Here is a 72,089-nt window from a genome sequence, read left to right on the forward strand (position 1 = left end):
GAGCGCCACGGCGTCCAGGCGTTTCCGGCTTTGTCAGCTCTGCATCAGTAATCAGAGCGGAGCTGAATAAATTATTAAGATGAGCATTTAAATCTCATTAGCAGATTGAAGTCTCTGGGCCAACTAGCGTCCCTCCACCAGCTCCGTTCCCCTTCAGGTGTGTTTCACTCCAGTAGGGTTTACAAAAGCTCTCCACTAATGGGGAGTTGGCAGCCCAACTTTGCTGGAGTGAAGGGGGCCATGGAGGGCCACCCAGAGGATCAAGGGAAGCATTGCCAGCTTGGCAGTGCTAACCTGGTCCCCTGACACTGACCAAGGGGTAAAGTGGCAATGCCTTGGGAGGATCTTGGCAGTTATTTGTCAATGCCAAAAGGATAGGGTCAGAGGTGGGAGATCAGTGGGGATGGGGGAGACCCACTGCCACTCTGCACTCAGTGGTGACAGAGGGAGGGAGGCCAGCGATCGGGGCTGGACATTGGGGTGAGAGGGTGTCAGCCTGTGGGGTGGGCTGTGGGGTTGCGTTGGGGAAATCAGAACTGCAGGGCAGAGGGGGAAGATTGAGGCCACCCAGAGGGGGTGGGATCAGGGCTGGCCTAGACACACTCAGATGCCCAGCAATCGGGGGGCAGGGGTAGGGAAGTCGGAGTAGCAGTGAGTAGCCTGCTGTCCAGGCAGAGCGGGTTATTGCGCATGCGCCAATCTCAGCAATGACAGATTGGCACATGCACTGTGGCCCAGTGAGCGCTATGCTGCTGCCTCTCCACTGGAAATAGCCCCCAACCACTGATTTTTTTAATAAGATTCATGCTAGGACACTCTGTGATGCACAGTGTATAAGAGATGCATTTTCAAAATCCCACTGAAATAATTTACTCCAGTTTTTAAGTGAATTTGGCACTCAGAATTGTTTTGGGAGAACCACCCCCTAGATCTTTCATCCATGGTTTGGACCAATGAGGTCAGGAACTGAGTGGTCTTTGTGGAACCCAAACTGAGCGTCAGTGAACAGGTTATTGCTACGTAATGGCCTAATGGTCACTGGAAAGCACTGTTAATGACATTTTCCATCACTTTACAGATGATTGAAAGTAGCCTGATGGGACAGTAATTAGACATATTGGATTTATCCTGCTTTTTGTGGATGTACCTGGGCAATTTTTCGCATTGCTGGGTAGATACCAGTAGGTTTTTTTAATTCATTTAATGGGATGTGGGTAACGATGACCAGGCCAGCATTTATTGCCTGTCCCTAACTGCCCTCCATTTCAGAGGGCATTTGAGAACCAATCACTCTGCAGTCACATGTAGGCCAGAACAGGTAAGGATGGCAGATTTCCTTCCCTAAAGGGCATTAGTGAACCAGATGGGTTTTTCCATCAATCGACAATGGTTTCATGGTCATCATTAGATTTTCAATTTCAGGTTTTTATTGAATTCAAATTTCACCATCTGTCATGGTGAGATTCGAACCCAGGATCCCAGAGCACTACTGTGGGTCACTAGTCCAATGACAATACCACTACACCACTGTATCCCCTAATGCTGGTAGTTGTCCTGCTTGCTGGCACCCTGGTTCTCCTGGCAGCTCGCAATCATACTAACATTTCTGTCACCGGAGGTCAGGTCAAAAAAAAAACGATTGTTTGGAAGTTGAGAAAGTCAGTATCTCTTTCAGGACTGCTTGTTATTTTTCAAGGAAAGATCCAACAATATTTTTCCTGGAAGAGAGAAATACAGACTAATGATCAATTTGTGCAGTGAGGGCATTGCTGAAGACTGCAACCTTTAGTGATGACTCTTTAAAAGTGTTGCTGCAGAGGAAAATGTCTGTAGTGGTTTGTGGTTGTCACCTGGCTTGGGGGACCAACTGGGACTCAGAGTGGATAATCACCCCAGGGGATTGAGGCCTCTTCAGAAGGAGACATGTAGGAAGTGAGGTGCAGCCATGTGGCTGATGTTTTCTTCTTAATAAATTCTTTTTGTATTCACCAATGAAGTCTGAAAGTGTATCATTACAGTGGCCTTATGCAGAGCTGAAAGTTACATTCCATAATATGGGTGCAGGCTGCTTGGTTTGAATTGGCTACTCTCTCATTAGTGGAAATTTTTATCAGTCAGGGAAATCCTGTGAGTCTGGATACATTAAAGAGCTGGAAGTCTAAACCTGCCAAAATGAGAACATCATACAATACAATGAAGGTAAAAACCTCAAATGAGTGAGCAATAGCAGTGTCCCAGGTCATCTGTCCCAGGGAACAACAAGGACAAATTATGTAGCATTAGGAAAAGCGCCAATTTTAGTGTGTGTGCGTACTTTTTTCTAGGTTTGACGATTTCTGTAGGACTGTTAAGAAAAAGAAATAGCATTTATATAATATTATTTACGACTTTCAAAGTAGTTTACAATCCACCTGCAAAGGCAGATGGGTCCTTGGTTTAATGTCACATCTGAAACATGACAGAGGGAGAACTGGCTTTAGTGCATAAATATAAATTAGTAAGTACTCTGAATAAAGGCAAAGCCGCCACTGAAGAAGCTCTAAGAGTGGGCTTGTTTCTATTACGTCTTGGTTTCCACAAGGAGGCTTTTGTTTTTGACTTCCATTTAGAGTGTCCAGCCTTTGATCCACCCAGGAATCTCTTGCCAGATCCAATTCTGCCTTCAGCTGTTTAAGGTTCCCACACCTGCAAGAATGGTAAAGGCTGTTCCTGGATTGATCAAAACTCACCAACCCGGAAGCAGTCCTTCCAGACCTGGGCACTTCAACAACTGGAACCTATTAGGTAATATATTTTCACCTTTGATGCTTGGGCATTAACCTGATGGAACAGATATCCGACCTTTTGTAGCCCAGCCAACTCAATTCCATCAGTTTGAATGGGATGAAAATTAGACACATAAATGCCAGTCAACCTAACCTACCAGATTATAACTTTAGCAATTAAAATGAAAATCTATCTTTAAATTTTAAGAGGTCACACGACACCGTTGTGATTTCAAATAAACCTGTTGGACCACAACATGGTGTTGTGTGACCTCTCATCTTGTCCACACTGGTCCAACACCGGCATCTCCACATTTAAAGTTTGAAATTGAATGTGAGAAGTAAAACGAGGCTAAAGAAAAGTTGTAGACCGTGTGAGGAATTTATTTTTGCATGCAGTGAGTTGGGTGTCTTACCTCTGTGGGTGCAAAAGTCTTGATTTTTCTCATTTGTGGTGTGTTGGGTTTTTTGTATGGATTCTCATTTTGATGTTTCTTATTACCTGTGTAGGGGGCAATCACATATCTTTCATAGAGGAATTTTGTTTTTTATCTGCACAGGGCATGCATCTTTTGTGCAGGAATATTTCATGTTTTTTTTATTTGGTGCACGTGTTATTGAAAATAATAGGCAGCACAACCATTGGTTTTACCAAAACGCAGTTCTGTCTGGCATATAATTTTCATGTATTATTTCAGCATGAAGAAGTCTGCTGGACTAATGTGAATGACATCCGTCTGGATCTTTCAACCTGGAAATGGGACTGTCAGAGGAAACCTAAAGTCATTAATTAGCACTCCCAGATAGTTCAAAGCTGAATTTGTCATTTCAGCCTGAGAGACGAACCACAAAAAACATATGGCAGGATTCTGAACAGAGGACATAGCGCAGCTACAAATAGCACCATCAGTCACATCTCCGGCGGTATCCCACCCCCAAGGCCAATTTCCCAAAGGTGAAGGAGCAGTGATAGCTCTTCCCACTTGCAAGTGCTGCATAACCCATTCAGCTAATTAATAACCACTCAAGGCATCTTGAAGTAGGCCATAGGGAATTTTCCAATCTGCTTCCAGATCGATAGGGTTTTTTAAGAGACTTTTAGATGAGTACGTGGGACTTAGTAAGATAGAGGGTTATAGGTAAACCTAGTAGGTAAGGATATGTTCAGCTCAACTTGTGGGCTGAAGGACCTGTTTGTGCTGTAGTTTTTTTATGTTCTATGTTCTATCACTGCTGGTGACAGGGGACAGTACAGTAGCCTGGAGCCTCTAGGCAGACTGAGAGAAGGGGTCCTGTCTACCTGAAGTCCACCAGGAGCCGCAGGGCTCATTGCGAACATGCTCCCACCCATAATGGTGGCTAGGCTAATGAGTCTATCTTTTACCTTAACTTTGAAAAAGTTGGAGGGACAGAATGTCCTCCATTATGAAACACCCTCTCCCTCAGTTACTTGCTATGGCATTCAGCTGCTGCTTTCAAGCTGGAAGGCCTCTAATTGGTCCTCCACTTTGGAGAGCCCATCAGCCGGCCTTGATTGGATAGCAAGCTAACCTTTTAGGCATTAATTTGTTCTTCTGTGGAAAATCAGGGGTAAGTCACTATTCCCCACTCCAGACAGGCTTCTGACCCTCATTTCAGTCTGACAGAGGGGTTTAGAAACCTGTAAAAAAAAGTCATTGCGGTCCTGGGTGAAATAGAACATGTTGGAACATACATGCAGTTTGGTGATAATGTGGCTCTCGATATTCAATCCCATCAGCAGCAACATGTAGTTCTAAAATCACCGTGGGTCCTGCCAGCAATGTAATGGGAATCTACTAGAACAGCCAAAACATAAGCTGGGGCCCCAATCCTACACCAGGATTTGACTGCCTTACATTTGGACAATGACATAAATGAAAAGGAAAAGAATGCATGGTGCACCCCCAAAATAAAGAGTCTGTCTCTGCAGGAGTACTTAGATTAATGCAGTCCCAGGAAAGGACCAAGAATCCTGGAGAGGATCACACATCTCCCTTAGGAGCAACCATCACATTTTGGGCCTCACTAGCTTCAATAATTCCTCGGTTACCATAGGCCTGGCATGACACTGCTCCAATTTTCTTGGCCTCTGGTAGAGTCAAAACTACTGATGCACCATCACAGACCCAGGTTTATTGACCTGATTATGCAAATAACTCTAGTCAAGTCACTGGAAAGAGGGTCTGCTTGGTTTCTATATTTCAGCAAAGTTTTGCTCCATGGAATTTAAAAACTAACATTTGGAGTCACTGATGAGGTCAGCATTTGTTACCCATCTCTAAATACTGTTTAAGGTGGTGGTGAGCTATCTTCTTAAATACAACTGAGTGTCTTGCCAGGTCATTTCAAGGAGCAGTTAAGAGTCAACCATATTGTTGTAGAGTCACGTGTAGGCCAGAACAGTTAGGGATGTCAGATTTCCTTCCCTAAAAGGACATTAGTGAACCAACTGATAGTTTCATGGTAACCAAATTCCAGATTTATTAACTGAATTCAAATTCTTATGTCTGCCATTCTGGAATTTGAACTTATGTCTCCAGAGTATTGACCTGGGCCTTTGCATTACTAGTACAGGGACACTACCACAATGCCACCAACTCTGCCAATTAAATTCTGCAATTAAATTCTATGCCCAATAACCTAAATTGACATAAAAGTTGCACAAAAAGGGTAGCTGTCTCCAAGATCACAGATTCAGACAGGAACTAACCATATAATTCAAATATTAACAATACTGAAGTAATAAATATGACAAACGTTCACAGGAGAATTCCAGAACGAAAAATGTCTGTTGCTGAAGACATTGATGATGGAGTGGATGGACAGCAGGCTAGAGTTGGAACATTGTAAATCTGGCAACAGGGTTCAAGACAATTGGAGATATGAAAAGATGAGGCACTGGAGGTACTTGGGTTGTATTGGTATGATCCAGCTTTGGATTGGAAGGGAGGAGGAAAATCTGCCCTATAATCTTTTGACCTTACCCTGACTTGGTTTTGTTTTGCCTCAAGTGGTATTTCAATTTCTAAAAGTTGCAATATTGACAATGATTTCACTAGGCATTTAAGTGATGTTGTTATAAGGTAACAAAGATGGTGAGTGCCGAAGATGCATTTAAAACGCTTTACTTCCTCATTTTCACCTCGTATGAAAAAGGATTCATTTTAGTGGTGCTGTTGTTTCTCCTGGACTACTTTCCACCACCTGAGGCTGGACAGGAATTCCTCAAATAACATTTCCTTTAGTGGCCCTGGGTTTTATCTCTTTGCCATTTCCCCAGAGATCATGGTGACTAAATTAGACTCTGTAGCATCTGCTGTTTGGGTGAACAAGGTCTCGTAAAGGTCAAAAATGGCATTCGGCATGCATTCATACACTCCTGACCAGAAATGCACTGGATGCCAAAATTGTAAAGAGGACGGTGTGTGAGTGCCTAACAACTGCTGCAATGATACAAAGCAGGCAAGCTATGTCGTTTGTCAGTGTGTTTCAGTTTAGACACCAATGCTGCCATTTTCAAGCCCAATGATGCAACCTGTATCCTCTCTTAACTGTGCAATACTGAAGTGGTATAAAATAGCATGAAGGAACCCCAGCAGTGCTATTTTAAAGGGATTGTAAATTACTTGCAGGTTAGTTGCTGGATTATTTTTCTGGTAATTGGTGCAATTTGACTGATTTTGGAAACATTTCATAATTATCTAAAGTTTCATCAGTTTTCAACAATGATCTGGTTGGTACTGAAGTATTATTTCATGCACAAGCCAGTTTCCTTTTCAGACATGGGTGCTCCGGTAAACTTACCTCTTGTAATTGTGGAAATAGGAAGGAACAGGAAGATGAAGGAAGTCTGCAATAAAGTCAACCCCTTTCTGCCAGACTGTACAAAGCTCAAATAATTTGTGAGTGATATCAGTGACCTCAACCATAACTCCCCGTTCACCAACTGTCCCATATTCCTCACCTGGCCTTTAAGGCTGACCATTACAAGGTCCTCTTTCCCATAATTCAAACAAAATACAAAACTCCCATATTTCAATCAAAATTCATAAATGAAGTCATGAAATATTACATAGAAATATAAACTAATCACCTTTGTACACTGACTTAGTGCCCGTCTTTTATGAGCCTTTGGGTCTCTTCATACACCAATGGATTTCTACCCCCAGTAACTGCAGCGTGGGTGGTGCAAAGCTGATGACTTTCAATTGAGAAAAATGCAGATAGTCTTGAACTGCTCTGGATGTGGAAGAACCAGCTTCAGACTGTGGTATCATGACCTGGATTGCAGTATGGGCTGGGGGGTGTGACAAGCAACAGAAAGGACAATGGAGGGGTGATAAGAATGGGATCAACAACACTTTGCTCTTCGGAGCTGCTCCCAAGGAACAAGCTCCTGGGATTGCAAAGCCGTGCAACTGCTGATGGACAAGTTTTGATCTCAGACAACAATTTTGATCTCCTGTCCCCAATGTCTAATCTGCATGTCACTTCAGAGTTATATCAAACTCACTACTTAAGATATACAGACTGAATGTAAAAATGTCAGTGACCCAAAGTGCTACACTAGCTTTGTGAATGCCACTTCAACTTTTGCTTTGTCCTTCTGGAAGGCCTGTAGAAAAGAAGAATATGTTTGAAATGTAGGCTGAAAAACATCCTCTGAAGCATGCTTACCAAGCAAAGAATGTGCATCAGATTGGATTCTGTTCATGTATGCATGTGAGTCACTGGGTTAAGTGAGAACTTGAGTCAGTGAAGGGATGTACAAGTGCCAAAAATGAATGGATTTGGGTTTGGATGGGATGTAAAAATTCTTAACATCTCAAATCCGAACCCAAATCAGTCCACTCTACCTCCACCACAATTGGATCTCCCCCGGCCCCATTCCCACAGCATAGTGTATCCAAAATAACCTGCTCCTTGGTTTATTCAACAACATATAATTCAAAGAAATAATCTCTAATACACTTTCTGAACTCTCCCTCGAGGCTACTCTTGCCAATATCTTCCTGCACGACTTAGGTCATCAGGGTTAGACATCTTAATTCACCTCTGTGGCTAGCTGCTCACAATGCTTTCACAATATCTCTCTTGAGGGCCTCATTGTCCCCTGTGAATAAGTCACCTTTCCTCTCCTTTCCACCTCCTGTACGAAGGTTGCCTGGACTGGATTAGAGCTGTCCCTCTGGTTTCCTCCTGCTCTTAAACTGTTTCCTTGCCAGCTGAATGAAGAATAGGAAGAAAGGATAAGGAAATGGAGCAGCTCTGTTAAAAAATGATGGGATCAGTACAGTAGTGACAAGTAATCTTGGCTGAGAGGAAAAAGATGTAATTTTGTTGGAGTTAAGAAATAGCAATGGAAAGAATTCAATGGTGGGAGCTGTTTGTAGTCCCCCTAATGGTAGACGTACTGTAGAATAGTTTATTCATCAAGAAATAATGAGGGTTTGTAATTTAGGAATGGCAATAATAATAGACGATTTTAATCTTCATCTAGATTAACCAAATCATATAGCTTTCAAGATGTGTTCATAGAATGTATTCAGGACAATTTCTTCAAACAATATACTCCAGAACAAGTTATTTTAGACAAGTTAATATGTAACTAAGACAAGATTATTAATATTCTCATAGTAAAGATGCCTCTAGACAATAACGGTAATAACATGATAGAATATCCCATTCAGTTTGAGGGTGAGAAACATACGTTTGAAACTGATGTCTGAAACTTAAATAAAGGCAATTCCAAAGATACGAACATAGAGTTGGCTACAGTGGACTGTAAAAGTATGTTAAAAGATAACATGGTAGATAAGCAGTGGGAGACATTTAAGGAGATATTTCAAAATCCTTAATAAAAATATATTCTATTGAAAAAGAAAGACTATGAGAAAGGCTATGCACCGTGCATAGCCAGCTAAGCAAGTTAAGGATGGTATCAATTAGAAAGAAAGGGTGTAAAATGCTATGAAAAAGAGTGTTGGGCCAAAAGATTAGGAAAATTTTCGAAACCAACAAAGGTTGATTAAAATGTAATAAACAGTGGGAATATGAGTAAACTAGCAAGAAATATAAGAAAGTAAGAGCATCCACAAGTATATAAAAAGGGAGAGAGTAGCTAAAGTAAATATTTGTCTCTTAGAAGTTGAAGTTGGAAACTTAGTAGATGAAATACAGTGTGGGAAAATGTGAAGTTGTCTATTTTGGGAAGAAGAATAGAAAAACAATGTAAATTTTAACAGGTGAATGACTGTTAGAGGGATTTGGATATCCTCATACATGAATCAAAAAGTTAGTGTGCTTGTATACAACAAATAATTGGGAAGACAAACAAATTTGGCCTTTACTACAGGGAGATGGAATATAGAAACATAGAAACTAGAAGCAGGAGTAGGCCATTCAGCCCTTTGAGCCTGTTTAGCCTTTCATCCTGATCATAGCTGATTATCGAATTCAATATCCTGATTTCCCTGCCTTCCTCCTATATTCTTTGATCCCTTTGGCCCCAAAAGCTATATCTAATTTCTTCTTGAAATCAGACAACATTTTAGCCTCGACTACATTCTGTGATAGTGAATTCCACACGGTCACCATCCTCTGGGTAAAGAAATTTCTCCTCACCTCAGTTCTAAAAGGTTTACCCCTCAAACTATGACCCCTAGTTCTGGACCCCCCATCATTGGGAACATTGTTTCTGAATCTACCCTGTTTAATCCTGGTAAAATTTTATAAGTTTCTATGAGATGCCCTCTCATCCTTCTAAAGTCCAGTGAATGTAATCCTAACCAATTTAGTCTCTCCTCATATAGCAGTCCTGCCATTCCAGGATTCAACCTGGTAAACCTTTGCTGTACTCCCTCTATAGCAAGGACAGTGAGCCATTGAAACCCTCATTCAATTTGGCAGGACCATAATATCCTGCCAGGTGGAAGGGGCCACAAAATCCTAGTATTAATGGACTTGGCAGGGCAGATGTTAAGAGGATGTTTCCCTTCATGGGGAAATCTAGTACAGGGGGCACAGCTTAATAATGATCTCCTATTAGAGATGGAAATGAGGATAATTTCTCCTCTGAATGTTGTTAATCTTTGGAATTCAATACCTTAGAGTGTAGTGAGGACTGTGTCAATAAATATATTCAAGGCTGAGTTAGGCAGATATTTGATTTACAAGTGAGCCAAAGGGAGACAACTGGAAAAGTGGAGTTAAAGCCACAAACCATTCACTCATGATCTTATTAGACATTTCAACAGGTTCATGGAAACATAGAAAATAGAAGCAGAAGTAGGTCATTTGGCCCTTCAAGCCTGCTCTGCCATTCATTTTGATCATGGCTGATCATTAAATTCAATATCCTGATCCAGCCTTACACCCCCCACCAACTCCACACCCCCCCCGCCTTGATCCCTTGATCCCTTTAGCCCCAAGAGCTATATCTAATTTCTTTTTGAAATCGCACAATTTTTTGGCCCCAGCTACTTTCTGCGGTAGTGAATTCCACAGATTCACCACGCCATGGGTGAAGAAATTTCTCCTAGCCTCAGTCATAAAAGGTTTACCCCGTTTCCTCAAAGTGTGACCCCTGGTACTGGAATCCCCCACCATTAGGAACGTTCTTTCTAAATCTATCCTGTCTAATCCTGGTAGAGTTTTATAAATTTCTATGAGATCCCCATTCATTCTTCCAAACTCCAATGAACATAACCCTAACCAATTTAATCTCTACTCACATGACAATCCTGCCATCCCAAGAATCAGCCTGGTAAACTTTTGCTGCGCTCCCCCTGTAACAAGGACATCTTTTTTCAGATAAGGACACCAAAGCTGCACACAATACTTCAGGTGTGGTTTCACCAATGTCATATACAATTACAGTAACACTTCCCTATTCCTGTGCACAAATCCTCTCACTCCGAAGGCCAATATACAATTTGCCTTCTTTACAGGCTGGACGGGCTAAATGGCTGATTCCTGTTCCCCTTTCTTATGTTTTGTTGCTATAGCCAGAATGCACCTACCCATAGGATGTGGCCACTCGACAGTCTGTTTTAATATTGGGCTATCATGGAAATGTGCATGGAGCATGACGTTTGCATGCTGTCTGCATTGTTTTCAATAAGCATTGATTAATATTATGCAGAGCGGCCCCCAAACCTGTTATTAGGCCTTATTGATTTTTTAACCCGGAACATCACGTTCAAAGTATAAAGTAAACTGAACAGTTTTAGAACTTGACCTTTGGAAAATCAAATAAAAAGACATTCTGCTGGCACACTTCACCTTGTTTTGAACATGTTGCTTTTGTTAGAGCAATATTAAGTTGATTGTATTCTGTAATAACTTTACATCCACAGTAGAAAGAAAATCAGGAGCTCCATTGCTAAGGAAACTGGCAGCCACATTCTTAGCTCCCTAGGATACCACAGGAAAGGGAGAAAATACCATATATATGTCACCACAAACCCTCCATTAGTTTGAATTTGTGTCAGCAGTGTTAGTGCAGTTCAAGAAAAAAAAAATTATGTAATGTCTTTCACAGTCCCTGACTATTGCATAGTTCTTCATAGCCAATATTGTAGTTCATGAAATATATTGACTGTTGTACTGCAAAGAATTTTAATATCGGTGGAGCTACCTGATTTTTTGACATATCTTATTTACTGGGTGACTAATGGCGCAATCTTTAGGACAAATGGTACAATGATGTCTTAGATCACTGGGTACACTGTGTTAAAGGAACAAAGGAAAATGATTAATATTTATGGTGAATTTGGTGGGTTCCAAATGAATGGGAGGAAATATGTACATGAACCAAATTTGGTCTTTTTTCTTCCCTTTTGTGTATTGGGTAACATAGCAACAGGGAGCAGCTGACGACAACTATTACAAACGTGGAATTGACCCAAACGATTACTGAAAGTACAGCAAGCTCCAGATAGTCCAATACCTCCCTCTGACCTAATATGCACTCCAACCCTAGTGCAGACGTTGGAACAGAATCCAAGCAGCAACATTGTATCGTTGTACTTTCTTTGGCAGGAAAAGGCATGGCAACTGCAAACTTAAGGAGTTAAATATAAATGGCTGATTGGGACTGCAGTTACATAGTAGATATAGCCTCACTTTGTACCTGTGAAACATGATCTTCTGTGAAGCGGATTGACATACAATCTGGTATAAAAGCAAACTTTAACAGTGCATAGACACTCCTGTGTAACCTTCTAACAATAAAAATGAGCTGAAGGTTTAGCAGATCTCGACATACACATCCGAGCAGATCTCGACATACACATCCGAGCATGCATATCTGTGTTCCTTTGTACTGTCTAAAAACTATTCTTCCTCACATCCTCCCAACATCCCTTACTCAAAACTGTGAACCCAGTCAGGCACCATCAACAAATGGGGACATCTTTCATTTGTCTACCTTACGTAAACCTGTCACAATCTTGTATACGTTTATCAGATCCCCCTCTCAGTCTCCTTTGCTCCAAGGAGAACAACCCCAACTTCTCCAATCTAACCTTGTAGCTCAAATCCTCCATTCCCAGAGCCACTTTGATAAATCTCCTCACCTCCCGAGATCTCTCTCATCCTTCTTAATGTGTGGTGAATTGTTTTTAACTGATATTTAATCTTTAAGCAAAGATGGCTACAGTATGAATATTGGTTTGAGGTTATTTACTTACAGTGATAGAGGTTTGTCTTACTTTGTCTTATATTGTTAACAGTGCATCTATTTCTGGCTCAATAAACCAGAAGATTATTATTGGTGTTTATATCAATTCACAAACTCCATTCACCAGTATCAAACGTTGGTTAAATGATAGCGGTAGCAAAAAGTCAGCAAGACAGTTGGGCCAGTTGCTAACTTTTAAAAAGAATGTTTAAAATCTTAATTTAATACTGGTAACACTTAAGCCTGTGGTAAGTATTAAGCTGAAGTAGGACGAAGGTTAACTTTACATTATGTGAAGTTATATTATAATACTGCCTACACCTCAAAAAGATGAATTTGAGGCATTGGGGAACCCAGAGCAAATGTGTGTCAGTTAGAGCATGAGGTGGCAGACAAGTGTGGCATAAGAACATAAGAAATAAGAGCAGAAGTAGACAGTCAGCCTTTCAAGACTATTTCGAGATTTAGTAAGATTATAGATTATCTTCTAGCTCAAGAATGCTTCCTGGACTATCCATATATTTCTTGTTTCCCCTAATATCCAAAATACAATTGATCAATTCAAGATGCTCAATGGCTGATTATCCCCAGCTATCTCGAATAGATAATTCCAAGACTCTAAACTTCTTGAGTGAGGAAATTACTCATTTCCATACCAAATGAATACAGTTCTAATAGTGGCCACCGCTCCCAATGGCACTGCTGGACCAGAGATCTGTTGGCCAATCAGATGACCACCAGCTCTAAGAGGCAGGACTTTCTTCTCAAATTGGGACAGGAGGCTTATTCCTCTTTGCCTGTGTGGCAAATGTCCGGAGTGAGTTTAAGTTCCTTGTTGACAGTTCTGATGGCGGGGCAAGAAACCCATTAAATTCTGCCCTAAGTGCGGTCTTGTCAATACCCTGTGGCCTGGAATGGGGCAGGATTTTGGTAGCAGTGCCTGAATAAAGTTAAGTTTACAGCAGGTAGAAGACAATGACATCAGCTGGGAGAAAATATCACTGGAAATTCATTCCATTTGATAGTGAATTACTCTTGAATTTTCCGTGGTTCTACAGAGCTGACTTGCTGTGTTTCAGAATGCCTTTGATTGAATGAATGCAGAGGCTCAGGAAATGCTGGAATGGCATCTCAATATATATCAGATTGGACAGCTGTGAGAGCTATTGACAGAATCCGAGCAAAAGAAGTCACCAAGCAATATATCACTAAAACCTGTCTACATTTGTTTGATTATAGTTAATTTTGCTGACAATATCTCCCCACAATTATGATCCAAATTAATGCCCAATGTAACAATGTTGTTTACATTTCTAAATATGCCCTGTTACCATATTGAAATGCACCTAAAGCAGCTTTGACTTGGAGTTATCTAGCATTCACACTAGGAAAACAGGTAATTTGATCCAATAATTTCAGTCTCTCTGCCTCCATTTTTTTTTGCATTTGCTTGCTGGTTTGGTTTTATTTTTCTTTATGTTCAGACTGCAGCTATTCTGCCTTCCTCATCTACTCTCGCCACCTCATTTGTTTCTTCACTTGTCATATTACCACTCTTTTTGACCTTGCACTATGAAAGGAAACGAAAGACTTGGCAATTAAAAAGCCACTGGGCACCTCAAAGTGCTTTACAGCCAATGTAGCACTTTTCTAATGCAGGAAACTTGGCAGCAAATTTCCACACAGTAAATTCCCAAACTAAGCAACAGCATAGTCGTAGAATCTCCACAGTGCAGAAGGAGGACATTCAACCCATCAAGCCTGAACTGACAACAATCCTCTCCCCATAAACCCACGTATTTACCCTATTGATTCCCCTGACACTAAGGAACAATTTAGCATGACCGCACATGTTTGGAGTGTGGGAGGAAACTGGAGCACCAAAGGAAACCCACACAGACAAAGGGAGAACTTGCAAACTCCACAGAGACCCAAAGCTGGAATCAAATCCAGTCTCTAGTGCTGTGAGGCAGCAATGCTGACCACTGTGCCACCGTGCCGCTAACAACCAGATAATCGGTTTCTTGTGATGTTGATTGAGGGTTTTTTTTTGTCAGGACACCAGGGATAGCTTTAAAAGCAAAGTAAAATTCTGTGGATGTTGGAAATCCGAAATAGAAACAGAAAGTGCTGGAAATACTCAACAAATCTGACAGATCTTTGGAGGGAGAATTAGAGTCAATATTTTGAGGTTAATATGCTCTTCTTCAGAATCGTTTTCTGTTTTTATTACCCTAGGGCTATCTCCCCTGCTTTTCTTCAAAACAGTCCTATAGGGATCGTTTACATTCGCTCCCGCTAGCAGGTGGGCTTTCAGTTTAACATCGAACCTAAAAGACAGCAACCTCAACAACCCAGCACTCCCACAGCCCTGCACTGAGAAGCTGACACAGATGCTTGTGCTCCGACTCTGGAATAGAAGCTATGATTCAGAGGCAAGATTCCTGCCAATTGAGCCGCGGCTGACTGACACGGTGACCTGGTCAAACCTTCTGTCGTTGATTCTCTCCTGCCCTCCATTCCATCATAACGCTTCTTCCCACACATTCCTCTCCCTGCACTTGTTTAAAACCTATTACATTTCAACTTTCTCCAATTCTGATGAAAGGTGACAGTCCAGAAAAGTTAATTCTGTTCCTCTCTTCTCAGATACTGCCAACCTTGCTAAATATTCACAGCATTTTCTGATCCACAGCATTTTCTGATTTGAATTTGAGTTCTCGGCCAGCGTCTATGATCCGCGGGAGCCTCGTCCACCTTAACTTCAGTTAATCCCATCAATATAATTTTTCCTTCTTCATCTAGTTTTTACCTAAACGTTTATCCGGTTTCCCCTTAACTTTACATCCGAATTCAAACGCCCTGTGGTACAAAATCAAACTACTTCACATTGCTGATAACAGGGATTTATTTAAGGGGAAACTGGATAAATGAATAGAAGGATATCTAAAAGGGTTGGGTGAGTCAATGTGGGATGAGGCAATTGACCGCATGTCCCGCTCCCGTGCAATCAAATTCCATGATCTCTCCGGACTGCGTGCATTTGCTTGATACAGTTTTGATACTATCAGGCCAGATGCTATTTAATATTCATAGTCAGCCCTGGACTGCCAATGTTGTCTTTCTAAACACTTCTGCTAAAATAGCTTTAGTCTTTTGTTGGAATGAATTTTAAATTGGTGGATTACTGAAAAGAATTCCAGCTGACAAAGTCGCTTCCTTGATGACCACCGGCTTTGAACTCTTTAATGATCTGCGCCGCCGTTAAAATCCTGCAGCTAGTTTTCAATCATTGCGCCTATAATAAAATTATAAAATGGCCTTAAAAAAACCACCTGCCACTGTACAAAACCGATTTAGTTAAATGATATAATGCAGGAGCACGGGCGGAGGGTCAATCTGTGAATTCTAACGTGGAGAGGAATACAAAAACAATTTGTAAGGCCAGCGTTGCTTTAAATTAATTTAAAATAGTTATGTTTAATTCTATGGTTACAGGGAGAGCTGGAGAAAGCAAGTTCACATAACGAACCTGATTGTTCGTGACTCCCTCAGGGCGCAATGAACTTTTCTGATTTATTGGAGCATTTTGGCTCATGACTGGTGGGTTTCTGTCTGGGTGTGGTTGATATCGCCACTGGGCAGTTGGATGAGGCGAAGAGTATGAATCTGGCTTGTCAAATCTAGATTACTCGAAGTGGAATGGAAACAGAGCGTTGACACTAGGCAAGAAACTGGAGGAAGTGAGGTGTTATAATAGTATTTAACCTCCATCAACCTCGAATTTCTATACCAGTTATGAATGCTGGTGGGACTTAGAAGAGACCAGTCAAACGAAACTTATCCTTTCCAACGTGCGGATAAAGGCACACATTACATCATCCAGAATTTACCAAAGGCTTCCTGTTGAGCTTGCGATTTATGAATTATGTAAGGAGTACAATTTATCATTTTACCAGCTCAAATCCTGATCGACAGTCAAGTGACTTATTTTAATTACAAAACCCGACAGCCCAATTGTAGTAGGCGATTTAAAAAAACTTATAACCATGGGAAATGATACACATAAAATTAGAGTGTAAAGATGTATATAAATGGATGTTTAGCTTCTGTCCTAACGGCTTCCTCCTGAACTGCCGATTATATCGTAAACATTTCTAGATGTAGACACAACTTTTTAAAAAGGTGGGGAGTTTTAAATGAATTTGACCATCTGGTTCTAGCATCAGGTGCGCTTAGTGGAGGGAATGGAGCAAAACAATGCTTATTTCGATGGTCTGCTCATAATTCTTTTGATTGACTAGAAATGGTCGGCGTTAACTTGTTCCTCTGAATTTTTTGAATATCTGACCGCAGTAAAATTGAATTATTTTCATTATGGATAGCTTTTCTATGGGTAAGGATAATTTCTTCCCGGTTCCCCCATGCACTCAAAAATCACTGTTCACTGATAGTGAAAGCATTTTTTAAACAAGAGAATTCGAGCATTAACATTCACGAATTGAGTCGAGATGTCTGGAGAACACGCTACTGCTGAAGGGGCTCTGGCAATTCATCGACCTGGTTACAAGCCTTGACTGACAGAATAGTGCGTCCTCTAGGGCAATGAAACAGTTACAATACATATTTTAAATCGGAAATTGAGGTTAAAAACAGCTGCGCCGTCGTTTTTACTAGAAATCGTGCCTTTTCCTGAAGTTGTGTCCTGTATAGTTGTGCGCTTAAATGCTGGGAAATGCAGATTGGCACAAAGTTATTTGACATCCATTGGGATTTGTATGGGCAGCATCCCAATTTATGGAAAAAATAACAAGGCTGTGATCCGATTACAAATGCAGACTTTTGATCTTAAAAGTTAAGACTTTATTCGCTAATAAAAAGTGCAAAAAGTACAAAAAACGTCATTTCAAAAAGAAATTAAAATATTTACATAATGATTGCTGAAGCAATTCTCATCCAGTACAAACTGCGGTACGCTGCTTGTGGAAGACGCAAAGTTTCCCCCCATTATTTAAAAAATACAAGTCAAAGAGATAAAAGTACATTATGATCATTATATTCCGAAAGACACAAAAATACCACCCTTCCCCTCCCCGTAGAATTGATCTTAAGCACAAAATGAAAGCAAAGATATTTTAAATATACAATCTTTAAATATCAGGCAACATGTCAAAAACACCCTGAGGACAACTACAAATTTTTTTGAAAGAAAAACATTTTTGGTTTTTAATACTGTCGATATTTGTTTGCCTAGTCTGTTTTTTTTGTTAAAAAAAACAATGGTAGTCCCCTATGCCGAAGGGAAATTGGAGTAATACATAGCACTACTAGCGTCCGAGAGGACAGACGAAATCAGATTACTCTCTGCAGAAGTCAATCCATTTGGATTGGCTTCTGTTGCGTTATACGCAAGTCCGGCTAGGTCAGATCGAGAAACCGAGGTGAGGTATTGCTCGAATTCGTTGCGATCCACATCCGCCAGTAGGTCAGCCTGGCTGAGGTGCTCTAGGTTGTTGTCCACATGGTGTGCCTCAGGTGGTGGAGAGAGGTGCCCGGCCTGCAGATGCTGCGACCGCTGGCTGTTCGACGAGCACATCTGGCTGTAGTACATTGCTACCACGTTGTGGCAAGAGCTGAGCACCCCGTGGAAACCACTGTCGTGTCCCATCTGCTCAGTGTGGGCAATGCCCAGCTCAGCCCGGTGCCTGCGGAACATGGCTATCTGGTGTTCCTGGGCTGGGTAGTCGGGCTGCTGTTGATGATGATGATAACCGGTGCTGCTCCCGTAAGGCAGCATTTGGCAATCTTCCTGCAAATGCGGAGGGAAAAACATGGAATTTGCCTCTAGTACATCCAAAGGAGAGGTGTCCGGAGTTGGCAAGCCGTAAGTGTCCACGTTGGTTGCTACGCTCTGCGCTTCCCTGTAATGGGTGAGCGGAGGAATCTGGTTTTGGAGGCAGTAGCCGGGGTCGTGGTAGGTGAGGTTAATGTTCTGGTTACATACCCGGCCCTCACTGCCCAGCTGCTGCTCGGAGATACTGTGCATCAGGAGACCCGTGTCTACCCGCTTGATTCTCTTGATCTGCTTTCTCCGCCGGGGCCGGTATTTGTAGTTGGGATGTTCCTTCATGTGCTGAACCCGAAGTCTTTCCGCCTCTTCCACAAACGGTCGCTTCTCCGCTAAGGAAAGCCCTCGCCACGATTTACCTGTAGATACACAACACAGTCAATATGTTATTATCTAAACTCCAGCTAACATTTCCCATCACATTGATCTACTTCCAATCCATTGAGTCATTTAGAAATCCATTCTCTGGATTATTGTTTCGGTTACAGTGTATAGGGAGTGTGGGTTATTGACGCTGCGTTTATTGATGCACACGCAATGTATTCACCTTTTAATATCCCGAGGGTAAAGTCAAATCAATGTCTGGCTTTTATTTTTTAAAAGAAACAACCTTTTCTCTTCAATAAAACCACCTTCCTTTCTATATCTTTAAATAAAACGACCTTTCTCTCTTTCCTTTCCAAGCCCATTTTTACCCAGCATTTTAATATAACCGCCCTTCACTCTGTGCTCCCCAGCCCCTGTTCTTACCCATTTTAATAAAATTACCTTTCTCTCTCCTTTCCTAGCCCATATTTTAATAAAACCGCCCTTCTCTCTCTCTCTGCTCCCCAGCCCGTTTCTTAAAATAGCCAGCATTGTAATTCTTTCTCCTTCCCTCAGCCCGTTTTTACCTATTTTAATAAAATCCCTTTCTCTCTCTCTCTCCTTACCCCAGCCCCTGTTCTTCCCCCTTTTAAGGAATCCACCTTTCTCTCTCGTCCCCTGCCCCTGTTTCCCCCCCCCCCCCCCCATTTTAATAAAAACACCTCTCTCTCTCTCTTCCCCTGTTCTTACCCAGCATCTTGCTCAGCTCGGCGTTATGCAGGTCCGGGTTCTGTTGAGCCAGTCTCTTGCGCTCATCCTTCGCCCAGACCATGAAGGCGTTCATGGGCCGCCGGATACGGTTCTCCGACTTGGAGCGGTTGGCACCGTTCGCCGCATCGGCGGCGCTGCCAACCTTGCCATCCCCGAGGGAACTCATGGTCTCAGCCCACTGGCAGGATCCCATCGCCGGCAGCATTGCCGCCATGTGGCACCTACCCTGAATCTGGTCGTCACTGGCGTAACCAGCATCAGGGCTGCTCATTCCTGGAGTGGGATGCGTGTCTGGATAGGGAAGTTAAAAAAAATGAATGAATGAATGCTCTTCTCCACCCCGCTCGGACGGGGGAAGTTGGGACAGGTTTGGATTTGCCTGGGTTCAGGCTGGGTAGCACAGACACACTTGACTCGCTCTCTCCAATCCTCCCACTTTGGATGTTGCAAAGTTTTTGGCAACTGGGCTTGATAAGCACACAGGCAGCCAACCAGAGGCCAGGGGCGGGGTTTTTCCGGGAAAGGTTGAAAGAGGCGGAACCTAAAAAGCTAGCCTCGCCTCCCCTGAATCACCCACCCCTCCAGGAGCTGGAATCCGAGGCTATACGCTCTGCTTGGATTCGTCACCCCTGAGTTCGAGGCTAGCCACTCTCCCATCCCTGTAGGAGAGTTTGAGGCTGGTCACTAATTCACTCAACCCTCCAGGATTATTTCTAATGGAGAGTCTCGAATGTTCTTCATGCTGTTAAACAACTTTGACCAACAATGTATATTCAGGGAAGGCCTGATTCACAACGGTCATAAACAAAACAAAAATAGCTGTTTATTCAGACCCAGTCACCTGTACATGTTCAAAAACGGATCACCAATAAGCTAGACCAATACATTTTGAAGTTCTGTAAATTTGTATCCTGGGCCTGAACCAACATGTCCTTATTTCGATGCCGACTGACCTGCAGCATGTTTCCAGCACAGGTCAGGGATGGTCCACTTCTATATCTCAGGAAAAACAAGGCTTTTTAAGTGTTTTTTTTAAATTAAGTCTCTCACCTCTACCCTACTCTCGTCGTTAATTCGAAGTGATTAAAGTTCATTGCGACAATTAAATATTTACAAAATAGAACGATTGCATCCCAGTGATATAAAGAACCAAATTCCTTATTGGAATCGGATCCATTAATTAAATTTAGCCAAACTTTGACACGAAACCTTTCGAAGGTCTACTCTTCACCTAAAAGAGAATTTCAATGTGAATGCTCCAGGGATTAATCGGCCACCTTTGGTCAGAAAGAAAACAATTCGTTGCCCTCCCAATAATTGCAGAATATTACCAATTTCAGGCTAACGAGGGGCAGAGGTCTGCCTTGTTTATCTGGCACGATATCTTAGCAAGTGCGACCCTTTTTGGGACCATCTCTGCTTTCTTGACGGGGCCTTCTCTTTACATTTCTACGTTCCGTTTCTCAGAGGTCTGAAGAAGTTACATTGAGTTCGGAACCCTAACTCTGTCACGTTTCTCCACAGATACTACCAGACCTGCTGAGGTTCTCCCCTTTCTGTTTTCATTACATTGCTCCGAATGTAACCTTTTCTACCCAAGGTGATATTTGAAATTAACTTAAATTGGTTTGATTTGATCTGGACATTAACTACATCTTATTTTCGATCAGATCCAATCAAAGCCACGGTGTTGATTCGGAGAAGTTAAAAGCGTTCAGCAAATGAGATGTCTGACGAGATCAAAGGTTCCCTCTCTTCATTACCTTTAAGCTGATTAATCAGATATTCTGTTTAAAGTTGATGAATACAGTTTGGGAGAGGTGATTTTTTTTCCCACTGTTAAGTATTTAGATCGATTTAAGTATTTAGATCGAAAATTGAATTATATATTGATTTAAAAACCCAGTTCTCGTTGAACAATATACTCTGCCGCATTAATTTGTCCCTAAGTTTTAATTTGAGTTCGTTTACTTGGTTAGTGTTGAAAGAGATGCCGCATTAAAGGGAAAAGTGAAACGTGAATCAAATAAAACCATCATCCCCTATAATCGTTGAGCAATGAACCGGGGCCTGTTACAAATTTGCAATCGCTAATACGAGGTCTTGTCTGATGGGCGCATTCCCGCGCGGCCTTCCCATTTCATTCCCAAACAAACCTAGAAACAAACGCGATGTCCGCTAATCAGCTGGAATCGAAATCAAAACACGCATCTAGTAATTAACTCCTTTTGAGGCATGATATTACTTTGATAAGAAAAACATCTTAATACCACTGATCAGTATTTGGTTGGTGTCGAAAAGAACTGCCATTCATCAGTGTTAGCAGTGGGCCCTGTACCTTTGCTTTATAACGTGGCCCGCTCCACCTGCTTCAACAATTAATGTCGATTTTGTTTTCCCAGTTTAAAATGTTTCGCCAGCCTGCTACAAAACAGAAACCAACATCTGCTTAAATATCTCAATCACTGGAAGTTAATATATATATACAGTCCTCAGAAATCTGAAAAGTCACACAAACCCGCTGACCAACACATGTAGAATGAAGGGTGCACCCAGAAGCCAGCTTTCAGATAGTATTCTCCAAGTACTGCGATGGATATTAAATGGACCAGCGGTGGATATATCACTAATCTTAATATTACAGTACTGCGTGTGTACATACGTGGGGGGAAGGGGAAATCATACACAGCTCAAATGAAAAGCCTTGTATGAGAATGCCAATATTTTTCAGCACTGAAAATCTGATATGATTTCCTGTCCTGTAGGTTAGCTTTTTGGCCGATGTTCTACACAGCATTTGACCTCTTAACTTACATCGCTGGATAAGGAGTCACGTGTAACGCGAAAATAATTTTAAGATTACAAATATCGAGACGTTGTTCCTCCAAACCTTGTTCCAAGTTCGGTTACATAGACACCAGTTGTTTTTCTGTTTTTCTTTTACCATTGGTTCTTGTTCAGTCTTAAAATGAATAGCTTGTCAGCGACTCGATACCGCACAGCAGCGGCCAGGAGAAATCCCATTTCACTGCGATGGGTTGTAATAAGATAAAATAGTGGCGGGGAGTGTGGATGGCCCTGTGGACAAACACTGCTCAAAGCGCCTGAAAATGGAAAGATTGACTCATTTCACTGAATAAAATATTCAGGAAAAACGTTTTCAGTTCTGTTGTTTATTAATTTGTTGGGTTCAATGGAGAAGGAGATAAGTGAGATCTATGGGGGAAGGGGGGAGATTGGGGAGGGGGGAGATTGGGGAGTAGGGAGAGGTGGGGGTAGAGGGGAGGGTGTGAGGAGAGGGTAGAGGGGAGGGTATGAGGAAAGGGGAGAGGGAAGGGTGTGGGGAGTGGAGAGGATGGGGAGTGGAGGGGATGGGGAAGGAGGGAGGCTGTGAGGGGGAAGGGTGATGAGTGGTCGGTGGGGGCTGGGGAGAGGAAGTGAGTGGGGGTGGGGACTATAGGGGGAGGAGGTGGAGATGTTGGGAGGGGGAGGGAAGCAGGGGAGGGGTTGAGGTGAGGGGGGAGAAGAGGGAATGGGAATTGATGAGAGGGGATGGGAGGGGAACAGGGTGGGGGCGGGTTGTCGAGGGGTGAGGAAGAGCATGGGGAGGGTATGAGGAGGGATACAGAGAGACGGTGAGGAGGGGAGGGATACGGGGAGAGGGTGAGGAGAGGAGGGGGAAGGGAGTGGGGAGGGGGTGGGATGTGCAGGGAGGGTGATGAGGAAGGGGAGGGAGGAAAGGAGGAGTGGCGGGAAGAAAGAGGGAGGGAGGGAGGAGTGGTGGGGACGGGGAGGGTTTGGGGAGGGGGACGGGGTGGGGAGGAAGGGAGGGAGGGGATGGGGAGGGGTTGGAGAGGGGGAGGGATGGGGAGGCGAGGGGATGGGGAGGCGAGGGGATGGGGAGGGGAAGGGAGGGGATGGGGAGGGGAGGGGGAGGGGGGTTGGGGTGGAAGAGAGGGAGGGATGGATGGATGAGGGAAAGGGAGGGATGAGGGAAAGGGAGGGATGAGGGGAAGGGAGGGGTGGGGAAGGTGAGGGGTGGGAAGGGAGGGATGAGGGGAAGGGAGGGGGTGGGGAAGGTGAGGGGTGGGAAGGGAGGGATGAGGGGAAGGGAGGGATGAGGGGAAAGGAAGGGGTGGGGAAGATGAGGGTGGGAAGGGAGGGATGTGGGGAAGGGAAGGGAGAGAGTGGGGAAGGAGAGGGGAGGGAGGGGGACAGGTGTGAGGGCTGGTGTGTGGAGACAGAGGGGGATGGTGAGGGGAACAGAGGGGTTGGGAAGGGGAGGGGGTGGGAAAGTGGAGGAGAGGTGAGGAGAGGGTGCGGAAGGGGAGGGGAAGGAGAGGGTGCGGAAGGGGAGGGGAAGGAGAGGGTGCGGGAGGGGAAGGAGAGGGTGTGGAAGGGGAGGGGGGAGGGAAGGGGAAGAGGAGGAAAGGGTGCAGAAGGGGAGGGAGTGGGGAGGGTTGGAAAGGGAGGAGGTGTGGGGAGGGTGTGGAAAGGGAGGAGGTGGGGAGTGTGGGGAAGGGGAGAGGTGTGGGGAGGGAGGGATGGGGTGTAAAAGGGTTGGAGAGGGAGGAGGGATGGTTGCAGAGGGGAGGGCAATGAGGAAGGGGTGAGGAAGAAAGGGGGAGAGCGGATCAGGTTGTGGAGGGGGAGATGGGTCAGTGTTGCAGAGGAGAGAGAGTTGAGGATGGGATAGACTGTGGAGTAGGGAGTTTGATGGGGAGGAGGGGTGGAGTTGGATGTGGAAGGAGGACAGTTGGGTGGGGTGACAGTTGGAGAGGGGGAACTGGGATGAGATGTTGGGAGGTAATGTGGGAAGGGGTGGGAGAATTGTAGAACCATAGAAACCGACAGTGCAGAAAGAGGGCCTTCAGCCCACTGACCACAACCCCACCCAGGCTCTACTCCCATATCCTTCCATATTTTACCCACTAATCCCTCCAACCTAAGCATCTCAGGACACTAAGGGGCAATTTTAGCATGGCCAATTAGTCTAACCCACACATCTTAGGATTGTGGGAGGAAACCGGAGCACCCAGAGGAAACCCACGCAGACACGAGGAGAACATGCAAACTCCACACAGACAATGACCCGAGTCGGGAATTGAACCCAGGACCCTGGAGCTATGAAGCAGCAGTGCTAAACACTGTGCTACCGTGCCATGGGGAAGGGAAGGGGGAAATAGGTGAGGGGAGGGAATGAAGTGAAGTGCGGGGGAGGGCAAAGTGGGGGAGGTGAGGGCTAAGTTGGGGTGAGGGCCAAGTGGGGGGAGGGCAAGTGGGGGGGACCAATTTGGGGGGGAGGGCCATTGGGGGGGCCAAGTTACAGGGGAGGGCCAAGTGTGAGGGAGGGCCAAGTGGGGGGAGGGCCAAGTGGGGGGAGGGCCAAGTTGAGGCAGAGGGCCAAGTACGAAGAACAAACAAAGAACAAAGAACAACCCAGCACGGGAAACAGGCCCTTCGGCCCAACGAGCCCGCGCCGCCGCATCACCCTACACCTATTCTAAGTGGGGAGGAGGAATGTGGTTGGGGGGGAGGGACAAGTGGGAGGGCCAAGTGGGGGGAGGGCCAAGTTGGGGGGGGCAAGTTGGGGGAGGGGGCCAAGTGGGGGTGAGGGCCTAATGGGGGGAGGGCCTAGTGGGGTAGAAGGCCAAGTGGGGGGGGGGCAAGTGGGGGGGAGGGCCAAGTGGGGGGGAGGGCCAAGTGAGGGGGAGGGCCGTTGGGGGGAGGGCCAAGTGGGTGGGGGTTGGGCCAAGTGGGGGGGGGGGTGGAGGGCCAAGTGGGGGGGGGGGGGGTGGAGGGCCAAGTGTGGGGGGGAGGGCCAAGGTGGGGAGGGTGCCAAGTGGGGGGGAAGGGCCAAGTGGGGTGGACAGGGCCAAGTGGGGAGGGGGGAGGGGGGAAGGGGCAGGGCAGAAAGTGGGGGGGAGAGCAAAGTGGGTGGGAGCAAATGGGGAGAGCAAAGTGGGGAGAGGGGAAGGTGGGCAAGGGAGGAGGAAGGTGAAAGAAGGGAAGAGTAGGGAAGGAGAAAGGAGTAGAGAAAATGAGGAAGGAGTGGATACGAAGGAACAAACGAAGGGGAGACTGGATAATTTGAAGTAAGCGAGTGGCTTTTGCTACCAAATAAACCTGTTGAACTTTAACATGGTGTTGAGAGACCCCTTACCTAGTTTGGAGAACTCAGGGGAGAGTTGAAAATTTGAATCTTGAGGTGGGTTTTTCAAATGAGGATGCGGGAGCGTTTGGGGAGTAAACCCAAATAATGAGACTGAGACAGTTACCGACTGGGGCGGAGAGTACAGAAAGGCATCGCATTGTGTGGGTGCAGAAGGGAATATGAGTGTTACAATGATAAGGTAGGAATTTCTGTACCAGAAACCGAAATCGAAGCTGGGAACTCAATGGATTGAGTTGGTGAGGATGACAGAGATGCGCACAGCGAGCCATAATGCAGCTAATTGGTGATCACGTTTTGAACCCAGTGATTTGATCAGCAGTGAGACAGAATGGGGAATGACAGTCTTGTGCAGGTGGGAATGAACAGTCTTGGGGATGGATAGATGGCTCGTAGGGTTGAACCTGGCTCAGGTTGGAACAGCAAGCGGGTGGTGAGGCGAATCTGTACAAAGGACAGCAGCTTTCGGTGGGGTCAAGGATTTCAAAAACCACTGGCTTCCGTCTTTCCCAGGTTCAATTTGAGGCAGTTTTGCTGATCCGGGATTAAATTCATGCGGACAGTCCAGCGACATGGACACTGACTGTGTGAAGAATTAATTACAATATTAGATTGCTGTTAATATTAATGAAAGCCGGCGAACATTGCTAACTCCACCGGCTTAGTTTATTAGAGAACAGGAAAAAGCTACAAATACTCGGCAGATCAGGCAGCATTAGTGGACATTTTTGCACATTTTCCGCATCTGCAGTATTTTTAATAAAGTCGTTTTTAGATTTCAAATCTACCCTAAAGTGATAAAGTGAACGGTTTCATTTAAACCTGCTATTAAAAGGAGATTAGTGAATACATGAGACTCAGGGGGACTTTTATCCGGTCTCCTAAACATCAAAGACTTAATGTTGCTTTCGATCAAACGGATTTAAGAGTTTTCTAACCGTATTAACGTATTCTGTGTAACCATGAGTTCTACCTGGTGTCCAGTAAAACTTTACTCTTATTGTATTTAATTATGTAAATAGTGCCGGTCGCCAAAGGAGTTCAGACTGAGCACTTTAGACAATTGAAGACGATAAGAAATGAGTTTTACCTGATAACGTTATCTTACACCTTCCAAATCAGACAACCCTCGCCAAACGTAATACATTCAAACCGAGTTAGAAATCACGATCTTTGTTTTTTTAAATGTCTTCTTTCTGCATTTCTTGTTACTTTCGTTAACCAGAAAGCAATATTTCCAATTTTCTTTTGCCCTGGTATTATTTCTCATTGTTTCTCACGATCTGCTTCTCTTCAATTTCTCGTTCGATTTCTCCATGTCATTGCCCTCCATTCGCCCGTTTCCGGAGAGGAAGTTAACATTCTTTTAAGTGTTGCCATAATTAAACCACTTAAGTATCATTTGAAAATGCACCTTGTGCAGGAAATATTATTTTAAATATTGTGCTTTTCAGTAAGCGTTCTCTCAGGCCCATTCAAAGATCAGTACAGCACAGGAACAGGCTCTTCGGCCCACCAGGTCTGTGCCAACACATATGCCTCTCTAGTCTAATACTTTCTTGCCTCTCATCTCAAATGGGACTTCCTATAAAAGTATTTTCAGTCTCAGGGTACAATCTGCATTGGCAATGTTCTATGTAATGAGCGTGTGTACTAATCTGCTCCTTCAGGAGGGTTTTATAAGATCCAACTGGTAAAATGGATTGAACAAGAAGAGTTGATTCGATTTAGTTTGCACCATCAAAGTGTATTATCTGTGTTTCAGGTGAAATGATGTGGAGATGCCGGCGTTGGACTGGGGTAAACACAGTAAGAAGTCTCACAACACCAGGTTTAAGTGTATGCCCTTCTCTGATCAGAACCTTCCGCACACCTGACCAAGAAACAGCGGTTCCGAAAGCTTGTGGGTTTACTATCAAATAAACTGGTTGGACGTTAACCTGATGTTGTGAGACCTCTTTCAGGTGAAAACCAGCTTTTGTATCAGAGACAAAATGATGGTTATGTCAGAGGCAGATGCGCCTCTATCTCGTCCCGTCCCATTTTTTAAAAATTGCAATAGAGAAGTATAGGACTTTTACAACATCAATTAAAGAACCGGGGTGAACTTATTCAGAAGTCTTGTGGCGGAAAGGAGTTTTGAAACGAAACATTAGAACAGCAGCAGAACCTTTGACGAATCAATTACAATTTCTGCAATAGGACCCCTCCCTAAATCCGTTTAAAACAATTGTCTGCAGGAGAAGAATTGATTTGGCCTCGGAACATTTTGTGTGTAAAAATTTTGACAATAGTCCAGGCTTGCCCTTTTCCCCAAATAATAAGAGCAGCGCTCACATAAGACCAAACATTTGCAAAGAGCCACAATTCCAGCTACATACATTGGGCGGTGAGGTGACGCGGGATTGGGATAGAAAAGCCAAGGGCTTTGGTGACAGCCTGCTGCTGGTGTCCACTAGGTAGGCACAGCATTATGTTGTGGGAACTTGTTTATTTTAATACAGTCACCAGAGTGAGTGTTCTCAGAATGAGTTTTCTAAATTGAATCGGCTGACTAATCAGTAGCATGAGTCACCGATTGGGTAAATGTTTACGGATGAAATCCAACCCCCCCCCCCACCGCCCCCCGTCTCATCACTAGATAATTTATTTATCTGTTTATTGCATGCGCTCACATGTTTCGATACTTTGACTATAATGCAGTTAGCTGTTGTTGTGAACGCGTAATCCTAGATAGCAGGTGATGTACAAATCCACTGGCCAATTCAGATACATTTTACCCAGTTCAGTAACCCCTAAGACAATGACAAACTCATGCATTCATCCAGATATTTCGTACCTGACATGTTTCGGCCACTAATTCAAACATTTGGTAATGGAAGCTAATTAATTTGATAGGTCAAGAGTTGCTAAAATGCCTGTGCCATCCGATGATTGATTTGACACGTGAATGTTCTCAATTACACCCGTGTGGGGATGTTCTTACGTAATGGCAAACATTGCATTTACTTGATAACAACGGGGGCTCATCTAACATGCAGCAACATGGGGAGAAGCAGTAAGCTTCCCTCCACCTTTTGCAACCGACGATACCTGGGACGTTTATATACGTTCACCGGCCGTGAAGATGGCTAGCATAGCCAACATTCATATATTTGACGGAATCCTAACGCTGAGTTTAGTTTGTTTAGTTTAGTTTAATAGGCTAACATTCACGTGAAAACTCGCCACGCCAAGTTCCTTGTACACCAAACATACGGCATAACATTAGTAAAGTCAGGTTTGCGATGCACGCAAATTCTTCCGGATCCTGGGGTAATCGTGTTGCATTAAAATCGTTTTTTTTCTCAATACCTGTACACGCATGAGAATCAACCCCGCTATTTCTTACAAATAAGTCTCTGCTCCATCCAACTAAGTCCAGTCAACTACATGCGCCAACATAGGACAAATCTTCAGCCGGCGAATCTGTGGAAACTGAACATCCATTGGAAAGGGTTTACTTTACCCGCGTTGATACACCAGTTCCCAGATTGTTTGATCGAAAAGGCTTCAGAGGCTTCTCAATAATTTTACCGATTCTCTCATTTAAGGGTTTTGGACAGTGACAGGGATTTTATTTCCCTCCCAGGAAACTTTGAATTGAATTGGAGCTGCTACCTTTTATTGTTAAATGCCCGTACACTGCCCAAACTTCCCGACAAGTCCGCGAAGTACAAATGCCGACTTCAAAGGCATTGCAATTCAGTGTAATAGGGCAGTTACAATTAATAATCAGCCATTTGGATTGACTTCTAGGGAAAAGACATCCTTAAATAAAAGCGAGCTGAAGCAAGCATGTTTTTCCTTTGATGGGCAGCCAAGAATTGGCTTTTCCACTTTTTATTCTCTTTCAATTAGGTAAAGGAAAGCTTCAAAGTAACACGCAGAGTCATTAGGAACGGTCCCGGGATAGAACCTTTAAACAAAAGGGAATAAAATGCATACTTAGCAAATGTGCAGCAAATTGAAATTCTCAGAATGTGGGGACTCTTATTCTCTATGGTTTCCATGTTATTTCCTTTGTATTTAAGTTCTGAATCGGATATAAGAAGCATCGTTAAGACATTGCCCACAATGTTGTTTGCGATTGTAACACAAGAATTGCATTGAACAGATTGCAATGTAAGAAGATGGCTCTGTCATCACAGTGCACTTTCTTCATTCCATCGCCTACATTGATTCAGAAACCAGTATCTATGTTAAAATGTGACTGTGTAGACTATGCGTTGCTGAACACTCTTTATCCACAGCTCACGGAACGTCGCTTTAAAGTCTTTTGAAGCATTAGCGAAGGGTTGAAGAGTGTGCCAGCGTGTAGTGCACCACTTTGAACACGGTCCGATATTGCTCGTCGTTTTCAGTATTTGCTTTGCGTTGGTTTGGGAGTCAGGTAATCAGCATGTGTTTGGGTCTATCCCAGTCTCAGTTTCGGGTGTCCTATGTGTGTTTTTATTTGTTTTGCAGATATGTGAAGCCTACATTTAATGTCTATCCTGCATATGGAGGTCAAGCATCTTCTTACATATCATTGCTAAATATCACTTCTGAGAACACATGTAAAGAAAGTAAGAAAAGACCATGAATTTAAATAACCACTTTCATCAGGTCATCCCCTAACACTACACTGTGAGTGAAGAGCATAGTCACGATCATGATGTAGAAAACATGGAAGCCAATACAAGCACAGTGAGGGGTAATAGACACACGATCAGTTTTAATGATGATGATTGAGGGATACATATCGGTCAGGAGAATTCTTTCGCTCTTCAATTTGTATTATGGGATCTTTTCGATGGATTTGAGATGGCAGATAAGGTCTCTTATCTGACGTCTCGAACAGTGCAGTCTCTGAAGTGGGGCTTGAGCCTACAATCTCAGGAGAGATGCTACCGCTGTGCCAGAGTAGCGGGACCAAGGAGGGATCCCATGTTCTCTTCACCTAAAGAAAATGAATGAATTGGATTTCTACAACAATCCGGTAGCTTTCGTTGGCAATTTTCCCTTCCCTGGCGTTAACTCACAACTTGCTAATTTCACAACTTAATGTGATGAGATTTAAATTTTTAATATCTGGGTTGCTCTGCCACTTAATTATTTACAAGCACCAACTGATATATCCGAGGTCTTGTTCTTTAATCTATTTATTGGGATCCAAAATCAGGAGTTTAGAGAGTATTTGTTTTAATTCCCTGACTGCAATAATGAAAGCTATCAAAGCGTACTCATCTGCGTATTTCAGGTTATCTAATCAATATTATCTAATGTTATATTTATGGGTACAATTTCAGCACGTTCACGTCAGCAATTGGACTCTCAGTGAAATACTCCCGAGCTTGCTTTGGGCTCTGAGGACGACTTATTTGCAAACCCCATTCTGATTACTTAAATATATAAATCAAGGGTTTAGCTTTTTGGTCTTTGCAATGATGCATGTAAACAAAACAAATTAATTAATTTTGGAGTCATTAAAATAATTTTAATTTTATGCTCAGAAATATTCTTAGTTATGAACTGAATTTTATCCATTATAGCCCTGTTTAACGTTACCCTCAGGGACCAGAATTGCCAAAATCAGTGTTTATATTGTAGTTTTAGACCTAACATTCTTATCTTAAATCAAGGAGTTTAGCTTTTGGGTCTTTAATTGCTTGGATCCACCATATACCATACTTGTGCATCATTTTTAGCATTGTGCCAAAATGGGAGTTGCTTAACTCCAAGTTAAGCTAAGGAAGATATGTGAATGCACCCCAAGATTACAGCTTTTGGCCTGAGATGGTTTAGATTTCAGTTCCATCTCATCTCTATTCCCCTGGTTGCATGGCTGAATCTCACATCTGCTGCTCAAAAGTAAGCTCCTTGAGCTTCTGTCCGAGTATTTGAACTTTAAATGTCTGGTCAGTGTAAGCAGCAGTATCTGCATTATTTAAACATTTTAATAATTCAGGTATGTTTAAAAAATACTTGGAATAATGGACTAATTTAATTTTACAGCACCAAAATTATTTATTTTGACTCATCCAGTTAATACATGCATTCTAAAAGGACCTACATAAGAACATAAGAACATAATAGGAGCAGGAGTAGGCCATCCAGGCCTTCGAGCCTGCCCCGCCATTCAATAAGATCATGGCTGATCTGTCGTGGCTCAGTTCCACTTTCCTGCCCTCTCCCCATAACCCTTAATCCCCTCTCTTATCAAAAACCCATCAACCTGCATCTTAAAAATATTTAGCGAGGCAGCCTCCACCACTTCAATGGGCAGAGAATTCCAGAGATTCACCACCCTTTGAGTGAAGAAGTTCCTCCTCAACTCCGTTCTAAACCACCCCCCCTTTATCTTGAGGCTGTGCCCCCTAGTCCTACTGTCTTTTTTGAGCGGGAAGAGTCTCTCCACCTCTATCCTAACCATCCCATTCATCATCTTATATGTCTCAATGAGATCTCCCCTCATTCTTCTAAACTCTAACGAGTACAAGCCTAGTTTATTCAGCCTCTCCTCATAGCTCAACCCCCTCAACTCCGGCCTATCTCTACTTTGTCTGCCCTTTAGAACAGTGGTTAGCAGGACCAGGGACCCGGGTTTGATTCCTGCCTTGAGTCAGTGTCTGTGCAGATTCTGCACGTTTACCCTATGTCTGCATAGGTTTCCTCCGGATGCTCCGGTTTCCTCCCACAGTCCAAAAGACAAGCTGGTTAGGTGCATTGGTCATGCTAAATTCTCTCTGTGTACCCGAACAGGCGCTGGAGTGCGGCAACTAGGGGATTTTTATAGTAGCTTCACTGCAGTGTTAATGTAAGCCTACTTGTGACACTAATAAATAATGCTAATCTTTTTAAAAAAGCTGTGTTTTTGATTTTGCTTCAACTACTGTTTCTGGCCAGGCATTTAATATCCTAGCAACACTCTACTGAAAGAAACTATCCTCTCCCCTTTCTTGCTTTGTCTTTGTAAATGTCAATGCTCTACTTACTGGCTCATTAGCCGGTGGAAGTAAGTTTTGCTGATTTACCTTATTGGAATTTCACACAAATCTAAACACAACTATCAGATCAGCTCATAATTTTGTGCTCAAATGAAAATAGCTCAATTTTCTCTAGTTACCTTCTCAGAAGTAAAGCTTCAGATTTCTGGCATCACCTCTGAATGTAATCCATACTCTCTCCATGACATGGCAGATTTCATTTTTAAAGCACAATTTTATGAAATGTTCTTTCTGTTTTTAAACCATGTGGAATTTGTATGGGTTTATTATTGCAGAGACTGATTTTGAATTTGGTATAAGCATTAAAATCTTTGTATCATCCTCCATGAGGGGTTTGGTTAGGGTTGCATTTAACCAGGTGAGAAGGTGATGGGTGACAATGCCACCGCCTTTAAGCCTGCACCCTAATTAAGTCTGTGGCAAAAAGGCCCACATGTGGACTTCCAACTCCACGACTAATTGAAGTCCTTAAGTGGGTAATTAATATCCACTTTGAAGGCCTCATCTTGCCATCATTGCTACTAACATAGGTTGACAGGTGGCTCACCATTCGGGGCGAATGATAATCAAAGCCTGTGCAGGGTTACTTGGAGATTCCCTGGGTATGGTTGTTCAAAGACACTTATTGCCTTAGGGACAGCATTGGAAAGGGTCATTGAGAGCCACCCTGGCCTCACTGCCAATCTCTTGTTGTTATTCAATAGAGGTTGGTACCACTCAGCAGGTGGGACCTTTGCGAATCCTGCTGCTGGCCTGTCTAATGCCCGAATGGAACAAGATCTGAGAAAAAGATGTGACATGTGTTCTCCCAGCTCCAGCTGGCAGTCAACACTCCCTCACCTCCGCAAGGTTCTGCCCATGATTTAAAATTTAGCTCAGTAATCATATTGATTTTTGTTATATAGTCTTTCATATCTTTTGAGAGTTTAAATTTACTTCAATAATTTATGCAAGTTAATTTGATTTTTTTGCTCACTCTTCCTTGGATTTTCCACTTTTAAGCTCTAGTTCCCAAAATACTACTTCCCTGCAAGTTGGGACAAGAAAGTCTGGCTCATGTAGGTCATCATAATTGTATGAACACTGCTAGATAATGATTAATAGGAAGCTCTTTCCTTAACAAGGATCTCTCTCATAATATACCTCCTGTGACAGGTGCAGTCATAACTCTTGTAAGGAATTAGGAACATGGGAACAGAAGTAAACCATTCAACTCCAGAGCCATTCAATTAGCCTATGGCTGACCTGTACCTGAACTCCATTCACCCACCTTGGCTCGATAGTCTTTAATATTTTATTTTACAAAGGACAACTCTTTTCCGTTTCCTCCACCCATGGAGAGACAACTGGACCCTGTTTTAAATTTCTTAAAATGAACATAACTAAGACCTGATAAGGAAACAAAAGATTTTGGAAATACTCAAAACAGTCAAGCAGCAACTACAATGAAAGAAACAGAATGAATGTTTCAGGACTAAAAACAGAAAATGCTAGAAAAACTCAGCAGGTCCAGCAGCATCCATGAAAAGAGAAACAGAGTCAGCAGCTGGAATTATACAGCCCCGCCCACAACAGGAATTGGAGTGGGCGAGGGGTGGAACGTGGAAAGGTTGGTGACCTCAGATGGGATTTTACAGTTTTGGGTGAGGCTTTAAAATCCCACCCAATATCTCGAATCTGTATGAGTCTTCATCAGAGTGATGTTTCAGGACCGTGACCTTTCATCAGAACTACCTGATCTACTGAGTATTTCCAGCATTTTCTGTTTTTTAAATCCCGATTTCAGATTCCCAGCACATGCACTATATTTCTTTTATGTTGGCTGAAATTGCAACTTTAGTAATGTGGGGTTCAAGTGTACATTCCATGTACTCCTGACATGCCAGACCACTACATTCATATGACAAATGATAGATTTTTCCTTATTTTAAAGGGAGATCTGGCATCAACAGCAGAAGGTACAAACAATGTGCGTAGTTATTCAGACGAATACGTCTCCTGAATGACATTGGCAATTATTTGTGTACTTATTAGAGCATGTGGCTTTTTATATTGTACAGTTAAGTATGCTTGTAAATATTCAATTTGAATAGGGAACTGTCATCATTGGATGACAATAATTGGCAAAGGTTTCTAATTATATTTCTAAATAGGGAATGTGCTAACATTCTACTTGTCTTGAAGATGCAATTTTTCACAACTAGTGTAAGTTTGGCAAGTTATTGCTGTGTTGCATGTATGTAATGTCACATGTCAAAATGTCAATGACTATCCCTGTTCAGAATGAGGGTGATTCCACCTCTGTGTCCAAGGAAAAGCAAAGATGTAGAAAGACAGCCTGGACCAATCGGACCAATCACTTACACCCAGTGAGCTGTCATTTCTGTGGGATGATTTCATAGAATCCCCACAGTGCACAAGGAGGTCATTTGGCCTATCATGCCTGTACTGACCCATCAACATCTTACCCAGACCCCCACCCCCTACATTATCCCCATAATCCTATACATTTATTCCCCCACACATTTATTCTGCTAATCCACCTAACCTACAGATCTTTGGACACTAACGGACAATTTAGCATGGCCAATCCACCTAACCAGCACATCTGTGGGAGGAAACCAGAGCACCTGAAGAGATCCAGGGAGACACGTGGAGAACATATAAACTCCCCACAGACAGTCGCCCAAGGCCAGAATTGAACCTGGGTCCCTGGCACTGTGAGGCATCAATGCTAAACACTGTGCCACCATGCTGCCTTAACCATTGTGTCACTGTGCTGCCCTAATTTGTTCCCAAAGGTTTCCAGTTTTTTTTCAATGTAATTTATCAAAATAAACCTTACCTGCCAAAAAAAGGGGATTAATAAGATGCGTCCAAAGTTTAATTTTTAAAATTTATCACAACAAATGAAAACAATCACACCTGAAATTTAAATCATCACCAAAGGATGGCATTGTGATTTAAACCAAAATGTGATCTGATCCTTTTTGTTTTATCATTACATGAAGCTGAGTGAAAATAACACAAGCTTTTAATATTATGATATAAAAGCATGTTAAAATATTATCCTCTATTAAGTTGTCAGTTAGGTGGTCTTAAAGCTAAACACTGTATAAATTGTATTGCTAAATTTGATTTGAGGTACTGTCTTAATTGTATCACGTTACATTAGTTGATTCCTGGCTCAATATTTGTAATTGTAGGCCATCAGGTTCCATCGTATTTGAAGATGTTTGTGCTATGAATTGAATTATTTTTAAACAGGTTATGAGCGTTAAGGTTCAAGAAAATGATTGTCTTACTGGTGCAATGTTTTAATGATAAATGTGTGATAACTTTTCATTATAAAAAAGATAACACCTTTTAATTTTCAACAATATAAAATTATATGCAAATGTTACATTTCAATGCAAGTTAAGGTTTCCCCTGCAACAGCAGATTTCTACCTTTTGAACTTCATTTGTGCAGAAAGTCAGTTGGCATACTCAGTGACTGCACTCGGTGCAACATGCCAAATAAAGTTGCTGATGATGGAATAATGGAGGTGTAAAATTTTCAATCCAGTGCATTAATGTAACTGTCATTATTGCTTAGTTTGAAAATGTAATTTTCTAAAACATTAAGGGTATCCTTAAAGAACAGCACAGTGTTTAGCACTGCTGCCTCACAGTGCCAGGGACCTGGGCTCAATTCTAGTTTTGGAAGACTGTTTGTGTGGAGTTTGCACGTTCTCTCTGTGTCTACGTGGGTTTCCTCCAGGTGCTTCAGTTTCCTCCCACAGTCCAAAGATCTGCGGGTTAGGTTGATTGGCCTTACTAAATTGCACTTTAGTGTCAGGGGGATTAGTAGCATTTCGGGAATAGGGGATTGTTGATGGTGCTAGTTCGATGGGCCGAATGGTCTCCTTCTGCACTGTAGGGACTTTATGATCCTGCAGATCTAAGTAGGAAATGGTTAGAACAAGAACAACAGATTGGAACGGTTTTCTTGGAGATTATGGGGTAGATCTTGACTTTGTGCGACTGTGATAGTGAGTTGGCAGACAATTTTCCATTTCTCCCTATTTTTGTTCACCTCAGCAGGAATGAAAATTGAGTGAGGCATGAAACAAGCTAATGATTCACTATCACACATTTCGCTCTGCTGCATAAAATCAAGATAAATCCCTGAGTCACTGAAGTAAATGGATTTGTCATTTAAAGTCCAAAACTGGATTTATCAATCAACAGATGTTAATTATAGAATTTAATTCAGTCATAAAGTTGACTGATACTGTTGAAAATTATCAATGGGGATGACTGTTTCAATTTTGTAGTACATTGGAACTCCACCATATATGCACTTGGTATACATTTAATCGCAGTTTAATAAATTCCTGATGTCAGTTTCAGAAAGACACTGAATGAAAACTAGGAGTACCCCTCTGTGTAGTGGGATAATTAGAGCACTATCTGCTTTTGGATATACTTGTAATAAGGATCCATAGCTTGCAGGACTCTTTGAGGGAAGAAATAGGGAGAAAGTGGTATTGGATTGCAAGAAGACATACACATGGCCTGGACTTTTACTCCTGAATCAGATGCATGGTGACAAGCAAATTTCCAGCTGTGCAAACCTTCCAACTTTCTACTTTTGGTCTAGGGGAATTGCAGAGGGCAACCCCGGACGTTGTGAGGAGGTGGAGTCAGGCCTGGTATGGGTTGGGTGACTCAGGCACAGGTAAAAAGTGGGTCTTTAGGCCCATTTCAGGGGTTGGCCATCCTTGGTAAATTCCAGAGCTGATGAAGTCATCATCACCTTGTCAGGTGAATGTCAAAGCTGTCGTCAAACTGTTTGCTAACCCTGAAATAGATGTCCCAATATGGGTTTACCTTATGGCCAACTTGCAATTGTTGCTGCTTGATCAAAATGTGCTCTATTGAATCACTGAAAACATGGAATGGATTCTCAAGACACAATTGTGGAGATGGCATTATAAGAACATAAGAAATAGGAGCAGGAGTAGGCCATTTAGCCCCTCGAGCCTGCCCTGCCATTCAATAAGATCATGGCTGATCTGTCGTGGCTCAGTTCCACATTCCCGCCCTTGCCCCATAACCCTTAATCCCCTTGCCTATCAAAAACCTATCAACCCGCGTCTTAAAAATATTGAGCGAAGCAGCCTCCACCACTTCAACGGGCAGAGAATTCCAGAGATTCACCACCCTTTGAGTGAAGAAGTTCCTCCTCAACTCCGTTCTAAACTGCCGCCCCTTTATCTTGAGGCTGTGCCCTCTAGTCCTACTGTCTCTATGAGTGGGAAGAGCCTCTCCACCTCTATCCTATCCGTCCCATTCAACATCTTATACGTCTCAATGAGATCTCCCCTCATTCTTCTAAACTCTAATGAGTACAAGCCTAGTTTATTCAGCCTCTCCTCATAGCTCAACCCCCTCAACTCTGGAATCAGCCTAGTAAACCTCCTCTGCACTCCCTCCAAGGCCAAAATATCCTTGCCTAAGTGCGGCGCCCAAAACTGCACACAGTACTCCAGCTGCGGCCTCACCAGTGCCCTATGCAGCTGCAGCAAGACCTCCCTACTTTTCTATTCAATCCCCCTCGCTATGAAGGCCAGCATTCCATTCGCCTCCCTGACCACCTGCTGCACCTGCAGGCTGGGTTTTTGCGACTCATGCACAAGGACCCCGAAGTCCCTCTGCACCGTCGTATGCTGCCACCATTATCTTGCTACCATTACTGGTATAGGATTCATGCAGACTGTGGATAGCTGTCAAGACTGTAAGGCTCATTATCCCATCCACCTTTGCTTTTGTCCCCCATCTATTGGGAGGCATCCACATTATTCCTTCAGCAGCAGCTCTTCAAATGGAGATAATGAAAATATAACAAAACTTATTCCAACTTATAAAGCAAAGAAAGGATTTAATAAAGAAACTTCATTAGTCCCAACTTGGGGCCTTGTCCTGGGCCACTCCAAGCTCCCCACAATTCCAAACAAGTTCTTATTTATAGTGAATCAGCTGATTATTACATCATTCTGTCGTTGGTTCCTTGGTTACTGGGTCAGTTGATCCTTACAGCTTGTTACCGCTGGTCACATTACATCCAATACAAATTTGTCACCAATTACATTCTAACAGATTCCCTTTTTTCACATAATTTAAGACAATCATCCTCCAGAATTCTTAATAGCTTTCTGCTTTTAACTGGATACAGACAGTCTTCAGCAATACAGATTGTACACAGAAATACCAAACTCTTGATGCATCACTTAACTCATATACATACTTGTTCAATTTCTACACATGTCCCTGTGTATTATCTGCTTCTTTGGGTAGCCTCAAAAAAACTTTTCTCTGAAATGTCTCCCCATGTAGAAATGCTGCTTTGATATCAATTGCTTTACACACCCAATTATTAGATGCTAGAACAGTGAAGAAAAATAATCAGTGTCACTTTCCCTTCTGTGGGTGACTCAATCCTAATGTCTCTCCCATTCAAATGTTCCTCATACCCACAGGCTATAAGCTGGCTTTAGTTTTATACGTCCCATCTTGCAGAAGTTTCTCTGTGCAAACCCACCTATGGGACAAAGCAGGCTGCCCTTCATGTGGTACCTCGGTGTACACCTCACACTCTTTCCAATTGTCCAGCTCTCTTTGTTTGGCCTCTCTTACATCCACGAGCTCCATTTTGTTTGCGGCTATCAATACTTCCTTTTCATGGGGGCTTCTGCTCCCATTCCTATCATTGGTTTGATTCCTAGCCTTCTGCATTAAGCTTGGCCTTTGCTGCCATGAATGTTTCTGTCAGAGCTGCTACTCTCAGTCCACTGTTCTTGGTTTTGACACACCTTTGGTCACAGATTAATGATTTTTTCCTGGGTTCACAAATGCTTACTGTCTCATCCTCAGGACTCAGGCCTCACTTTTTTTGCTTCTTTCTGTCCACTGCATTTTTCCAATCTATAGCTTTGGCTTCTTGCCCTCACTCTTGGATGTTGAGCCAGTGTTTGTACTTTTCTGAGGCCTTTCCTGCTTTCCCAATTATAGTGGCATCCCTCCACTCACTTGACCCTTCGGGTATGTATGATACCACCCACTGTACCTACTTTGGGTAGCTGAACTTTTGAAGTAGCACCTTCATCCCTTGCTTCACTGGTACTTTGTTGATCACCAGATTTCCTCTCTTCTATTGTTGACTGACCTTCATAATAGCTCAGGGTATGTGCATGTGGAGTACAAGGTGCCTCCTGCATTTCTGCGTCTTGCTCAGATATTCCAAATTCATACCCAAGTCCCAGTACTTTCGAAGAGTGGGCTCACACTGTCTGGTTACCATGTTGTAATATAATTATCTTGCCATCTGTTCCTATCACATTCCTTGGCCCTTTCCACTCTTCCCCCCCCCCACCCCCCCCACCTCTCCCCCCCCCCCCCACCCTTATATAGTAGGCACTACCCCTTTTCTCTAAATATACCCCCAATAGTCATATGTGATGTCTTAGGCCCCTTCTATCTGTTCTGAAACCTCAGCCTTAATGAAGGCCTTTCTCCCTGCATGCATTGTGTTTAAGTGTGCAGAAAACATGGAGCTAGTGCTTGTCCTTTCTAGTACTGGGGAGCATCTGTTAATACTGACAGCAACTTTGGATTCCTCTTGTATACCTATAGTGCTGGACAAAGAATATAATGATCTCATAGAACAAATATCAGACCAGTGTGAAATTTTCATAAAGTATAGAAGGACACCCCCACATTCAGTCATGAGTCTACCATTAGCATGAGACTTCAATGATGTAGTGGCAATAGATCTAAAAATATAGAACAGGTATAAAAGTGTCTATTTGTTGCACTTTGTGGACATGGCCACCTGGTTTAGCATATCCATGGTAATCTACACCAAAGATAAAAAGACCATTATAGAGCAAGGCAGTGCTCTCAGTCTCTGTGGTGCTGGATAACCAAATTGCTTAGGGAGGTTCAGAATAATTTTCTTTTTGTCCATCATGTTGTTGTCTGTTAGCGACACTAATGTGTCATGAATCCTTTGGTGTGATCATTTCAGTTTGCTTAAAGGAAAACAAAAATGGCCAGATCTTGTAAAATTTAGGTCCACAGTTTTCCCAAATACCACAACTTAATCCTGTTTCAGATCAATGCTCATCTGAGCTTTTTGTATTGACCAAGGTGACGGGGAAGGATTGTTTCCTGAAAACTTTTTTAATGATGCTGCCATTTTATCAAAGGTGTTCCCCTTACTTGTATTCCAGTCATTACTAAAAGAGGATCCATTTGTGACAGACAGGCAAAAGGTGGGGAATTATAGGCCGGTTAGTTTAACGTCTGTTGTAGGTAAAATGTTAGAATCCGTCATCAAGGAGGAAATAGCGAGGCATCTTGAGGGGAGCTGCTTGATAGAGCAGACGCAGCACGGTTTCGTTAAGGGGAAGTCGTGTCTGACAAATTTACTGGAGTTCTGTGAGGATGTGTCTAGGGCGGTGGATAGAGGAGAGCCGGTGGATGTGGTCTTTCTTGATTTTCAGAAGGCGTTTGACAAGGTACCTCACAAGAGGTTATTGCAGAAGGTCAGGGGACATGGAGTTGGGGGTAGGGTGTTAGCGTGGATAGAGGACTGGTTGTCAAATAGGAGGCAGAGAGTGGGGGTCAATGGGTGCTATTCGGATTGGTGGTTGGTGACTAGTGGAGTGCCCCAGGGGTTGGTGCTGGGGCCTCAGCTATTTACCATTTATATAGATGATCTGGAGGAGGGAACCGAGTGTATGGTGTCGAAATTTGCTGATGACACCAAGATTGGTGGAATGGCAAATTGCGCAGAGGGTGTGGAGAGTCTGCAGAAGGATCTAGATAGGCTGGGCAAATGGGCCAGGAACTGGCAATTGGAATTTAATGTTGGCAAGTGCAAGGTGGTCCACTTTGGTAGGAATAGTGGTAGGAAGGATTATTACTTACGTGGAGAAAAACTGCAGCAGGCGACGGTGCAGAGGGACCTCGGGGTCCTTGTGCATGAGTCTCAAAAACCCAGCTTGCAGGTGCAGCAGGTGGTCAGGAAGGCGAATGGGGTGCTGGGCTTCATAGTGAGGGGGATTGAATATAAAAGTAGGGAGGTCTTGCTGTGGCTGTATAGGGCATTGGTGAGGCCGCAGCTGGAGTACTGTGTGCAGTTTTGGGCGCCGTACTTATGCAAGGATATTTTGACTTTGGAGGGAGTGCAGAGGAGGTTTACTAGGCTGATGCCGGAGTTGAGGGGGTTGAGCTATGAGGAGAGGCTGAATAAACTAGGCTTGTACTCGTTAGAGTTTAGAAGAATGAGGGGAGATCTCATTGAGATGTATAAGATGATGAATGGGATGGATAGGATAGAGGTGGAGAGACTCTTCCCGCTCAGAAAGGACAGTAGGACTAGGGGGCACAGCCTCAAGATAAAGGGGGGGCGGTTTAGAACGGAGTTGAGGAAGAATTTCTTCACTCAAAGGGTGGTGAATCTCTGGAATTCTCTGCCCATTGAAGTGGTGGAGGCTACCTTGCTAAATATTTTTAAGACGCGGGTTGATGGGTTTTTGATAAGAGAGGGGATTAAGGGTTATGGGGAGAGGGCGGGAATGTGGAACTGAGCCACGACAGATCAGCCATGATCTTATTGAATGGCGGGGCAGGCTCGAAGGGCTAGATGGCCTACTCCTGCTCCTATTTCTCATGTTCTTATGTTATGTTCTTATGCACAATCCAACAATTTAAAGACCAATGCTGCATCTGGAATCTCCAAGTTAAATTTCATTAGCCTGTTATAGCCCTTATCTAAATCCATGCTATACTCTTCCATGGGCTGAGTGTCTTGTCTCCAAATTCTGGCAAACATCATCCACCCTTCATAATTCTCCAAGAACTCATCTTTTTGGTAAAACCTATCCAAGTATTGTAGCTGGAGCTGACTATTACATCATTCTGTAATTGTTTCCATGGTTTACCGGATCAGCTGATCGTTACAGCTTGTTACCATTGATCACATTACATCCAATACAAAGTTGTCACCAGTTACGTTCTAACACTGTTGACCCTTGACCAGGCCCTTCACATTTGCACACTGTTACAGTATATCAGTGTGACTAAAAGTGGGGAAACAATTTGGGCTGTCGGTGATCATGGGACATAACATGCTACCTTAGACCATAAGACATAGGAGCAGAATTAGGCCACTTGGCCCATCGAGACTGCTCCACCATTCAATCATGGCTGATATTTTTCTCATCCCTATTCTCCTACCTTTTCCCTTGGAGTCACAGCTGCAACATACATGGCACCAGGCATTTGTGCAGAGCCATTTCTCCGCAAAATCTTAAAAGTAATCATTGATGATATGGTGAAAGTGGTTGCTGTATGTAAGTATATTAAAGGGAATGGTAGCATGTGTTGCATGGCCCAGCAGCAATCTGAGCCATAGCCAATCGATGCCCATGCCCTGCCAAAGTCTGAGAAGGTAATCATTGTCCTCCACTTCGATACCCAGTGTCATCAAGAATTCTATCTGCTATATTCCAGTCAGCAGCACACAGTTACATTAAAGGTGTAAATAATGTTGTTTTTGCTTTTATGGAGGAATCACATTAATGGTTCTTGAGCTTTTTCGCATTTTTACTGATAGAATGTCACACCGAGAATATATGGGGGAAGGGATGGGTCCAGCAGCCCCATGCTTTTCTAATCAGGACCTTCAATGTTTGGTGGAAGAAGTCCAAAAGACGAGAGCAGTCTAGTACCCTGCTGCTAGCATAACCCATTAGCAACAAAAAAAGACCTGAATTTAAATTGCAGCTCAATGAGCATAACAAAAAAATTATCAACGCTCATTGCAGCTACAGGAATTCAGTGCAGGAAAAGGTTCAATGACTTGCTGAATTCGACAAGGTAAATAGCTTGGCCCATCCACATACAGCTCCAAGGGAAGGCCATATCTGCAAGCTACAGCTAACCTGGGAGTCATGGCACTTATCTCTGTTTCAGCGCTGAGGCTTGTAAGTATAAGCTATGATGAGGCCCATGATGGTGATGGTAGGGATTTCAGCCAAATGAATGTAACTGAGTCAAACTCATTGATGTTGATTCTCTCCCTTGTGGAGGATGGGCAGTCCTTTGAATAAATGTGGAATCAATGTAGAAGGTTTTTTAGATGGAATTATGTCACCAGGAACCAGTTGATGGAAATTGTGATATTAGAAGATCTTGTGAGAATCTATTTTGCACTAGGGTCCATCTAGCAGTGATCACTTCCAGGTTACATGACCAAGCCTCCCAGCTTTGCCACCCTCAACCATTTCAAAATCTTCCAAATGGACAGAGGCTGCCTCCTCAGAGGTTGGAGTTCTGCCTATGGTCTCATCGTCATCAATTTTTAGGCCTCTCTAAAAATGCCAGTGGCCTGCACTCCTGGTGACAACCAACTTGGTACTCTTGGTGACAACTTGGCACCTTTATGGCAACATGATGCCTTACACCTAAGGGAAGCCTGCTAATTGGACAAAGGCTGTGGCTGTCTGCCTCTGAATTGCTGATGTTGGACTGGGGTAAACACAGTAAAAAGTCTGACAACACCAGGTTTAAGTCCAACCGATTTATTTGATAGTACACTCACTAGCTTTCGGGGTTAGCCCCTTCATCAGGTGAATGGAGAGTCTGGCCAGAACTCTCCATTCACCTGACGAAGGGGCTAACCCCGAAAGCTAGTGAGTGTACTATCAAATAAATCGGTTGGACTAAAACCTGGTGTTGTCAGACTTTTTACTGCGCCTCTGAATTACCAGTTCTACAGGGAATTAATGTGATTCCCCTTCACAAGTAAAAAGGACATTATTTACATTCTTAATGCAACTGTGTGCAGCTGACTGGAATATAGCAGATAGGATTCTTGATGATCACCGGGTATCGAAGTGGAGGGCAATGGTTACCTTCGCAGACTTTGGCAGGGCATGGGCATTGATTGGTTGTGGCTCAGGTTGCTGCTGGACAATGCAACATATGCCTGTCACCACCTCGTGCCACATCCTGTCATATTGAGGTTGAATATTCTGTAAACCCCTCCTATAACTTGCACCTGGTTGTCCTGCCATTGCTCTTCTTCCTTCCTGGTGCACAACTAACAGCCTCTTTCTCCTGTTCTCCTGTCCTCCCTCTGGCTGCTGACATTAACTGGCTTCTATAGACAAATGTACGAGAGTACCATGCCCATCTTGTATCTTCCTTTGTGTGAAACGCTATGCGGCCTTCTCCAGCACAAAGTTCTTACTGGCATACAGGTGCATGAGTCAATAAGGGAAAAATAATTAACCTTCGAGACCAGGAGACATATCCTCCTCCCTGGGATTAAGAGAAGAAAGTTGAAATTTAGTTTGTGTCACTTCTGTGGTTGTGAATAAAATTTGAGGTCAAATTCAATAGGTGCGTCCTACCTCTCCAAAGGGTATCCACAGACAGATACAAAATTCTGACTTGTTTTTACCAAATCCACTTTGCATAGTTCAGGTTCCATACGTCTAGGCTACCAAAATCCACCTACATTGGAGGCAGCTGATGGTTTAAATGGCCAGTTGTCTTCGTAAAATGTATCTGTGCAAAATGCACTTTCTGGCAGATCCACTATTTTTGCCACAATGGAGAGCGTCTCTACTGTGGGGAAAACCTGGGCCATCTATGGGATGTAGTTCCAACATGTGATGTAAATAATAAGCATGGTAATATGCTGTTTTCACTGCCTCTATTTCCTATTGTCACAAAATAAGTAACTCATTAAAAATAATTGCGTTCACTTATTTATTAAAATTGCAGCCAAAAGAGTTTAATATGGTGCCTTTGAATTTGTTACTATTGCACTGTATAATTTCAATCTATTGGATATATTACCTTTTTGTAGCAAAGGTCCATATCTAAATAACTCCTTTTGTGTCTCACACAAGTTTCCTACTTTGTAGGGAAGTAGCAGAAAAACATTTGTGCAAGTTTAATCCCATTACATTCGAATGCTTAAGACTATGAGAAAATAAAGGATGAAAAAGAGCTGTCCAGTTCTTCAATCTCTTTCCTTCTGCATAGAGTTACAATTAGCTGTTTACCCGATGTGACATCTCCCAAAGGAAACAAGTAACTCCGGTAATATCTTCCATAAAGATAGAACTTCCTGAAATATTGCCAAGGTATCCTGAGGTAACAAAAGAAAACTATTTAGAATATCAATCTAACATTGCAATCTCTATTTGTCAATGCGGACCAATTATATTCCACAAATGGCATTTCCATATTCTCAGAAATACAGGAAACATTCTGTTCCATGATATATTTGATCATCTATGCTTATAATTATGGTAATAGCCTCCAGGCCCATTCTTTGCCGAATATTTACCTAACTCGTTATAAAGAGGTCAATCAACACAACATTAATTGTTATTGATTAGAGTTTCTGCCATATAACTCTCATTCTGTGAAAGAAAAGTATTCCTTGAGTTTTATAAAAAGGTTTGTTAATTGAGTATTTGCATTCTCTTGTTTTGTGATCACTGCTTAACTTGTTAACTCATACCATGATGCTGAAACGAAGGCTGACAATAATAAAGTAAGAAAGATGCTCAAAAGCCAGATGTAGTTCTATCGCAGTAACATCAACATCAAGTTGTAAAATTAACCAGACAACATTCAAATTGTATCAAGTTATTTTTTTAAAATATATTTTCATGGGATGTGGCCACTGACAAGGCCAGTATTTATTGCCCATCTCAATGCCTTGCTAGGTTATTTCAAAGCCAGCCACATTATTGTGGATCACATCTACCAGATAGAAATGTCAGATTTCCTTTCCCAAAGACCATTAGTGAACCAGAGGTATTAGTTTTACTGTTACTGGGACTAGATATTAATTCCATATTTATTCACTGAATTTAAATTCCACCAGCTGCCATGATAAGATTTAAACCCGTGTCCCCAAAGCTTTATCCTGGGCTACTAGTCCACTGACTTTACTACTACAGCACCATCTCCCTACTACTGCTTGCTTTATTCTTTATACTATTTAATTTTCTTTTCTATCCTGATAACCATTTTAAACTTATTTAGCTTTCTCTTTATCGTCTTATGTTTTACCTATTCTGCATTGCCTGCCTTCTTGCCCCAGTTGTCCGTAGTAATGATAAAAAAATTATTGTCATTTGATTATCTAAAATATTCCTTCGATATCAAATAACAAGCATGCAGAGGTTTTGGATCTGGAAGGATTGTCACCAAGCAAATGCATTAGCAGCTCATAGAAGATGGGCATAAATCAGATGTATTTTTTTTAAACATTTAAAAATATGAATTACAGTTATATCGTTACAAAATTCCAAGCTAAAGACACAGAATAGAAGGGAGCAATGGCTTCTTAAAATTATATGGAAAAGTGCTAAGCCACCTAACAAACTAGTTCTGAAGTATAATTGACTTTAAGCTTTTTAAGCCTCAAACTTTATTTTTCATTGTCTCTGCCAGTTTTTGAGTGACTTACCTTACAGGTTTAGTGGCATGATGGGGTATGGCGTCGTATATAGATAAATAATATGTATGTGGTGAAAATATCTGTCAAAATAAAATTAACCTTGAACAAATAAAGCCAACAATAATGTCATTTATGTAGCATCTTTTAAATGTCCCAAAGTGATTCACAGGAGTATTATCAAAAAGAATTTGACACCAAAGCACATAGGGAGATATTAAGCTTGATTAAAGAGGTAGGTTTTAAGGAGTATTGTAAAGGAGCTGAGAGACGCTGCCAGAAAGATTTAGGGAGTAAATTCCAGAGGTCAGGCACACAAATGTATTGTAGAAATAGGCACATTTACATAACTGAGTGGGTTGTGAACATAATCTTTTTATTGTGACTGTTCATTTTTTAAAAGGTTTTGACATTGGCTTGATCGAAGAATAATCAATTAAGAGTTAAATACTACAATGAGCCAAAGTTACACCGTATGAAATATTTTAATGTCAGACCAGTGGCTGTAACATTAATTTTTTTAAGGCTTAGGGAACTAAATGTAAGGTACATCCAGACTGATTTATGTCTGACCACAAAGTCAAAACATTTTTCATAAGAATCAATGACAAGATTCAAATCAATCTTCTAAGAATATAATAGAAGCAAGAGTAGGCAATAAGACACAGGAATAGGGCCTGGGTGAGATTGTGGTCAGTGCAGACTCGAAGGGCCGAGTGGCTTTTTTCTGCACTGTAGGGAGTCTATGAATCAATGAAGACTGTTTGAGCCTGTTCCACCATTCAGTCTGATAATAGTTGATCACCTTTCTCAGCTACACTTACCTCAATCTCTCTTGATTCTCTTTGAAAAATCTGTTGATCTCTCAAATTTCTCCTTATCTCAGTCCTACACGGCTAATCGCTTTATACTGTGACCACCCTCCTGCCTAGTTCTCGACTTCCCAGCCGGGGGAAACATCCTTCAAGCATCTAAATTTTTACCTCTAGTAAGAATTTAAATGTTTCAATTGGATCACCGGCCATTTACCTAAACTCTAGAGAATATTGACTTTTAGTTGCATAGGACAATCCGTTCATCACAAGGATCAGCCTAATGAACCTTTGTTGCATACCCACTAAGTTGAGTATCTCCTCTATGAGATAAGAGGAGCAGTAGTGTACACTGTACACGTGTTGTCATCTCATCAAGACCCTTAAAAGATCAGGCACCCAAACTGCAGGAATTGTAATTGTTGACAATGTTTTCTGTCGTAAAATAGCTGGTAGCACCCTGCAGTGTTTCTAGACGTCTTTTGCATTGAGCTACTGGATTTTACACAGAATGTCATTCTGTTCTAGCAGGAAGGACAGAGGAGTCATTGACCAGTCTACAAAAAGGATGCATCAAGAAGGAAGGCAGCAGTTGTAGTGCCTCTGGGTTTGCAACAAGGTGAGAGGTGGAGTAGACATTGTGGTGGGGGCAATCTCTGTGCCATGCTCTCTGCCAATTTGGAACCAAACTCCTCCACATTCCTTGATGTCCAGGATGCTGTAATAATAGATTTCAGCATTTTCTCTTCTAACTGAATTTTAGTTTTTTTTCTCTTGAGCTCCTTTCTTGAATAAAGTCTTGATGTTTACTTGTTTCCAGCTTGAGGAGGACTGTTCTAGAATCAAGGGAATGCTAAAAGTTCAAAATCAATGAACCCATTACCTTTGCAGCAATCCCTTATGATATTTTTGGATAGTGCTTTCTCATCCTTTTCCCATTATGGCCCATTTTGAAGCTTGACAATTGTTGTGGTCCCTCAGTCACCACAAGAGCATGGGCAGTGGTGGGAGAGAAGCAGGGGAATGAGCTGTGTGATCAAAGTGTCAGGGTAAACTTTGAGAGGGGGATCCAGGAAAGGAAGGGAGTTCGGGGCAGGCTGTGAGGGGGTGAGGGGGCAGGTAAGACTGTGAGGGGGTTTTGGGGCGGGTGTCGGGTAGAGCTGTGAGGGGGGTGTTCAGGGCAGGCTGTGAGGGGGGTGTTGGGGAAGCCTGTGAGGGGGCAGTACGGGGCAGGCTGTAAGGGGGAGTTTGGGGCAGGCTGTGATAGGCGTGTTGGGGAAGCCTGTGAGGGGGGAGTTCGGGGCAGGCTATGAGGAGGTTTCGGAGCAGGCTATGAGGGGGTTTCGGGGCAAGCTGCAAGGAGGGAGTGCAAAGCAGGCTGTGAGGGGGGAGTTCAGGGCAGGCTATGAGGGAGGTTCGGGGTAGGCTGTGAGGGAAGTTCGGAGCAGGCTGTGAGGGAGGTTCGGAGCAGGCTGTGAGGGGTGTTAGGGACAGACTGTGAGGGGAGGCTCAGGGTAGGCTTTGAGGGGGATATTCAGGGCAGGCTGTGAGGTTGGTTCGGGGCAGGTTGAGGTTGGTTCGGGGCAGGCTGTGGAGGGGGTTCAGGGCAGGCTATGCGGCGGAGTGCAGGGCAGGCTGTCTGGGGGCTGTTTAGGGCAAGCTGTGAGAGGGGTTTTCGGGGCAGGCTGTGAGGGGGGTTTTCGAGCAGGTTGTGAGGGAGGTGCTTGGGGCAGGATGTGAGGGGGGTGTTCAGTTGCAGGCTGGGAGGGTATTTGGGGCAGGCTGTGAGGGGGGGGTTTCAGGGCAGACTGTGAGATGGGTTTTCGAGGCAGGCTATGAAGTGGGGTTTGGTTGTCTATCGCCCACCAAGGCCGATACTTGGTGCCCATTGATTAGTTCATAAAGTTGTTGTGAACCAGTTTGAATATTCAGTGAGAAGGGGGTCATGTGATGGTTTGGCCCTTTAATGATATTTAACTTCATTAAAATGTGTTAAACAATACTGACGAGGAATGGGGAAAATGGGAAATTGAGATCTTTCTGGTGAGAATCTTGTTTTCTGACTCTCATGGTATTTTGTGCATGCGTTGTCATTCTCATTAACAGCAAATACAGGTGCAAACCCATCCCTTTTAACTCTGTTTCTCTCTCCTCGTGCCTCTGGCCATATCTATTACTAACATTTTTTTTGTTTTTGTTTATGATTTCCAGCATCTGTATTTTCTTTGGTTAAGGAATCCACATTTTCTCTCACTAATTTCTTTCACCTTACATTATTTTCAAAGATATACTTGTAAAAGTGCATTAAATTTCAAATTTAACCATGTATTAGGTGGAATTTTAGACCCCCATCACGTGGGGGTAAAATGTGAAGAACTGTTCAGACATCCATTAATTCTGGCAGAACTGGACAATCCCACTTGTAGAACGGGCCATAGAATTCTGCTCATGATGTGCGATACAGATCAATTTATTTCAATATAGTACATGAAATGGCTCATAGTTGATTCCTAAGTTAATGTCGTATCCACAGTGATGAGCGAATTTCTTTAATTCGAGAATGTAATCTGCAACAGTTTGCGAGTTGACAACTCCTTCCTTTGATAGGATTTGCTCAGATGTCAGAGGAGTGGACCAGTGTTACAACAAAAGCTGTGAGATAGCACTTGATATGTTGCTTCAAATTAAGTTACTTGTACAATGTAAACATTTGTGCTTATCATCCTAGGTGCAGGTTAGGGTTTGTTTCCTCTTAATGGAAGAACACTCCCCATTGTTCCTGGTGTGAATTTCTCATGCCAGCCACCTTATTGCTCTCAGTTTGGCAATAGTTGCTGCTAAATACTGCAGATCAGGCCCACTGAGAACTAGCTTAAAACTGCTGGAGCTCATTTTAGATAGAAGCCTTAATCACGGTGGTTAGCACTGCTGCCTCACAGCACCAAGAACCCAAGCTCGATTACTGGCTTGGGTCACTGTGTGGAGTCTGCATGTTCTCCCTGTGTCTGCGTGGGTTTCCTCTGGGTGCTCTGGATTCCTCCCGCAGTCTGAAAGACGTGTTGGTTAGATGCACTGACCCTGCTAAATTCCTCCTCAGTGTATCCGAACAGGCACCGGAGTCTGGGGACTATGGGATTTTCATATTAACTTCATTGCAGTGTTAATATAAGCCTATTTGTGACACTAATACTTAAACTTGATCTGTCTCTACACTGTACCCACTGCACTGAGATTTTTGGTGTTATGATGCAAGATTGCATAATGCTACAAATGAGATTTAGCATCAGAGCAAACAACAGCATCAATGTGATTTGATTTGATTTATTATTGTCACATGTGTGGGATACAGTGAAAATTATTGTTTCTTGCGCTATACAAAGCATACTGTTCTGAGAGTACATGGAGAGAAGAAAAGGAGAGGGTACAGAATGCAGTGCTGGAGAATGTCATAGCTAGGGTGTAGAGAAAGATCAACTTAATATAAGATAGGTCCATTCAAAAGTCTGATGGCAGCAGGGAAGAAACTGTTCTTGAGTCTTAATTTTCACTTTGCATGAGAAGGAATAAATTCTCAGCCTACTGCATGCTCACCTGTCAAATGCTTTACTTCCATTGAAAAGGAGTAATTGAGTGTGCAAGATTTAAAGAAGAAATATAAGATTGCCATTACTTCCATTAATATGGTGAGAAAGTTAAGACTCAGTGAAAATCACTGAGACTTGCCATGGTCAACATTAACCCAGCACGTTGAGGGCTGAGGGTAGTGGGGGTGGCAGGAGTGTGGCAAGGTTAGTGTTCAAAATGAAAAATCATGAAATGTATCCCCTAACTGCCAATAATGGCTGCTAATTGGGTTATCCCAGTGTTTGGAAAACACAACAGCCTAGTGGAGATGAGAGCAGCTAACTGCAGAAGGTTACGTGTTCTTCGGAGCATTGCTTGTGAGCCAAGAAGAGCAGGAGTGCACCTTTGACTCCTTGTGCAATCTTTCTGAGATCCAGGGCCTCTCTCTCCTTCAGCAACTAGCCTATCACCCCCCCCATCTTTGATCCTGAACCTACTGCCCTTTGATCTGGGAAGGCTGACCTTCCCTTAAACCCTCAAGCTTTCTCTCCCACCCAGTTTTCAGCCTCTGTTACCTGCCACCATCCCCTGATCTTTTACAGCATTTTCTGTTCGTTTAATATTCCAGCATCCGCAATACTTTGCTTTTACCCTGATCTTTTCCGATTGTTGGGGTCATTCCCTGGCTGTGGTGTCCTGATGCTGGATTTCCCGCCTGCCAGCAATCTGGCCTGTTAAGCTGGTCAGTTGATCGGAGGAAATGGAATTTTAAAAAATAATGAGATTCTGCCATTAAATAAAGCAGTCCCTCTTGGTCCATTAAGATTTATAAGCGCTTCCCCACAGTTATGCTTGCTCCATTTCTCTCCCACCTCCCTGTCAGTATTTGGGTCAATAGGTCTGGTGCTGTTATCTAAGCACAGCTTTTGTTGTTTTAGCGCTGCTGGGGGTCACAATTGGCCTTTGCTGTGAAGGAAAAGCAGAATCAGTAAGTTAAAATTATACTTGCCCCATACAAAACTGTTGATTCTTTTTTACCCATTTTGTGCTACTGCAAAAGATCACTTTCATTGTCAGAGTTTGAAATTGGCCTGCATCACTTACAAAATGCAAACTTAACGTTAGTTACCTTATAAAAATATTCACAGGTAAAGTTTGAGTTAGCCCTCCTAACACCAATATCATCCTTGGTCAAGAGGTTCAGATTGGGTCCTTACAATGCATGGTGTCAATAATGCTTTTTGGTACTTTCAAGGGAGGAGAGATCTCCAAATGAACCAGGAAGAAATTTCCAATTGGCTTACTTTCTGTCTGGCCACTGAACACACCTAACAAACATAATTTCTCCTCAAATACAAATATTGAGCAAGTATTTGAACAAAGAACAACACAGCACAGGAAACAGGCCCTTCAGCCCTCCAAGCCTGTACCGCTCATGCTTCCAACTAAATGATTCATTTGTATCCCTCCATTCCCAAATTGAGTTTGGACTTATTTTGCAAGGCCAGTTCTATAATATAATGAGCTAGACAACTTCAAGCATTATTAAAGTGATTTAGGGCAGGTACTGGAACAAGTTATTAAGAAGAACATATCTGTATTTGACAACTGCAACAGACACATCCAGACTTTTGGGCATTACTTCACCGTTTGTAAAAGTTCATTAAACTTAATGAAAAAGTTATCCAATATTCTTTTAAAAATCTGCAAATATCATCATAATTTTGCATAATTGTACTTTGCATTTTAGTCATTATTTTGATGTATAAAATTGAGTGCAAAAAACCCTCAAATGCAAGATGACCCTGTGAAAAGCAGTTTGAGCCTCCAGTTGTTAGTCGGGTGCCTACAAGATAGGAGCAGGATCAAGACTTGAGCCACCAGCCCTGTCATGCCACAGAAATTAGTCTCTAAAATTTGGCATTGCCAGGCATTCTGCAAAACAGAAAACAATCTGTCAGTGAAACAGACCATGTAGATCAGACACTGAGACTCCCTGCACTGTGATATACAGGATAAAAGCAAAGTATGTTTCATTACTTGTTCATAGAATTACAGCATGAGTGTTGCAACAGCCCAACAGGATAGACGAGAGTTTCATGATCTGTATAGAGACTCCCCAGAACAGAATAAACCTAACCACAAAATTTCACCAGGAAGTTGAGTAGTCAGTAGGTAGGACATTTATTAGCTTTATCATTGCCATTACAGCTTTATCCCAGTCAGTGTGTATCCAGTTCAGCATTATCCAACCGAACGATAAGCAAGGCTATGATTCATTCAAATCTTCATTTTGTTAACATAATGGTGAATATACAGTCACCCACAATTTAATTGCTAACTTTCAATCAAAGCCAACAATGGAATGTAATATCTTTTATGGCTTTGGCATTGTTAAATTTAGTTATTTATATAAATTCGAGGTTGGCTGTGATTTTTATGAGTTTTTAAAAAATCTACTTCAAGAGTAAACATAAATTTGTTTTTTAAGATCTCTCTTATTTTAAACGGGAACTTCAACTTGAAATTGAATCATTTCAATATATGAAGCTTTGTTTCAATATTTGCATAGAGGAAATCAACACTTGTGGAACTGGAGCTTGGAGTTCTAAAGTGAACTTCTCATAGAGGGTTTAAAACAGGTTTATAGTTCAATATTCTTAGGTCTAAGGCATAAACCTATGGAGAAAAGAAATACATTTTTACACAAAGGAAAAATAATCTAAAAGGAAAACAAGCAGCAATTAGGGATGGAGCAAATATCTTTGACAGAGTAATCAGTAAAATGTTCATCTTGTCCTTAATGTTAGAATTAATTTTAATCCTTTCACAAATTTGATTTTAAACCTTAGCCCATATTACGTGAAGACCAAGCCAATGAAGGTGCCACATTTAACCATGCTGGGAAGGCTAGAAAATGGATTTCTATCCAGAAACATGGTCAGCTTTACAGGAAAATTGGCCGTGACACACTGAATGCCAACAATGCTCTGGGAGCATGCACCGAGAACCCACTGAAAGCCACAGACAGAAAATAATTGTGGGTGGATGTAGATCTGCTTGCAGACCATTATCAGCAGTCTCACAAGGACATTGAGATGATTGAAACTTTCAATAAAAGACATGATTCGTCTAACAGTGAAGACTACACAGAGATCCAGTGACATCAGAAGAGGACGTGTGAGACCAATCTTCATGAAGAAGATTCTGAGTTTGAGACAGGACCGAGCTCAGTGAATCAAACCCAGCAGTTCAGTTAAGTTCATACACATGGGTAGTATCAGAAATCTCAGACAATGTAAAGTGTTACGTTATAGTGGGAATTGAGAGTTGGTTTCGTACAGAGTTTATATAAGGACTTGTTAACAAAATTGGGTTAAACTGCAAATTGACTCTTGTCCTTTGTGCATCTCATGAATAAGAGCACCTGGTAAACAGGTTTTAGTATAAACTGGTCTAAGTGTCTACTGTTACAGACAACAGGGAAGTAGAGAGAAAACAGGAAATTATAGGTCAATCAGTCTGTGGTGGGGAATTCTAAAGTCCATTATCAAGGATTTTATAGTACAGCATTTGGTAAACAGTGGCAGAATTGGACAGAGTCAGCGTGGAATTATGAAAGGGAAATCATGCTTGACAAATCTACTGGAATTCTTTGAGGAAGTACCAAGTAGAGTTGATGAAAGGAAGGCAGTTGGTTTGGTTTATTTGGATTTCCAGAAGGTTTCTGACAAAGTCCCACATAAGAGATGAGCATGGAAGTCGTGTCTGACAAATTTATTGGAGTTCTATGAGGATGTGTCTAGGGCGGTGGATAGAGGAGAGCCGGTGGATGTGGTCTTTCTTGATTTTCAGAAGGCGTTTGACAAGGTACCTCACAAGAGGTTATTGCAGAAGGTAAGGGGACATGGAATTGGGGGTAGGGTGTTAGCGTGGATAGAGGATTGGTTGTCAAATAGGAGGCAGAGAGTGGGGGTTAATGCGTGCTATTCAGATTGGCGGTTGGTGACTAGTGGAGTGCCCCAGGGGTCGGTGCTGGGGCCTCAGCTATTTACCATTTATATAGATGATCTGGAGGAGGGAACCGAGTGTATGGTGTCGAAATTTGCTGATGACACCAAGATTGGTGGAACGGCAAATTGCATTGGCAAATTGCGCGGAGGGTGTAGAGAGTCTGCAGAAGGATCTAGATAGGCTGGGCGAATGGGCCAGGAACTGGCAAATGGAATTTAATGTTGGCAAGTGCGAGGTGGTCCACTTTGGTAGGAATAATGGTAGGAAGGACTATTACTTATGTGGCGAAAAACTGCAGCAGGCGACAGTGCAGAGGGACCTCGGGGTCCTTGTGCATGAGTCGCAAAAACCCAGCCTGCAGGTGCAGCAGGTGGTCAGGAAGGCTAATGGGATGCTGGCCTTCATAGCGAGGGGGATTGAATATAAAAGTAGGGAGGTCTTGTTGCGGCTGTATAGGGCATTGGTGAGGCCGCAGCTGGAGTACTGTGTGCAGTTTTGGGTGCCGTACTTACGCAAGGATATTTTGGCCTTGGAGGGAGTGCATAGGAGGTTTACTAGGCTGATACCAGAGTTGAGGGGGTTGAGCTATGAGGAGAGGCTGAATAAACTAGGCTTGTACTCGTTAGAGTTTAGAAGAATGAGGGGAGATCTCATTGAGACGTATAAGATGATGAATGGGATGGATAGGATAGAGGTGGAGAGACTCTTCCCGCTCAGAAAGGACAGTAGGACTAGGGGGCACAGCCTCAAGATAAAGGGTGTGCGGTTTAGAACAGAGTTGAGGAGGAACTTCTTCACTCAAAGGGTGGTGAATCTCTGGAATTCTCTGCCCATTGAGGTGGTAGAGGCTGCTTCGCTAAATATTTTTAAGACGCGGGTTGATGGGTTTTTGATAAGCGAGGGGATTAAGGGTTATGGGGAGAGGGCGGGAATGTGGAACTGAGCCACGGCAGATCAGCCATGATCTTATTGAATGGCGGGGCAGGCTCAAAGGGCTAGATGGCCTACTGCTGCTCCTATTTCTTATGTTCTTATGTTCTTATGTAAAATTAAAGCACGTGGAATTGGCAGTAGTGCATTGAGATTAATAGAAAACTGATTAACAGACAGGTGTCATAGTCTCAGGATATGGGGTAAACCTTTCAAGGCTGAGTGAGGAGAAATTTCTTCATCCAGAGAGTGGTGAGCATGTGGAATTCGCTACCAAGGATGCAACTGAGTGCAAAACATATCTTTTGAAGAAGGAGTTAGATATGGCTCTTGGGATGAAGGAGATCAGAGGATATGGGGAAGGAGGCAGGATCAGGTGCTTGAGTTGCATGATCAGCCACAATCCTACTGAATGGCAAAGTGAGCTCAAAGACCCGCGTGGCCTACTGTTGTTCTTATTTTCAATGTTTCTATGTCAATGTCTTCATCAAAGTGCATAGAGCATGGGACATACCTGCCACTGCCACTCAGTACTGCTCCCAGTTATCAAAATCCACAATTAGGCTATGGACAACATGCCATAGTTGGAGAGCCTGCTGTCAACAAGGGCAGACATCGACGACAAAGCTCAACATTGCTTTCAGTGTACCAACACAGTCTTCAGTTGCCTGAGGAAGAGACTGCTTGAAGACCAGGGCTGGAATTCTCTGGCCATTTACGCCAATGGATTCTCCAGACCCGCTGGCAGTGCACTCCCATTGGACCAGAGAACCCCGCTGCTAGCAATCAACGTGCCACTCCAGCCGGTGGGAAGTATGCATTTGGGAGGCTGGAGAATCTCGTCTCAGGACTTCACCAACACCAAGCTCATGGTCCACAGAGCAGAAGTGATACTCACCCTCCTATATGACTTAGCGATCAGGACTATATAAGCAGGCAACTCAAAACCCTGGAGAACTACCACCAGCACTGCCTCCACAAAATTCTGCAAATCCATTGGCAGGATAGGCTCACCAATGTGTGTATTCTCACTCAGGCCAACATCCTTAGCATTGAATCATTGACTATGCTCGATCAGCTTCTCTGGGTGAGCCACATTGTCTGCATGCCTGACATGAGACTCCCAAAGCAAATGCTTTACTCGGAGCTTCCTCATGGTAAGCGAGCCCCAGAAAGGAAGAGGGAGGATTTCAAAGACATCCTCAAAGCCTCCTTGCAAAAGTGCGAAATCCCCACTGACACCTGGGAATCCCTGCCTCAAGACTGCCTAAAGCTTCCAGGAAGAAGCTTTGTGGCCTACCTTTATCATCAAGGTAGATAAATTCCCAGGACCTCATGAAGTGTATCCCAGGGAGGTAATTGCGGGCCCCCTAGCTGAGATATTTTAATCATCAATAGTCATGGGGGAGGTACCTGAAGATTGGAGAGTGGCAAATATTGTGTCTTTGTTTAAAAAGGGCTACAGGGAAAAGCCTGGGAGCTACAGGCTAGTGAGCCTCACATCTGTAATGGGTAAATAGTTGGAAGGTATTTTGAGAGACAGGATCTACAGGCATTTAGAGATGCAAGGACTGATTAGGAACAGTCAGCATGGCTTTATGAGTGGAAAATCATGTCTCACAAATTTGATTGAGTTTTTTGAAGGGTAACCAAGAAGGTAGATGAGAGCAGTGCAGTTGATGTTGCCTACATGGACTTTAGCAAGGCCTTTGACAAGGTACTGCATGGTAGGTTGTTGCATAAGGTTAAATCTCACAGGATCCGGGATGAGGTATCTAAATGGATAAAAAAATTGGCTTCTTGACAGAAGCTAGAGGGTGGTTGTAGTGAGTTGTTTTTCAAACTGGAGGCTTGTGATCAGCAGCGTGCCTCAGGGATCAGTGCTGGGTCCACTGTTATTTGTCATTTATATCAATGATTTGGATGAGAATACAGGAGGCATGGTTAGTAAGTTTGCAGATGACACAAAGATTGGTGGCATAGTGGACACTGAAGAACGTTATCTCCAATTGCAACGGGATATTGATCAATTGGGCCAATGGGCTGACGAATGGCAGATGGAGTTTAATTTAGGCAAATGCGAGGTAATGCATTTTGGTCGATTGAACCAGGGCAGGACTTATTCAGTTAATGGTCGGGCGTTGGGGAAAGTTACAGAACAAAGAGATCTCGGGGTATATATTCACAGCTCCTTGAAAGTGGAGTCACAGTGGACAGAGTGGTGAAGAAGACATTCAGCATCCTTGGTTTCATCAGTCAGAACATTGAATACAGGAGTTGGGACGTCTTGTTGAAGTTGTACAAGACATTGGTGAGGCCATGCTTTGAATACTGTGTGCAACTCTGGTCATCCTATTATAGAAATGATATTGTTGAGAGCAAGCTGAAGTCAAACTTCAACAAAGAAAGAAACATGTGGCAACACAGGCACTCCACCCATCCACTCCTTCAACCACCGTCCATCCAATTGTGACAGAGACTGCAGGTCACAGATTAGAATCCACAGTCACCGGAGTACTTATTTTTAGTGTAGAAGCAAATCAGCCTCAACTCAAAAGGACTAAGAAGAGAAGAAGTCTCCTTGCATAGTAGGTGATATTGAGGTTTAGAAAAAGGTGGAGGGGTAGTCACTAAATTAACTCCCAATTTGAATTTTTTTCCCCAAGGTAGGCTCAAAGAGCTCTCTCTAACCTTTAAAGAAATGTAGATATGGGGATGATTTGATTAAGGTTCATAAGACACTGAAGAGATTAGATTGTGTTTGTCAAAACAGTTTGTTTCAACTAAATAGATTAGGGATGCCAAATGATCTAAAGGAAAAGCTAGGTTACATGTTTAAAGTTAGTTTATTAGTCACAAGTAGGCTTATATGTTACTGCAAAAATCCCCTAGTCGCCACACTCTGGGGTCTGTTCGAGTACACTGAGGGAGAATTTAGCATGGCCAATGCACCTTACCAGCATGTCTTTTGCACCGTGGGAGGAAACCGGAGCACTTGGCAGAAACCCACGCAGACACGGAGAGAACGTGCAAACTCCGCAGAGACGGTGACCCAAGCCGGGAATTGAACCCACATCCTGAAGCCTGTGAGGCTGCAGTGCCAATCACTGTGCCACTGTGCTACCTTGTTCTGAGAAATAGGCTGCCAGTTCATGTGGTGATCACAATTTCCTGCATTTATTCAAGTGAAATCCGTTCCTGTTTCTGACTGGAGGTCACCTCATACAAAAAGTAGGCACCAAAGCACATGATTGAGGACCAGAGTGGTTTCCTGGATATTATGATGTGGACATGCCGGCGTTGGACTGGGGTAAGCACAGTAAAAAGTCTGACAACACCAGGTTTAAGTCCAACCGATTTATTTGATAGTAAACTCACTAGCTTTCGAAAGCTAGTGAGTTTACTATCAAATAAATCGGTTGGACTTAAACCTGGTGTTGTCAGACTTTTTCCTGGATATTGCCACAGGGATCAAAGATGCTTACATGTTCTTTTCCCCAATTAGCCAGGGTTTTTATTTGTTTTTTTCTTGCCCTGCCCAGGAAATTGCATGACTTTTGGGTGGGATGAGAATTGTGTGTTTTGTGGTGCTCATACAGGACATCATAAATACATGGGGCAAATTGGATGGACCAGTAGGCCTTTTCCTGTCCATTTTCCATTTTTTTATAGTGACAAATAGTTGTCAATTTTGGATTGTGATGGTTAGATTGACCATTAAATATCCTTGACTTCCAATGTTCAACAACTGTTTATACACTTGAGAGTTACAAATTATAATACTTGTTCATGTCATGTAGTTTGAGTTGGTTGTCACCATCACTCGCAGACATTAAGAAGCTTAACTCTGTTGTGATATTCAGCATCACTCAGATATACCCAAACAATGTTTTCTCTTCCCTACCTTATAGGTTCTTTCCTGACATGGTTCCTGGAGAACTGGCACTTCAATCTTTGGAGACATTGCAGTGAGTCTTCATTCTTTCCTCATTTAAAATCTTTCCACAGATACACATTTCTTAGCAGGAGCCACTGGACCTAACAAAGAGCAGAAATCCACATGAGGTTTTCTCCTGTCAGGCTCACAAGTGATGAGGACAAGTTGTAGTCCACCTGACCAGCACAGCCTTGGAAGTGAACCTGTATAGCGGCACCGCACATTGACTTTAACAGAAGTGCATTGACAGTCATTCTGGTGTAATCAGCAAAACTTCAGTTAGACACCATTGGAATGGCTAGAAGCTGGTTCCACTTGTGAGCACACCAGACTCTGGTCATGCACTGAAGTTCTGCTAAGACCCACCTGCCTCTTATATTGCTACTGTCATAGGAATGTGAGGACTCTGCATCTCAGCAGTTTTCATATCCCTGCCTAGTAATGGGATACAATGTATGATCAGTGGCAGGATGTTTGCTTAGAACAGGTATTCCTCTCTCAACGACAGGGATTGCAGGAATCACCCCAGGCAGGAATTTTGGCTTCAAGCCCAAAGTTGGTGATAAAGTGGTAATGTCACTGGATTAGTAATACAAAGATCCAGGTCAATGGATTAGTAACCCAGAGATCTAGGCCAGTGGATTAGTAACCTAGAGATTCAGGCCAATGCCCAAGGGACACCGGTTCAAATCCCACCATGGAAGCTGGTGGAATTTAAACTCACTTAATTAATAAAAATCTAGAATTCAAAGCTAGTCTCAGAATTGATTGTCAAAATACTCTTCTGGTTCATGAATGTTCCTTAATGGAAGCAAAGCTACAATCATTACATGATCTGACCTAATTGTGATCCCAGATCCATAACAATCTGTTGACTCTCAACTGCCCTCTGAAATGGCCTAGCAAGCTATTCTGTTGTACCAAACTGCAACAGAAAAGTCAAAATGAAATAAAATCTAACGGACCATTCTGATACAAAGAGCAAAGAAAAGTACAGCACAGAAACAGGCCCTTTGGCCCTCCAAGCCTGTGCCAATGATGATGCCCTAACTAAAGTAAAAAGGTTCTTTCTCTTTTTACTTGGTCCATGTCTTTCTATTCAGCACTGGAAACAGCAACATCATCCTTGCTGACCATGCAGAGTTGTCCTTACTAATTTCTGGGGACTTGTGCCAAAATTGGGAGGACTGACCCGTAGACTAGTCAAACAACCTTATGAGATAGTCCTTCTCACTAAATCATACCTCATAGCTAATGTCCCAGACACAACTATCACAAGCCCTGGCTCTGGTTTCTAGTCATGTTGTTCTAATGCATTTACATCACTATCGTTTACCTGGCAATGTGGAAGCATACTCAGGTATGACCTGTCCACAAAAGGCAGGATAAATCCAATCCAACCAATAACCATCAGTTAGTCTCCTCTTGATCATCAGCAAAATGACAGAAAGTGTTGTCACAATGTTATCAATCAGCACCTACATAGCAGTATCCTGCTCACTGATGCTCATTTTGGATTCCATCAGGGCCAAGCAACATCTGACTTCATTAAAGCCTTGTTCATACATGGATAAAAGAGATGAATTCAGGAAGTGAGGTAAAAATGACTGCCCTTGTCATCAAAGCAGCATTTGACCACATATGGCATCAAGGAGCCCTGACAAATGAAATTAATGGGAAAATTATGATGAGGGAAGGGATGTGGATGTAGTTTGTATGGACTTTCGTAAGGCATTTGACAAAGTCCTGGGGCCTCAGTTGTTTGTAGTATATATAAATGATTTATAGGCAAATGTGAGTGGTCTGATTAGTGATTTTATGGATGACTTGAAGATTGAGTGAGTTGCTGATAGTGCCTGGGATTGTCAGAGGATACAACAAGATATAGACGGATTGGAGACCTGAGCACAGAAATGACAGATGGAGTTTAATCGAGATAACTGTGAGGTGATGCATTTTGAAGATCAAATTTGGGTGTGAATTATACAGTAAATGGCAGAACCCTTAGGAACATTAACATACAGAGGGATCTGGGCATGAAGGTCCACAGTTCCTTAAAAGTGGCAACATGAGTAACCAAGGTGATTAAAAAGGCATGCTTGCCTTCATCAGCTGAGGCATTGAGTACAAGAGTTGGGAAATCATGTTGGAGCTATATAAAACCTGATTAGGCCACATTTGCATGCAGTTCTGGTCACCACGCTACCATAAGGATGTGGAAGCTTTGGGCAGACTGCAAACAAGGTTCACCAGGATGTTGCCTGATCTCAAGAGTGTTGGTTACAAGGAGAGGTTGTATAGACTAGGATTGTTTTTATTGGAAAGATGGAGGCTGAGGGGAGACTGATAGAGGTCTACAGAATTATAAGAGATGGATAGTCAGAGGCTTTTTCCAATGGTGGAAGTGTCAATTATAAGGGGCACAGGTTCAAAGTGAGAGGGGAAAGATTTAAGGGAGATGTGTGGTTAAGTGGTGGGTGCCTGGAATGCACTGCCAGAGGAGGTGGTAGAAGCAAACACATGAGCAACATTTAAGGGGCATTTGAATGGGTACATGAATAGGGAGGGAATAGAAGGGCATGGACCAAGTAAAAGGAGAAGGTGTTTTTTTACTTTAGTTAGGACATCATCATTGGCACAGGCTTGGAGGGCCAAAGGGCCTGTTCCTGTGCTGTACTTTTCTTTGTCCTTTGTATCAGAATGAAAACTATCCACTGGTTGGAGTCATACTAAAAGATGATAGTTATGGTTATTAAAGGAAATCATCTCCATCCTAGGGCATGTTGCACAGGTTCCTCAGGGTAGTGTCCCAGACTCAACCATCGCATCTTCTTCATCAATAACCTTCCATCTATTGTAATGTCAGAAGTTGGGATGTTCACTGATGACTGCACAATGTTCAGTACCTTTCATGACTCCTCAGATACTGAAGCTGTCCGTGCTAATATGCACTAAGCCCTGGACAACATTCAGCTTTGGGTTGATAAGCAAAAGTAATATTCGGCACCACACAATGGCCAAGCAATGACCATCTTCAACAAGAAAAAATCTAACGAATGACACAGCGATTAGCACTGCTGCCTCACAGCGCCAGGGACCCAGGTTCAATTCCCACTTGGGCCACTGTCTGTGCAGAGTCTGCACATTCTCCCTGTATCTGTGTGGGTTTCTGTCAGGTGTTCCGGTTTCCTCCCACAGTCCAAAGATGTGCGGGTATGGTGGATTGACCATGCTAAATTGCCCCTTTGTGTCAGTTGGAAGACCAGGGTAAATACATGGGGTTACAGGCAAAGGACCTAGGTGGGATTGTTGTCGGTGTAGACTCAATGGGCCGAATGGCCTCCTTCTACACTGCAGGGATTCTATTCTGTTCTGTTCTATTCTTAATGTTGCCCCTTGACATTCAGTGGCATTACCATGACTGAATCCCTCTCTATCAACATTCTGGGGGCTACCATTGACCAGAAACAGAACTGGACCAGCCATGTAAATACAGTGACTATAAGATCAGGTCAGAGGCTAGGAACCCTGTGGCGAATAACTCACCAAAGTTGTCTCTCCAAAACCTGTCCATCTACAAGACACAAGTCAGGAATGTGATGGAACACTTTCCACTGTTCTGGTCAGTGATATTTCTGTAACATTCATCATCATCCAGGACAAAGCAACACATTTGATTGGCACCTATCTACCAAGTAACAGGTTCACTCCCTCCATCACTGATGTACAATGGCAGTAGTGTATACTATATACTAGATGCATTGCAGGAACTCACCAAAACTTCTATGACAAAAAAGCACCTTTTAAACACCGGCCCTTTACCAATTTGAAGGAAAAGGGCAGTTGATGTAAGGGAATACCACTGCACGCAAATTCCCCTCCAGATCACACATCATCGTAGCTTTATCACTGTTCCTCCACTGTGTATAGAATCATGGAATCCATACAGTGCAGAAAGAGGACATTCAGCCCATCAAGTCTGCACTGATTCCCTGACAGAGCATTCGCCCAGGCCCCATCCCCATAATTGTTCGTATTTACCCTACAAATCCCCCTAGCCTACACATCTTGAAACACTAAGGGGCAATTTAGCCTGGCCCAATCTACCTAACATGCACATCTTTGGACTGTAGGAGGAAACTGAAGTACCTGGAGAAAACCCATGCAGACACAGGGAGAATATGCAAACCCAATACAGACAGTCGCCCAAGGCTAGAATTGAACCCAGGTCCCTGGCACTGTGAGGCCACAGTGCTAACCACTGTGCCTGTTACTGGATCAAAATCCTGGAACTTGCTCCTAGGAGCATCACATAGATTGTGGCTTATGTCCATTTTCTCAAAGGCAATGGGGATGGGCAATAAATTCTGACCTAGCCAGGAATGCCCATATCCCATGAAAGAATAAAAAATGAAATAGAGCGAATGATATGCGTCCAGACCTTCTGGTCTTTAGAAAGTCAAGGTCAAATGTACAAAGAACAAAGAACAAAAACAGCCCAGGAAACAGACCCTTCGGCCCAATGAGCCCGCACCGCCATCCCAACACCACCAGTCCCCCTCTCCACCCACGACCCTTGTCTAACGTTTTATGGCCATCTAGATTGAGGGAAACTGATTTAGGGACAATTCATTACTGCCAATCAGCCTAACAGCACATCTTTGGGGTGTGGGAGGAAACCGGAGCACCCGGAGAAAACCCACGCAAGCACAAGGAGAATGCGCAAACTCCCACAGACACTGGCCCAAATCCATGTGTCTGCACAGCAATCAGTGATAGTCACTGAGCTGTCGTCTTGCCCAGTATCTGAAAGAAGTACTGTGGGCCTTGACATATGAACTCCATGGAAATTGACAGGGAAGACTGACCTTCCAATGAGCAATTTCCTTGCATCCTGGGGCTTTTTTAAAAACAATGTCTATCCCTTTGTCAGAGGTCAGCTAAACTCGAAACGTTGGCTCTACTCTCTCTCCACAGATGCTGTCAGACCAGCATTTTCCTCATTTTGTTTCAGATTCAAGCATCTGCAGTATTTTGCATTTAGCTACTAATACTAATTTGGCCCACAGCTGTAAACACTCCCTGCTGAACAGGGCTTTATCTGCATGGGTGCAAAATTAGTGAAAGTATTGTGTTGATTGCTATTCATTGATTGGTGGAGTTTTGCAATCTTTTTTAGATGTTCAAAAAACTGGTGCTGAATTTTGACAAGGATTAATTAACGAGGCCTTTCATGAGAAAATGTGCTTCAGTTCATGGGGCATACCTGCAGTGCCTCTTGGGTTGCAGCATGGCAGGGAGATGGACTATAGGCAGCAGCAAGGGATGGTGTGTGCAGAGGGAGGATGAGGAGGCAGGGAGGAAACATCCAGAATCCCTTCACACCAGATGAGCTATCCATGAGAAGATACAGAGATTTTGGTTCCTTTCAGATGTCACCCCAAATCAGTTGCTCCAAAATTCACCAATTCTCTAGCAACCTAATGCAATAGCAGGTACAAAACTGAACCATTTGCCCTTGCACATTGCCTTCATGTCTGCATTATGGGTGTTTTTTGCTGACCTAGTCCTTATTTGCAGTATTAAGAGATATTGGGTCAGATGATCAAACGCTCGCTGAAAGAGATAGGCTTTAGTGTCTTATAAGTTTCTTAAAGCAGCAAATTGAGGTAGTGAGACAGGAGAATATACGGAGAGAATTCTAAACCCTGGGGCCTAGGCAATTGAAGGCACGGCCACTAATGGTGCAGCAAATGTAATTGGGGATGCACAAGGGGCTGAGTTAGAGGAGCATAGACAATCTTGGAAGGTTGTGGGACTGCAGGGGATTACAGCACTGGGAAAGGCAATTGAAAGAATTTGAAAACAAGAATAAGAATTTAAAAACAAGATGTTTAACTGGGACTAAATGTGAGCATAGGAGTGTTAGAGATTTGGAGCAGGAAAAGATAAATTCAGATAAACTGCATACATTTTACTCCATGTTCTTCATTAGTAACAAATACATTCATCAGAAACTTTATAAAAAGTCCTGATTGTTTCACATTTAAAAAAAAATTTCCTGACACAACAAATGAAAATAAATCTGCAGTTCCTCACTATGTTCCCGGAGACTTAAAGATGCAGTCACAGCAGGGTCGGGAACGTTGTCATTGTTTTATGACTTTTATGATTCACTGTCCTCACAAACACAAGATTAGCATTGAATAGCCATTTGCACAATCTCCTCCCTGAAGTTGTAAAGACCCTAACAGGTGCCTAATTGTTCTACAGAGCAGAGAAAAGCAAACCTTCAGTACTTACTATGTAAAAAAGAGTGAAATTGGGAGAGGAGAAAGCAGCCCCCCACCCCCCCCCCCCCCACCCCCCACCACTACCACCACACCACCACCACCACCACTTTGTCCTGCCACCAATCTGGAGTTTGGTGGCTTAAGGTAAATGAAATGACATTTCATTTTTGGCCATCCAGTATTAAGTTCTCAAGGTTTCCAGATGGGAATTAGAGTCATATAGTCATAAAGGTTTGCAACATGGAAACAGGCCTTTTGGCCCAACTTGTCCATGTCACTCCTAAGCTAGTCCCAATTGCCTGCATTTGGCCCATATCCCTCTGTACCCATCTTACCCATGTAATTGTCTCAACGCCTTTTAAAAGACAACATTGTATCTGCCTTCACTACTACCTCTGGCAGCTTGTTTCAGACACTCACAACCCTCTGTATGAAAAATTGCCCCTCTGGATCTTTTTGTATCTCTCCTCTCTCATCTTAAACCTAAGCCCTCTAGTTTTAGACTTCCCTACCTTTGGGAAAAGATATCACCTATCTAATTGATCTATGCCCCTCATTATTATATAGACTTCTCTAAGATCACCACTAAGCTTCCTATGTTCCAGAGAAAAAAGTCCCAGTCTATCCAGCCTCCCCTTATAACTCAAATCATCAAGTCCCGGTAGCATCCTAGTAAATCTTTTCTGCACTCTTTCTAGTTTGATAATATCCTTTCTATAATAGGGTGACCAGAACTGTACACAGTATTCCAAGTGTGGCCTCACCAATGTCTTGTATAACTTCAACAAGACATCCCAACTCCTGTATTCAATATTCTGACCAATGAAACCAAGCATACCAAATGCCTTTTTCACCGTTCTGTCCATCTGTGACTCCACTTTCAAGGAGCTATGAACATATACCCCTAAATCTAGAATTCTCCCCAACGCTCTACCATTACCTGAGTAAGCCCTGCCCTGGTTCGATCGACCAAAATGCATCACCTGGCATTTATCTAAATTAAACTCCATCTACCATTCATCAGTCCACTGGCCCATTGATCAAGATTCCTTTGCAATCCTGGATAACTTTCTTCACTGTCCACTATGCCATCAAACTTGGTGTCTTCTGCAAACTTACTAACCATGCTTCCTAAATTCTCATCCAAATCATTAATATAAATTGTATAGAATAATCTCTCTATTTAATAACCAGCATGGGATCTACTTCATTGATAATCAAAACTGGAGATCGTAGATTGTGGTCAGCACTTGAAGATTGTGACAAATGGACAGAAATTTCATAATGTTATTGAAAAGAATTCTATACCAAATGCTTGCCTATGAGTTGCCTTTCACCATGAATTTGAAAATATTTTAGAAAGCAATGAAGGTAACCTGGCATATTGGACTGGACTTTCACCCTCAAGAAGAATAGTGGGTGTCAGGAAAATGCCTAGTTCCACCTTCGGCATGCCTTCCTTGGGGCAAAGTGTGAAGAAAGAAGGGATTTTCATAATTTGGGGTGGAGGGGAAGAGGGGTTTGCGAAGATGGGGTGGGGGTGTAAGCTACATTTGGACCAGCTGACCCAGGATGCTTCAGAAGCAACCATAGGGATCGCCGGGTGTCAGGACACTCTGTTTAAAAGGCCTGCCTTAGTGCAATGGGACTTTGTCCAAATTATGGTGAAAAAGGTAAGGCTCTCTCGCCCTCACCAATCAAACCCCTTGAAACCTCATGCTTGCCACCTCATGCCACTGTACCCACTCCCTATGACCTTTCATGTCACCATGCCAAGCTATGCCACCTCCATTACTCATCCACTATACACTACATAGAACCAACAAACCCTATAGTGACAACACATACCACATACCTCCACCCCTTGCCTAAATTCCTGCTGTTCAGTGTGTGTGAAATTCTGTCTCTGGAGATTACACTCAAGGAGGTGTTGCTAAGCATGTAAATCCTTAACAGCTAAGTGAAAGGACAGGCAGTGAGCAGGTGAATGCTATATCTGCAACAAAAAGGTTATCCTCTCAGATGAGGAAGAAACCTTGAATGCCTTGAAGAAGCTTGCCAAGGTAAATAACTACTGTACTTGTCTCTTTACTGTGTACTACAGTGGCATGCTCCCAATGTACAAATACACAGACACATACACGTACACACGACTTCCCCCTCAACCAGCTGATATTCAGGTGAGATATTTCATCATCTTTAATCATCAAGCTGTTCTCTCTAATAAAATTCAGACATGACACATTTTTCCCCTTTCCTGTAAGCGCCCCTCCCCCTGCCAGTGGAAGTTGTGTGGCACACTTCCCCAATATACACCTGGATGCTACGTTTTCTTGCACCCTTGTTTGGGGAAGGAGGGTTGCAGTTGCATAACTATGTGAAAGCTCAATCAGCATTTCACCAATGTCTAAGTAATGATAGGATAGCTACACATTGTCTACATAATTAAGTGGATAATTATGCTGGACAGCGAACTCACCCACATATTGCATCACTCGCTCAACCTGCTGAAAGCATCTATCTCATTTCTGGTACTTTCATAGGTTTCATTGCACATTGTTATTTTGTTTTGAATGGATTTTTATTTTCTTCCATTTTCCCTGGTTTGAATTTAACTTCTGCAGACTTATGTTTCAAAACATCATGATGTTGGTCAGTAGCACAGATAAAACAAGCTGAAAACTACTGGTTACTTCCTGCTGCTCCTGTTCTGTCATCCACTCCTGTCCCTTCTTCTTTATGTTTCACCCACTGCTCTGTGCTCGAAGTTCTAACTCAACATCTTCTCTTGGAGTGCTAAAGGTAACGCGTAAGATGAGATAGCTTTAGGACTACAGTCCGTTCACTGCTGTGATCTGACTCATTAGGGCACAGTAGAGGAGGTTTTCAAAATCATTCAGAGTCTGGGCAGAGAGAAACTGTTTCTTTTTGCAAAAGGATTATTAAACAGAAGATACCAAATTAAACTGACTGGCAAAAGAAGCAACAGTGACTTGGGGAAAATCTTTCTCGCAGATTGTGGTCAGGATACGAAAGCATTGTCTGAGAGTCTGGTGGAGGCAAGCTTAACTGAGGATTTCAAAATAGAATTGGATAATTTTCTGAAGAGAAAACAAACCTGCAGTGCAATAGCAGTGAGTGGGACTAGGTGAGTTACTCTAGCAGATACTGGCATGATGGACCAAAGGGCCTCCTTCTGTGATGCTGGTTCTTTATTAATGGCATCATATTAATGATGGGGAGTTTCTGATAACCTTAATGAGGTTTAAATGACAGAGTATTGCTAGCTCTCAGCTTTCCCTTTTGCTGACCCATCAAAAAACGCAAGTGCAAATCCAGGGACACCCATCCCTGCCCCTGACTTCCCATCTTAACCTGAGCCCAGCTCCTGCCTGGTGTGTGACACACCAGTGGAATTTAATTCCCATTGTTGGCCAGAATGAAGAAATGTTTGCAGTGAGTTTGTATGGTATCTTATTTTGAGAATATTTGATTAGATGAGGAGAAATGTCTCATTCCTTAGCACCAATATTATTTTCTTTGATGGGCAGAGGAGAATCACTAAAAAAGGTAATGAGGTGTGTTTATTGAAGTTTTGTAAGTCAGTCTTGAGTCACTAAAATAGAGTTGGAAGATATAAGTGATATTTTCAGACCAATATTAATCTGAATGGATCTGCTTCACCATGAGATTTCCAAACTGTTGAATAAATTGTAATTTTCTTCCATTTTAACAGTGACTGCATTCCATTTTATAATGAGCTGATTGGCCAGCAGTGAATATGCTGCTATAAAGACAGGTGGAATACACATGAAGCTGGTAAATTTCCACTTCAATCAGTTGAAAGTTGCCTGAACTTTATTTGGAGACTGAGGGCAAACAGTTTGGCAGCAGTGCAGCAAATCGAAGCAAACAAAAGTGTTGGCAGCAAACATCAGAGGCTAGAATTACATTGTTCGACTTTCTTCTAACCTCCACAGCAGGCACTGCCATTTATTTTAATACCTTTGCTAAAACATGGATTTAATGATGTCATTTGGACCTACTAAGTCCTTACCTACAAACAATTCCTAACTCTTGAATTCTTACTGTTTCTCTGATCATGGATCCCATTGTACAGAAATATACAATCTGAATATTTGATTCAGGCAGCAACATATAGTATGTATATTAGGAAAGCTCATGTATGAGAAACTCCATTTAGCTCATTGTATTTCAAATCAGGGAGTCTATCATCTAATTTCATTATGCACTTTGTCAGGATTTTTTCATTCCATTCTATTACCTGATAGATTCCTTGCCAAAAGTGTTATATTCTAAGATGTTTTAAATTTACCTTTCATTAATTCCTATTAATATTTTGTATCCCATTGGTCAACTGACAAGTAATGTCATTTAATATAACAAATATTTAAATGAGGTGACTTCTAAGCCACTTTCTCTCCAAAGTTTGAAGTTTAATCTTTTTGCTTCCCTGATAGATCAACTCCATTATATTGGAATCATTTCTGTTGTTGTTTTATGCAATTATTCCAATTTGTGCATGTTCCTTTTGAAACTGCATGTACTATTTAAATGTGGTCTGAGCAATACTGTTTGAAGCCTTAGTATAAAAATTGTAGACTTTTACTCCATTGTACTAGACGAGTATCCCAATTTTTATTTGCCATTTTCCTTGCCACTGTTGAAAGTATTTATGTGTAGTCATGATCTGCCTAAGGACAATTTTTCTGCTTATTTTGCCGTGCCTCCTGGTCTTTCCTTTTCCTTATCAGTCACTTGCTTATAAGAGCCTCCCATTTTAAATTTAAATGAGCAATATGACTAGAGAAAAGAATACGTGAGGTGTTTCCTGTTGCCATCTATATCAGTGTGCTGAGGAAGCACAAGTCCTCTCACTGAAGGAACATCTGCTTGTAAGCAGCTGCCATCCCTTGAGCTTCTAACTCTTCCAGCCTCACTGTCTGTTGCTAGTTTTACCATTAACCATGGCCTAAAAGCCCTGAGCATGTGACCTTACCTGGGTCTGCAGGACTCACAAAAAGGTCGGGACATTAATGCCATGGGGTCTCAAATGACCCCATTACCATATATTGAAAATGGAGGCCCATAATTTTGAGATAAAAACAGAAAATGCAGGAAAAACTTAGAACCTGAAGGAGCTTCTTATTGGACTCAATAGTTAATTCTGTTTTTCTCTCCACTGTTTTTTCTGTTTTTCTCTCCACTCTTTTTAATTTCATAGTTCTAGCAACTGTGGTATTTTGCTTTCATCCTTGAAATTTGAGTGCAGCTAATTTTGGCATGCACGTTCTCTGTGTCTGAATGGTAAAGTGCAAGGCACTCAGATGTTAGCCCTCGGGTCTTAGTCCCATCAAGCTGGTAAGATGTTGGTGAAGATTAATTGAAGC

The 72,089-nt window shown here is 42.8% G+C and overlaps 1 protein-coding gene across 2 annotated transcripts; it reads right to left on the reverse strand.

Annotated features, from left to right (window-relative positions):
* Positions 1–17,742: 17,742 nt before the first annotated feature.
* Positions 17,743–26,707, reverse strand: LOC145347024 (transcription factor Sox-17-alpha-A-like). Of its 2 annotated transcripts, XM_080194919.1 has the most exons (3): positions 26,656–26,707; positions 19,373–19,684; positions 17,743–18,675 (listed from the first exon to the last, which is right to left on the reverse strand). In XM_080194919.1, exons 2-3 carry the CDS (start codon positions 19,662–19,664, stop codon positions 17,759–17,761), a joined length of 1,209 nt encoding a protein of 402 aa, XP_080051045.1. In that variant the 5' UTR covers positions 19,665–19,684; positions 26,656–26,707; the 3' UTR covers positions 17,743–17,758. The 2 variants fall into 2 exon arrangements, with proteins under 2 accessions (XP_080051045.1, XP_080051044.1); XM_080194918.1 differs by lacking the exon at positions 26,656–26,707 and having other exon boundaries at positions 19,373–19,815.
* Between the last annotated feature and the right edge of the window lie 45,382 nt (positions 26,708–72,089).

The sequence above is a fragment of the Carcharhinus amblyrhynchos genome, chromosome 8 (assembly GCF_965287045.1).
Source record: "Carcharhinus amblyrhynchos chromosome 8, sCarAmb.v2.hapA, whole genome shotgun sequence".
In the NCBI taxonomy this organism is placed as follows: Eukaryota; Metazoa; Chordata; class Chondrichthyes; order Carcharhiniformes; family Carcharhinidae; genus Carcharhinus; species Carcharhinus amblyrhynchos.

What these genes read in the sequence shown, in the direction of transcription:
- LOC145347024 (XM_080194919.1), bottom strand. Translation starts at nt 19,664, where the DNA reads ATGAGCAGCCCTGATGCTGGTTACGCCAGTGACGACCAGATTCAGGGT. An exon ending in CGAGCTGAGCAAGATGCTGG is followed by an intron (nt 18,676 to 19,372) that starts GTAAGAACAGGG and finishes GTGTATCTACAG; the next exon opens with GTAAATCGTGGCGAGGGCTT.